We start from the raw sequence: 72,089 nt of genomic DNA on the forward strand, positions 1-72,089 counted from the left end.
TAAGTAGGAAAGAGCGAGCAAAGACGCTACGAGTTAAGGCTCTAAGATTGACCATTCGCGCAGATCTCACTACCCGCATCCGAGAAGCTCAACAAGAAGCCTTGAAACCAGAGTTTGTCAAGAACGAATCCCTTGGGGGTATGATTAAGAATTTAGAGCTCAAAGAGAACGACACTCGATATTTTGCTAACCGCATATGGTCCCTCTCAAGGGAGGATTGCGCGAGCAAGTGTTAAACGAAGCTCACAAAACGCGGTATTCCGTACATCCTGGCGCAGACAAGATGTACCAAGATGTTAAAGCGCTGTATTGGTGGCCCAATCTTAAGGGCGACATCGTGACGTATGTCAGTAAGTGCCTGACGTGTTCGAAGGTGAAGGCTGAATACCAGAAACCATCGGGGTTGCTTCAACAGCCAGAAATTCCCATATGGAAGTGGGAACAAATCTCCATGGACTTCATTACCAAACTGCCAAGGACACCTGGGGGTTACAACACGATTTGGGTTATTGTAGACCGACTAACTAAGTCAGCACACTTCCGGCCGATCAAGGAAACCGGTAAGATGGAAAAGTTAGCCCGATTGTATATTCGAGAAGTAGTTTCAAAACACGGAGTTCCGGTATCCATCATTTCTGATAGAGATAGTCGGTTCACCTCAAGGTTTTGGAGATCGTTACAAGGGGCTTTAGGTACTCGTCTTGACATGAGTACGGCTTATCATCCCCAAACAGATGGACAAAGCGAGCGAACCATTCAAACATTAGAAGATATGTTGCGCGCGTGCGCAATCGATTTCGGAGGTAGCTGGGATACTCATCTCCCATTGGTTGAATTTTCATACAATAACAGTTACCACACAAGCCTCAAGGCTGCGCCATTTGAAGCCTTGTATGGGCGCAAGTGTAGGTCCCCGCTATGTTGGGCTGAAGTGGGTGACAAGCAAATGACTGGTCCAGAATTGATCCAAGAAACGACGGACAAAATTTTCCAGATACGGGATCGCCTTAAGGCAGCGCGCGACAGACAGAAAAGCTATGCAGATGTGAGAAGAAAACCGTTGGAATTTCAAGTAGGGGATAAAGTACTTTTGAAAGTCTCTCCATGGAAAGGAGTCCCCCGTTTCGGCAAGCGAGGAAAGTTAAATCCGCGATACATCGGACCATTTGAGATCCTGGAAAGGATCGGTCCAGTTGCTTATAAACTCCATTTACCCACCAAACTTAGTGGAGTTCACGACACGTTTCATGTGTCCAACCTCAAGAAGTGCTTATCCGATGAAACGTTAATTTTACCATTGGACGAGATTCATATCGACAAACAACTACACTTCATGGAAGAGCCTATAGCAGTAACCGATTGGAAAGAACAAAAGTTGCGAAGAAGCCGAATCAAGTTAGTAAAGGTTCAATGGGACTCAAAGCGTGGACCTGAATTCACTTGGGAAAGAGAAGACCAAATGCGCAAAAAGTACCCATACCTCTTCCAAAGGATAGCTCCTATCAGCGACACCTCCTAATTTCGGGACGAAATTCTCCTAACAGGGGGAGAATGTGACACCCGGTAATTTCCCAATCCCATAAACCAAGTAATCAACCTAATTATTAGGTGATTGTGAATATTATGCGCGCCATGATATGATCAGCGCGGGCATATGTTATATGCGCCATGCGCGGATGCGATGAGCGCCATGTTGTGAAGCACGGGCATATATTATATGCGCCACGCGCACAGGTATTGGTTGTGTTTTCATGACAACTTAATTTTATGTCGTTTCTGTCTAATGGGTTGCATACCTCTTCAATGATCAATAAGTAAAACTATGTTCAAACAATATCCTAATTTCCTAATTAAGACCCAAATCATTTATGCGCGCGCGGAAAAAAGGGAACTAACCTCCCCGCATGGCGGGAACATTGAGAGCTAGTTTGTTTGAAGCTCCAAGATGGAATTGACTTCAACATAACTGATCACTATGTTGAAATACCAAGACCTCATGGAGAATCTACAAATGAAACTCAACGTCCCTGACTACGAGAAGGTTACACACCTACCCGCATCAAATAAAAAGGAGTTATGTGCGACACCTGCGGGAAGAATCCCCGCGGGACACCTTAAAACTAAACCCTTTACGCATGAACGTCTGCACAGAAACCAACCACCTTTTCGCTTAAATCCAAAAGTTCACCCTGTTAATAAACTCTGAGAACGCTGGTTCCAGCAGAGCCAGATGGACTCGCAGGATTCCTTATAAGGACGCCTGCGCAGTGATACGCGCAGGATTCGTTACAAGGACGCTTGCGCGAAGACCAACTGGAGCCACCGGACCCACAACGTTCAAAGAAATGGCCTACACGCAGAAGGCTATACGCGCAAGGTTACGCGCACAAAACACTTAGTATATTCTTCAGAAGAAAGGGGATTACCCCCGCCCAGAAAGAACCAGTTGCGTGTTTCAGAGATTTTTACCTTTTGACAGCACACTGACAACAGTACCAGGAACAGTATTGTAACACGAAATGTCAACTGTCAGCCGCACCTACTCTCACCAACCACAGTCCTGCATGTACTGTCAAATCAATCAGAATCTACATAACCACTCCCTAGGACCATCACCCCCATCCCTAAATAAATAATAATAAACCCCATACCTTGTCATCACTACACCCAATATGATAAGATCTCAATCCCCTAAATCAAGGGATTGTGTTCCCTTGAATTTGCCTATAAATATCAATTCTTGAATAAAAATATCACAACCACAAGAAACACACTCCAAACTCCTCTCTTAAACCTGTAATTCTGCACTAACCATCTCCCAAGCATCCGTTTCCAGTTCCATCGCTAGGTAAGTCGAAACTTTAGTCTTGAGATTTACTTTTCTGACCAGCCCTTATATTCTTCGATTACTTGGTCTTAATACACATATTTCTTGTTATTTAAACATATTCTAGACTTCCAATTTCGAGGCTAACACCAAGAAACCCGAACCTCGTTTAATCTCTCTAAACCATCACTTAACAAGAATCACAGGTGAGTCTCACAGCCCCTATTTTCATTATTTTTGAACTGTTTTCGAGGCGAGGGACACGTGTTTAAATTATGTTTTATCATGGTATATTTACAAGCAATGCAAACGATTATCTGTTCATAGTGTCTATCTTAATTATCAATGTGAGTGCGCTAGAACGAGAAAGTGATCACTTTATCAATGAAACTCTGAGAGTAGGGACTACTGGTTTGATCAACCCGCTCGTAGGGGTAGCACCTCTTTGCATAGGCGAGCGCCTAGTATGGTCATGGGGTAGTACTACTGGTTAAATTCGCTCGTAGTGGCCGCGCCACTTTGCATGGACGAGCACATAGTTTTCAGAAATGTCCGCGCGAAACCCGCGGGACGGTTTTATCAAGAATATGTTTTAATGATGTTATCAGAACTATGTTTCAATATGGTTTTATCAAGAATATGATGCAATACGATTTATCAAGTCACCGAAACTTGTGAACTCACTCAGTTTATACTGATTCAAATATTTTTACGTGTCTTTCAGGTGGTAATTAAGTAGCGCAAGGGGTCACACGTAGAGCACTTCACGCAGAACAGCTATAAAAATGGTTTTTGGAAGATTTTAGTTCTATCCCTTCCACACGCGTGGTTGTTCCCGCCGTGTAAGGGGATATGGCGCGGAAATCTTCAACGTTTTTCATATTTGATGTTTTTATATGTTCTTCTAAACAATGTAATGTATTTTGTACTAGACATTTCATGAGAAATGGGAAATTTATTTGAATGTTTGCAATGACCCGTGCTTGATTATCAATCCCCACGCGCGCACGCCCGGCTGTTTCCGCCGTTTAGGGCCGGGTGTGACAGATTGGTATCAGAGCACTGGTTATAGCGAACTAGGAAAGAAGTTTTAACCTAGACTATAACCGTAGGGGAATCGTATGAAATATTTTTTTCAAAGAAAATATTTTCGAAAGAAAAATCACACACACTTAGGAACACGGGTCACACAATGTCTAGTGAACACTAAGGATAAAAACATTATGTGCTCAGGGTACATGCGCTAAGTTTGATATATTTTCACTCTTTCAAGAAAAACGAGAATGCCTCCAACCAGAGCCAAAGGAATTACCATGACACCCGAGGAACTCGCAGAAATAATCGCACAGGCGATCGCAACGCATGAGGCCAGCAAGGCCGAATCCAGTCAGGGCCGTCAAGAGACCGAAACCCCAGAACCCGAATCAGGAGCTTTGGACAAAGGATGCTCCTATAAGACATTTATGGCCTGTAATCCTTGGCCATTCAAGGGCACCGAAGGGGCCATTGGGCTCTACAACTGGATCGACAAAATGGAGACAGTTCTCTCCATTAGCGGGTGTAGTGAAAGTCAAAAGGTCCTTTACGCGACCTGCATGGTCCAAGAAGCGGCCTCGTCTTGGTGGAAGCTTCAAACGAAAACATTGGGACGAGAAGTTGCTCTCCACAAGACCTGGGAGGAACTAAAGGATATGATGATGAAGAAGTTCTGCTCTCGCGCCGAAATTCAGAGTCTACAGCAGGAATTTTGGAACCACGCCATGGTAGGAGCTGATATCGACGCCTACAACAACCGATTCAACGAACTTTGCCAGATGGTGCCGGATATGGCAAACACGGAGGAGAAAAAGATCGAGAGGTATATCTTTGGGTTACCCCATGTTATCAGAGTTCCGCTCAATGCCGCAGCGCCTCCAACCTTTGATGATGCAGTGGCGCGGGCCATCACTCTTACAAGAGATACGGTCCGTGCGGGCATGTTGACCTCGCGCGGGAACGAGCAGCGAACCTCTGACCCCAAGAGAAAATGGAACTCTCACCACCGAGGGTCCGACTCCAAGCAACCACCATTCAAGAGACAGGAGAGCGTAAGGGCTTACGCGATACAAGCCTTGGAGCCACCACGAAGAGGGTACAATGGGCCTCGCCCATGGTGCAGCAGATGCAAGTATCACCACGAGGGTGAATGCGCAAGCATCGTATGCGCCAAATGTAGCAGACCAGGGCACAAGGCGATAAATTGCCATGTCAAAGAAACTGGAGTAAACGATAACTGCTACGCATGCGGGAAGCCAGGACATTTCAGTCGGGATTGCCCGCAAAAGAGAAACCAAGCTCGCGGGAGAGCCTTTGTGATCAGCGCGGGCGAAGCAAAAGAAGAACCGAATGTGGTAACCGGTACGTTTCTACTTAACGACCATTTTGCATCTGTCTTATTTGATACTGGCGCTGACCTAAGTTTCATATCCACTGAGTTTAAAAACTCCCTAGGCTTAGCAACCAGTAGGCTAGACACGCCTTATACTATAGAACTAGCCAATGGTAGGCAGATACGCGCGAACGAGAGGACTGAGCAATGTGTATTGGTCATGGGAGGTCACGGATTCAATATTAACTTATTGCCAATAGACTTGGGAAGTTTTGACATTGTGGTAGGCATGGATTGGTTAGTCGAGAACCACGCGGAAATTATTTGCCATGAGAAGCAGGTTCGGATCCCACTGTTGAGCGGGGAAACCTTAGTAATTCAAGGGGAAAGAAGTGGAGTTGCGATAAAACTCATTTCGTGTCTAAAGGCGCGCAAGTGCCTGAGGAAAGGATGCTACGCCTTCCTGGCACACGTAGTAGAGAAGAAAGGAGAACGAAAGATTGAAGACTTACCAGTGGTGCGCGAATTTCCAGAAGTTTTCCCTGAAGATTTGCCCGGATTACCGCCACCGCGACAAGTCGAGTTTCGAATCGACTTGGTTCCAGGAGTTGCACCAGTAGCTCGAGCACCCTATCGACTATCTCCATCCGAGATGCAAGAGCTATCCAATCAGTTGCAGGAACTATTGGATAAGGGTTTCATACGCCCAAGCTTTTCACCCTGGGGATCTCCAGTGCTTTTCGTGAAGAAGAAGGATGGTTCATTTAGAATGTGTATTGACTACAGGGAACTGAACAAGCTGACAGTCAAGAATCGGTACCCCTTACCAAGGATTGACGACTTATTTGATCAGTTGCAGGGATCCAGTTATTATTCGAAGATAGATCTACGGTCAGGTTACCACCAACTTAAGGTCCATGAGGAAGATGTGCCGAAGACAGCCTTCCGAACTAGATACGGCCATTATGAGTTCTTAGTGATGCCCTTCGGGCTAACTAATGCGCCGGCTGTATTCATGGATCTGATGAACCGTGTGTGCAAACCATACTTGGATAAGTTTGTGATTGTGTTTATAGATGATATTCTGGTTTACTCCTGAACCAGAGCTGAGCATGAACAACATCTGAGATTAATTTTGGAAATGCTGATGAAAGAAAAGTTGTATGCAAAGTTTTCTAAATGTGAGTTTTGGATTAGAGAGGTTCACTTTCTCGGTCACGTTGTAAATGAGAAAGGAATACACGTCGATCCTTCCAAGGTCAAAGCCATCGAGAATTGGGAAGCGCCAAAAACACCAACTGAGGTGAGGCAATTCCTAGGACTAGCTGGCTACTATCGACGTTTCATTGAGAACTTCTCCAAGATAGCTTTACCTCTGACTGCGCTAACACAGAAAGATAAGAAGTTTGATTGGGGCGAAAACCAGGAAGCAGCGTTTCAAATGTTAAAGCAAAAGTTATGTAGTGCGCCAGTTTTGTCTCTGCCCGAGGGGACGGACTGTTAGGACATGAAATGTCATGTGTATGTCCCCAGTTCTATCAGGATGGTTCGATATGAAAATAACGATCGTGAAACCAAGTTAACGGACTGAAAATGTCAAAAGAAACTGATTCGATCGAATCAGTGACTGATTCGATCGAACCAGGACTCATTCGATCGAATGAGATACTCATTCGATCGAATCAGTATACGATATATAAACGAAACTTAGGAAATTTCACAAGAGAGAGCACACATTACACACAGTCACGAACCTTACTCATTCGATCGAATCAGTATACGATATATAAACGAAACTTAGGAAATTTCACAAGAGAGAGCACACAATACACACAGTCACGAACCTGCTACTGCCGAAAATCCTCTCTGCCCATCTTCGTCGTGTCGGTCTTTTCCTCCGTCCCTAGGTGTCAAACCGTCTTAGGAATCGTAACCGTGCGTTATTGATCACCACCGAATCGCCGTGTTAGAGGATTCCGCACTCTAACACGTTGCCCCGTGAATCGTTGGGAAACCGTGTCCCGCACCGGTCCGACAAAGTGGTATCAGAGCCCTTCTCGGATTACCTGGGAAGATATTACGATGGCATGCCCTCTGACCGTGGAGCGAATAACCGACGGCACGACTGTTTTGTCGTGCGTGGCATTCCTCCAGAACTCTTGTTGAATTGACATTATAGGCTCAACGATCCTCGAGATAGGTCCAGAAATCCTTGACCTCTTCAGAAATTTGATAACTGTTGCAAAATCCTTCCCGTGGCTAGACTTTTCGTCCAGGAAAGCCACGATATTGTGCTTGATAGACGTTTTGAATGGAGCAACCACTTCTGCAACTTCAGCCATTGAATCTGTAAACTTAAACGTGTTAGAACGAACAGATATCGAAATGACTGAATGCGTTTAAAATTTTCAAATTTTCTGGACTAGTTCATATGAGCAGCAAAACTTCGCAAGTGGAGACTTGGAAGAAGGTGAAATTTCACACAATTTCACAGAAGAAGAACTGGAACAAATGTTTGAGCTATACAATGAAGAAACAGGCAAGTATCTGGCTTTGCCTTCAACAGAACAAACATCTTCTTCGGCTGCTACACCTGACTCAACATCATCTACGGCCGCTGATCCCTCTCAATTTGATGAAGTTGAAATGGAAGACTTGACACAGGAAGAATATCCAGAATACTACACGTCTCAAACTGACAATCTTCCTAACTCTGCAAGTTTCTTCCAAAATGTAACAGAGGAGGAAATACAGAAGAAGGCTGACAAAAGGTCAAACACAATGAAACAGCCTTCTGAAGCAGATCAAGCCGAATTCGTTGAGAAAACAGAAGAATGCAAGAAAGCTTTCAACGCTATTCTTGAGAAGATAAGGTCCAGACGACAAGCAAAGCCGACCATTCCTCACACAACGTCTTATAAGATGAAGGGTCGTAGAACTTCAGGAGAGATTATTGCTTGGGCGTGTCTGAAGGATCTTAATTGCATTGCTATCAAGAGAGAAAAAGGGGTTGAGTACTTTCAACGTATCACTGACTTGAAGACTCTTCCTACTTATGATCTAAACCGTCTGAACTATCTTGATATGCTTTACGCCAGTTATCTTCATTTGCCACGTACTATCAGAGTGTATTGCGAAAGGAATACAACTCAAAATGGAAGATGATCACTCCACAGAGGCCAAAGAGATATACAAGTAAAAAGGAGATCGATCCGATCACCAACAGGCCAATGATTATCTTGAAGTACATGCCACCACTCACGATGAAGAAGATTCCTCTAAGAAAGATGAAGCAGGACTTCTACAAAGCATTCAGGCATTGGTACTATGATGGAAGACTGCATGAAGCAGTTATCGTGCTCAACGACAATGGAAATTGGAGCACAATTCGCATATTTGATCCTATGTGGCTCACAAACTTGTCACGGGAGGATGTCTATACACTATACAAGACAGAGATTCTTTATGCCCCCGAAGACAGAGAGCAAGCATTAACGTATAGAAATGTCATTAGGATTTGCTTTGCCTATGACATACATGCAGGATCAAACTGGAAAGAGCAACAGAAGAAGTATGCACAAGAAACTGAAGCTTAATTGTCATGTTTATTTTGTTTCTTGTTGTAATTCAAGGTTTAATCTTCTGATTGTAATTGTTCTTGAGTTGAATGTAATTTGTTTTGGAACATTGTGATAGATTGTGCTTAAATGTTTATCTAAAATTCCAATTGACAGCTTCTCAGGATATGCGGAACCTATGGTAAGTCTGACTGGCTGAACCATTTGATCTTGAGAGAACTTCATGAAGAAAGGAGTTCGTGGATGCAACGTGCGCACCACTAGCTTTGAGAAAAGAGAGAGTGAGATAACTCCAAGGGGGAGTTACGATCGAGCAAGAGAACTCGATTGATTATAAGTAAATAGAACTGGATCCAAGGGGGAGTTTGTTAGGACATGAAATGTCATGTGTATGTCCCCAGTTCTATCAGGATGGTTCGATATGAAAATAACGATCGTGAAACCAAGTTAACGGACTGAAAATGTCAAAAGAAACTGATTCGATCGAATCAGTGACTGATTCGATCGAACCAGGACTCATTCGATCGAATGAGATACTCATTCGATCGAATCAGTATACGATATATAAACGAAACTTAGGAAATTTCACAAGAGAGAGCACACATTACACACAGTCACGAACCTGCTACTGCCGAAAATCCTCTCTGCCCATCTTCGTCGTGTCGGTCTTTTCCTCCGTCCCTAGGTGTCAAACCGTCTTAGGAATCGTAACCGTGCGTTGTTGATCACCACCGAATCGCCGTGTTAGAGGATTCCGCACTCTAACACGTTGCCCCGTGAATCGTTGGGAAACCGTGTCCCGCACCGGTCCGACACGGACGACATCGTCGTCTACTGCGACGCTTCACATCAAGGGCTCGGATGTGTCCTTATGCAGAGAAACAAAGTCTTAGCGTATGCCTCTCGTCAACTCAAGGTCAATGAAAGGAACTATACAACGCATGATCTGGAACTTGGAGCAGTTGTTTTCGCGCTAAAGATTTGGCGCCATTATCTTTATGGTACAAAGTGTTTAATTTTTACGGATCACAAGAGCCTTCAGCATATATTTGATCAAAAGGATTTAAACATGAGGCAACGAAGATGGGTAGAATTATTGAATGATTATGATTGTGAAATAAAGTATCATCCTGGAAAGGCGAATGTGGTAGCAGACGCTTTAAGTAGGAAAGAGCGAGCAAAGACGCTACGAGTTAAGGCTCTAAGATTGACCATTCGCGCAGATCTCACTACCCGCATCCGAGAAGCTCAACAAGAAGCCTTGAAACCAGAGTTTGTCAAGAACGAATCCCTTGGGGGTATGATTAAGAATTTAGAGCTCAAAGAGAACGACACTCGATATTTTGCTAACCGCATATTGGTCCCTCTCAAGGGAGGATTGCGCGAGCAAGTGTTAAACGAAGCTCACAAAACGCGGTATTCCGTACATCCTGGCGCAGACAAGATGTACCAAGATGTTAAAGCGCTGTATTGGTGGCCCAATCTTAAGGGCGACATCGTGACGTATGTCAGTAAGTGCCTGACGTGTTCGAAGGTGAAGGCTGAATACCAGAAACCATCGGGGTTGCTTCAACAGCCAGAAATTCCCATATGGAAGTGGGAACAAATCTCCATGGACTTCATTACCAAACTGCCAAGGACACCTGGGGGTTACAACACGATTTGGGTTATTGTAGACCGACTAACTAAGTCAGCACACTTCCGGCCGATCAAGGAAACCGATAAGATGGAAAAGTTAGCCCGATTGTATATTCGAGAAGTAGTTTCAAAACACGGAGTTCCGGTATCCATCATTTCTGATAGAGATAGTCGGTTCACCTCAAGGTTTTGGAGATCGTTACAAGGGGCTTTAGGTACTCGTCTTGACATGAGTACGGCTTATCATCCCCAAACAGATGGACAAAGCGAGCGAACCATTCAAACATTAGAAGATATGTTGCGCGCGTGCGCAATCGATTTCGGAGGTAGCTGGGATACTCATCTCCCATTGGTTGAATTTTCATACAATAACAGTTACCACACAAGCCTCAAGGCTGCGCCATTTGAAGCGTTGTATGGGCGCAAGTGTAGGTCCCCGCTGTGTTGGGCTGAAGTGGGTGACAAGCAAATGACTGGTCCAGAATTGATCCAAGAAACGACGGACAAAATTTTCCAGATACGGGATCGCCTTAAGGCAGCGCGCGACAGACAGAAAAGCTATGCAGATGTGAGAAGAAAACCGTTGGAATTTCAAGTAGGGGATAAAGTACTTTTGAAAGTCTCTCCATGGAAAGGAGTCCCCCGTTTCGGCAAGCGAGGAAAGTTAAATCCGCGATACATCGGACCATTTGAGATCCTGGAAAGGATCGGTCCAGTTGCTTATAAACTCCATTTACCCACCAAACTTAGTGGAGTTCACGACACGTTTCATGTGTCCAACCTCAAGAAGTGCTTATCCGATGAAACGTTAATTTTACCATTGGACGAGATTCATATCGACAAACAACTACACTTCATGGAAGAGCCTATAGCAGTAACCGATTGGAAAGAACAAAAGTTGCGAAGAAGCCGAATCAAGTTAGTAAAGGTTCAATGGGACTCAAAGCGTGGACCTGAATTCACTTGGGAAAGAGAAGACCAAATGCGCAAAAAGTACCCATACCTCTTCCAATGGATAGCTCCTATCAGCGACACCTCCTAATTTCGGGACGAAATTCTCCTAACAGGGGGAGAATGTGACACCCGGTAATTTCCCAATCCCATAAACCAAGTAATCAACCTAATTATTAGGTGATTGTGAATATTATGCGCGCCATGATATGATCAGCGCGGGCATATGTTATATGCGCCATGCGCGGATGCGATGCGCGCCATGTTGTGAAGCACGGGCATATATTATATGCGCCACGCGCACAGGTTTTTGTTGTGTTTTCATGACAACTTAATTTTATGTCGTTTCTGTCTAATGGGTTGCATACCTCTTCAATGATCAATAAGTAAAACTATGTTCAAACAATATCCTAATTTCCTAATTAAGACCCAAATCATTTATGCGCGCGCGGAAAAAAGGGAACTAACCTCCCCGCATGGCGGGAACATTGAGAGCTAGTTTGTTTGAAGCTCCAAGATGGAATTGACTTCAACATAACTGATCACTATGTTGAAATACCAAGACCTCATGGAGAATCTACAAATGAAACTCAACGTCCCTGACTACGAGAAGGTTACGCACCTACCCGCATCAAATAAAAAGGAGTTATGTGCGACACCTGCGGGAAGAATCCCCGCGGGACACCTTAAAACTAAACCCTTTACGCATGAACGTCTGCACAGAAACCAACCACCTTTTTGCTTAAATCCAAAAGTTCACCCTGTTAATAAACTCTGAGAACGCTGGTTCCAGCAGAGCCAGATGGACTCGCAGGATTCCTTATAAGGACGCCTGCGCAGTGATACGCGCAGGATTCGTTACAAGGACGCTTGCGCGAAGACCAACTGGAGCCACCGGACCCACAACGTTCAAAGAAATGGCCTACACGCAGAAGGCTATACGCGCAAGGTTACGCGCACAAAACACTTAGTATATTCTTCAGAAGAAAGGGGATTACCCCCGCCCAGAAAGAACCAGTTGCGTGTTTCAGAGATTTTTACCTTTTGACAGCACACTGACAACAGTACCAGGAACAGTATTGTAACACGAAATGTCAACTGTCAGCCGCACCTACTCTCACCAACCACAGTCCTGCATGTACTGTCAAATCAATCAGAATCTACATAACCACTCCCTAGGACCATCACCCCCATCCCTAAATAAATAATAATAAACCCCATACCTTGTCATCACTACACCCAATATGATAAGATCTCAATCCCCTAAATCAAGGGATTGTGTTCCCTTGAATTTGCCTATAAATATCAATTCTTGAATAAAAATATCACAACCACAAGAAACACACTCCAAACTCCTCTCTTAAACCTGTAATTCTGCACTAACCATCTCCCAAGCATCCGTTTCCAGTTCCATCGCTAGGTAAGTCGAAACTTTAGTCTTGAGATTTACTTTTCTGACCAGCCCTTATATTCTTCGATTACTTGGTCTTAATACACATATTTCTTGTTATTTAAACATATTCTAGACTTCCAATTTCGAGGCTAACACCAAGAAACCCGAACCTCGTTTAATCTCTCTAAACCATCACTTAACAAGAATCACAGGTGAGTCTCACAGCCCCTATTTTCATTATTTTTGAACTGTTTTCGAGGCGAGGGACACGTGTTTAAATTATGTTTTATCATGGTATATTTACAAGCAATGCAAACGATTATCTGTTCATAGTGTCTATCTTGATTATCAATGTGAGTGCGCTAGAACGAGAAAGTGATCACTTTATCAATGAAACTCTGAGAGTAGGGACTACTGGTTTGATCAACCCGCTCGTAGGGGTAGCACCTCTTTGCATAGGCGAGCGCCTAGTATGGTCATGGGGTAGTACTACTGGTTAAATTCGCTCGTAGTGGCCGCGCCACTTTGCATGGACGAGCACATAGTTTTCAGAAATGTCCGCGCGAAACCCGCGGGACGGTTTTATCAAGAATATGTTTTAATGATGTTATCAGAACTATGTTTCAATATGGTTTTATCAAGAATATGATGCAATACGATTTATCAAGTCACCGAAACTTGTGAACTCACTCAGTTTATACTGATTCAAATATTTTTACGTGTCTTTCAGGTGGTAATTAAGTAGCGCAAGGGGTCACACGTAGAGCACTTCACGCAGAACAGCTATAAAAATGGTTTTTGGAAGATTTTAGTTCTATCCCTTCCACACGCGTGGTTGTTCCCGCCGTGTAAGGGGATATGGCGCGGAAATCTTCAACGTTTTTCATATTTGATGTTTTTATATGTTCTTCTAAACAATGTAATGTATTTTGTACTAGACATTTCATGAGAAATGGGAAATTTATTTGAATGTTTGCAATGACCCGTGCTTGATTATCAATCCCCACGCGCGCACGCCCTGCTGTTTCCGCCGTTTAGGGCCGGGTGTGACAGGTTTTAACAAGATTATCAAATTCATATAAACCCATTTATATGAAAAACGCAGCGGAATATAAAATTTTAAATCTTGTTAATTTGATTAATATGAAACCAATTTTATATCAAACCCAATGCCCGGGTCCATATACGAAACACATCCTATCAAAACAACCATAGGGTGTTTTAGCATACTACCTTTCAATATGAAACTTGAAGAAGAAAATGATCTTGAATGGCTAGTCTTCAATGGAGAAGATTGTCAAGCTTGTATACCTACAAGCCAATAACCAAACACCCTTGATTTGCTAGGATTTACACACTTGAAAACTCCTTGTTGTTCTTCCTTGTTCTTGGCCGAAATCAAGAGAGGAAGAGAAAAGAAGCTTACTTGCAAATGTGTTGTGTTTGAGAGAGAGAGAGAGAGTGCAACCTTTACACACTTATCTTGCCTAATATATTCACACGCATTGCCTTGGAAGAGTATATTATTAAATAGATGAGAGAGAGAAAAATATTCCCTCCCAAATATCAAACTCTCTCAAAATAATAGTATAAAATATTTCTCTCAAAATATAAATTATCCCTGTAATTTATTTACCACACAAGTGCAAATATCGAGAAACTCATTTTCTAAATATCATAAGTGTTGATATATATTTATTAGATCATATCTTAAAATAAATATCGTTGGTGTTTGTCTAGCTTGTTATTGGGTATGACCCGACTGGGATCATAACGTACTAACCAGATCAACTCTAATATGTGTCTTGGGCATACCGATTCCAACGTTCATGGCTTCAAGCCATTTATCACAATCGAATTGTGACATCGCATCACGGTATGTGGTGGGTTCATCCGAATCTACCACGTAGCATCCATCCATGAAAAATCCATATCTTTCTGGTGGATTACTAATTCTACCAGATTTATGAACGTTTTGTGTGTCTTGATCAACCATTTGATCATTCTCAACACCCTCTTGTTGATTGCTAGTATCAACCAAGCGTGTATCGGCTTGTGGTTCTGGATCCTCCTTGAGTTTCACCATTATACTAGTTTCTTCGATAAGGAACTTAGTTTCTAAGAACTCGGCCTTTCGAGCAATAAACACCTTTTGCTCGGTTGGGTTGTAGAAACAATATCCCATAGAGTCTCTGGGATATCCTACAAAGATACACTTAGTGGATCGACTTTCAAGTTTGTTTTGGGTGTTGTGCTTAATATAAGCCTCACAACCCCATACATTTAAATATGAAAATGATGGAACCCTTCCATGCCATATTTCAAAAGGTGTCTTGCCACTTTCTTGGTTGGTGCCATATTTAAAATATGGGCTGCCGAGAGCAATGCGAAACCCCAAAATGATAGAGGCAATGTGCTTCTAGCCATCATAGATCGAACCATACCCAATAGAGTTCAATTCCTCCTTTCGGACACACCAATATGTTGCGGTGTTCTGGGTGGAGTAAGTTGTGAGATGATCCACATCTCCTAAGATGATCTAGAAAAGCATCATTAAGGTATTCACCTACTCTATTCGAACGAAGTACTTGGATTTTTTTATTGAGTTGATTTTCTACTTCATTTTGGAAGACTTTAACATTTCAAATGCTTCATCTTTGTGTCTTAACAAGTACACATACACATAACGACTATAATCGTCGATAAAGGTAATGAAGTATCTTTCACCATTCCTTGTCATTGCCTTAAAAGGACCACATACATCCGAATGTATGATACCTAATAAGTATTTCGCCTTTTCATTAGTTACACTAAGGGGTTCCTTGGTCATCTTTCCTTGTAAACAAGATTCACACTTATCAAATGAATCATCATTTGATTCCAAAAGATCATTCTTTTGAATTGTATGTATGTAATCTTTGTTTATGTGACGAAGGCGACAATGCCAATGACAAGTCTTACTCAAATCCATTTTGAGTTTCTTGGTTCTAGATTGGTACAAGTTATCAATAGATGTGTTATCATGAACTAATTCATAAATGGCATTAGACGACATCGCTTTAAAATAAAAGACATCATTCATGAAAACATAAATGCCATTGTTTATAAATGTTAAATCATAACCAAATTGTTTTAATAAAGAAACAGAGATAATATTCCTAGTCAAACTAGGAGCATACAAAATGTTTTCCAAAATAACTTCCTAACCATTTGTAAGCTTCAAAACGTAATCTCCTCGGGCTTGGATGTCAACCTTTGCTCCATTGCCCATGAAGAGACTTATATCTCCTTTCTTGTAATCACTTCTTCTTTTGAACCCCTGCAATGAATTGCAGATGTGAGTTTCACATCCGGTATCTAATACCCATGTGTTGAAAGAAATAATATTAACATCAATATGGATCATGAAAGTTGTACATGAGGTTTTCCCCGCATCCCGCTTAACTTTCAACTCCTTGAGATAGGTTGGACAATTCCTCATCCAATGTCCTATCTCACCACAACCAAAGCATGGATCCTCCAAGCTAACCTTTAGCTTCTTCGGTTTGGGTGGTTCCACTTTTTCCTTTCCTTTGACTTGCCCTTTACCACTAGCAACCTTTGCTTTATTTTCCGGGTGATGCACTTCTTGTTGCCACCTTCATTGATCGTGAGAACTGGTAAAACCCTTTTACCCATTCCCGCTTCGGCCGTCTTGAGCATTGCGTGAAACTCACCAATGCTCTTGTTCCATCCATCCATGTTATAATTCATAACAATAGTCTAAAATCTTTTGGTTAGTCCATTAAGGATCATATCTGTGGCTAACACTTTTGAGACGGGATAATTTAGCCGTTCAAGTCGATCAATGTGGCTTCTCATCTTAAGCACATAAGATGAAACCGATTGGGTTTCTTCCATATGACATGCATGAAGTGCTCAAACCATTTCAAAGCGTTTCACCCTAGCTTGAGAATGGAACATTTCCTTAAGTGTGATCATGTCATATGCCCCATGACTATCAAAATCCTTTTAAAATTTTGGGAATCATTGTTCCGAACATGAGGCGAGAAACTTCCACGAATCCTCAGTGTATTTTAGCCAATCGTTATAGGCATCCAAGTCGTCAACATTAGGTTCATCGGGAACAAGATCGTCCAATATATAGGATTTCTTTTCTTGGTTGAGAACTATTCTCAAGTTTCGATACCAATCCATAAAGTTATTGTAGTTTAGACGATCTTTGTCCAAAATAGCTCTTAGTGATAGGTTACGCACGAGTGGGCTAATTGCGTTAGGTGGGTTATTGATTGCGGCCATCTACACAATTTAACAAAGTTCACTTTTAGTATTTTCGATATCATTAATCAATTTTAATCGTTAATACCCTTTATGTCTCCAAGATAATTAAAGATTAAAATCTAGAACCCAACGTTACATTCACATAGTAGTTAGGTGACCTTTATCCTACTATTGAATTAACAAGGTAGTCAACGTTTGACGATTGATACCCTTTGCAACTTCTAGTTTTATGGGATAGATTAAACATCCTAAGTTGGCATGTTTAATCCCATCAACACATTTGTACACCATGCTTCGGTGACCCTATTCACATGGTTTCCAAATCAATTCGTCTTACTTACACACACGTGTGAATTTGCACATACAAGTGGTTAGGTTACCTTTATCCCACAAATATGGCAAACCCACCTAAAACTCACATGTTTTCTCAAATGTTGTTAATGACCTTTATCCCACACCTAGTTCGCTAGTGAGTCGAGTGTTGTATTGGTGTTAAACTTGTTTTAAAAGGGATTTAATTTTCTAAAAATTCTAGAATGGAAAAATATTTTGTACCTTGCATTTGCATGCATTCAAATGTATGGTACTTTGTTTGAAAACCAATTTTCAAAGTTCCTTACAATAAAACCCATTTTATTGTGAAATCATTAACCTTTAATAAAACAAATTCTATTACCTAATGATTTCTAAGGAACCAATTTTATGCAAGTTTTTGACTTTAAATGTTAACAATCCATATGCAAAACAAAACATAAATCAACCAACCAAGCATAAATAAAACAACCACAAGTCCATAACCATAGCCACCTAAAATGACAACACTTGTTGACCGAAACAAGTGTGCCAAAATGTCTATCCTAAGGGACGAGAATGACACACAAGGCATGTGTCTGTGAACTCCCACTTGATCCCGCATCCATATGCTCAAGTGTCCACCTTGTGTTGTGACTCTTCCACTTTATTTGGGCTTCCATTTATTACATAACAATATGTAACATAATATATTATAAGTAACATGGATCATGTTATTTAACCATCTTAAATAACATTATAAAATATTTCTCTCAAAATATAAATTATCCATGGCATTTATTTACCGCACAAGTGCAAATATTTAGAAACTCATTTTCTAAATATCATAAGTGTTGATTTTTATTTATTAGATCATATCTTAAAATAAATATCATGGTTGTTTGTCTAGCATGTTATTGGGTATGACACGACTTGGATCATAACGTGCTAGCCACATCAACTCTAATATGTGTCTTGGGCAGATTGATTCCAACATGGTCTTCATTCGTCTTCCTCAATATTAACAAATACTAAAAGAACCTCTTGAAAAAATTTCTAAAAATTTTAAAATTCATCAAACTAAATTTTGTTGATCAATTATTATTTCTAAGGTAAAGACGAGCTCAATAAAATTTCATGTTTGTAACATCATTGTTTGAACTATGTATTGATTAGGATTTGTAGGCGATGCTCTTACGAACCTAATAATATCATTATTAACCAGATTCATGTTGTTTTAATCTTGAATGAAATTTGAATTGCATGTTTTAACGAATGATTCCTCATTCGTATATGATATATAACGATTGAGCTTATTCGTTATACTTAAAAAAGTTATTCATTCGTTACTAAAGCATATATTTAAATTAAGATCATTCGTTAAGATAACTAATGAATAACGAATCAGTGGTATAATTTTAATAGAATGCATATTTTCACCAAGTGTTGGTGAAATATGTTTTAAATTTATGATATGGTGTTCGTTTTTTCTAATGCTCGTGTTTGTGTCACAAATATGGAAGATGAACATGTAGTCGATGCACCTGCTCAGGAAAATCCAGTAGTTCAAAAGGCACCACAAGCTCAAGCACCACAAGCTCAAGATGATTTCGTGGGACGAGATATCTTTGGGGACGTAATCTCTTTCTTACGTCGCTAACATATACATTATGCTATCTATGATGACGTCCCGGTGCAATTTAGCATTATCCGTCCATTTTGGGATAGTTCTAAATACGTTAATGTTGGGAAGCACATTGTAGCTGTGGTGCAAAACAAGAAGACCGTAATAGATGCTAATGTGATACGAAGAGTCCTTCATTTTGCTGATACTATTGATCATCCTTGTGATTTCGATAGGATGTTGATCAAAGGTTTATTTTAACTGTTACATTACAAGGGCGAGCTTGACCGATCATAGTATAACAAGGCATACTTGTGCGAACAATACAAGTACTTGCTTCTTTTTATTTTTCATCGCTTTGGTGGACGGAAAGGAGGATTCGATGAATGCAGAATCATGTTGCAATCTGCCTTTTTCGCTCTTATTCTGGACAAGCCGTTCAACTTCTCAGAGTTCATCTTCTATCATTTAAAGGAGAATTGCTTTGTTCGTTATCAGAAGAACAAATGTATACTCGATGGTGAATGATGTGATGGTTTTAGATCACATGATGGAGGATACAATGAAAAGATAGAAGACGTACTGAAATCAATCTCATGAGGATATGCCAAGGTTCAAGAGATCAATAGGTCATTTGGCAAGACCTGATTATGTATGTCCATCTAATTATCGTTGGATTCACGATGATTCCAAATCGGAACGTGAATATGGACAAAGAGGGAACAACGATGGAGGAGATGGTGGTGACGCTGGAAATGATGGTAATGATGGTTGTAATAGGGTGGATGTAGTAGTTACTTATGAGGCTGCTCAACGAAAACGAAAGGGTAAAGCACCAATGAAGGAGAAACCAATGAAAATGAGGACCCGTGGGGGTAGTGGAGTAGAAATTGGTCCTTTGGAAACAATATTGTCGGTTCCACAACAAGTACCGGTGGTTCCTACGATTGTCATTACCCCGGTTATTACGTTGACAACGATGGCATCTTCGGATCCGAGATTTTCTTCGATTCCTCAATTAATGCTATCTCCGTTGCTGACATCTCCTACTGCAACCATCCTTACAAGTCCAACAACGATGCCTACAATGATGCAGCCTATGGACTTTTCATATATGGCATTCAATCGTCCACAAGGCCCGATGCATCTACCTCCTCCAACATGGTTCACTTTACAAGTTAATCAACAAATGGCCATGTTATTGAATCTGATTCACCTTCAGGAGAATCAAATGGTTGTCAATCAATTGTTCCAAGAACAGATGAGGCAGGATCAACGCAGGATGGTAAGCCACAACACTTATTGTCATAAAGATAATCGTGAGCTACGCGCCATCGTTACTGCTCTGGGGGAGAAACTAAAAGAACAAGAATAAGATATCCTTTAGCTAACATGCAAAGATGACATGCTCGAGAAGTTGAAAGGAAAAGACGATGATAAATATTTGATGCTTGTATGAGCGGTGGTGAGCAGCAACAACAGACACGTACATCTGGTACGTTTGCGGGGGTTAGTACTGAGAGTAATGACAAGCAGTTAATAGTGTATCGTGACACTACTAACGTGCAACTAATTAAGTCTGTTAAGGCCAATACGGTTCTATTTATGGACAATGAACGTGGTGTTGTTATGAGTATGGAGAACGCGGATGAGATCGAGCAACGAGAATTCGTTGATTATTCATTATCTCGTGACCAAATCTCGTTACTGCTCGGTTTGAATGATGTAGATTTGGATGTGTTAGAGAATGAGGAGGATGTTGAGATTATTGACTATGATGAAGTTAGGTTTGATACAAGCATTCTATCTCGGGATACGTCGTTTAATAAAGATGACTTTGAAGTTGAAGATGTGACATCTGAGGAGTATCCCAAGCTGTACTCAAAAACTAATACATATTAGAGTATGCCTTTTATTACTACAAAAAAAAAGTTAAAGCAGCCAAAGAACATCTTGAGAAGAAGAACAACAACAAAGAGAAAGTCTCTTAAGCTGGATTAGGCTCGAAGGATTCAACATTCGAGGGTATGTTCGAGGTACGTAATAAGGCTCGATTCTCAACACTTATTGGCGTGTTAAGGTATACGGGGCAAGAAAACAAAAACCAGATCAAAGTTCGTGCGACTGCTCACCAAATGGCGAATTTCAAAATTATGAAGACGGTCAAAGGCGACGTTGTTTCTTGGCTCCATGATTCAGACGTTAAGGTATATAATTAAGTGGGAGCATGGTGTTTAGTACTACCAATACATCACCAATGGTCATACATTTCCGAGGTGGGACATACGAACATTGGTAAAACGGCCGTTTGTAAATCGAGGTTGTGATAAAATGGCTGGATGGTTTTATCAACAACTTCTGCTTGAGGTAAATGGATTTAAAATCTTTAAATCACAAGTCCCCACTCATAAATATTTTGACGAGATTGACCCAAGAACGTGTCGGAGAAAGCTTGTCTTAAAGGTTAAACCGCCGCGAACGATGAAATGTGTGCCTCTAAAGACTTTTCCCGAGAGTCTTTATATTACATTCAATTGGTGGTACTATGACAACGACACCAGCGAAGCCGTTATCGATCTAGGTATGGGTCTGAAGATGGAGTTCGTACGGGTAATTGACCCGATGTGGTTGGTAAACTTATCGGAGTCTGACAATGACCACTATTCAAGAGCGTGATCCGGTTTGTTAATATGAAGGATTATGAGCTTTCTATGCAATTTCAACGTGTGGTGCGTGTTTGCCATGCGTTTGGAGTTCATAGTTGCACGGACTGGAAGACAAAAAGATTCAAGTAATCGAAGACAAAGAGCATGAGATGAGGGGGAGTTGTTAGTGCTTTGTTTTGTCGTCTCGGTCTTTGTTTACCTTTATTAATCATTTTGGTAATTACCAGTCCATTGTTTAAGTTTATATGGCCATTCGTTAAGTATGTTTAACGAATGAGTCCATACGTAATGATTATTGGCCATTCGTTATGGGTTGTATAAAGAATGAGCCTATGCGTTATTATTATGTACCATTCATTAAGGTTGTTTAACGAATGAGGTATAACAAATGAGTCATTCGTCATACTATAAGTTAAGTTAGGAATTGAACACGAATGGATCCCATTTGTTATAGAATGTATAACGAATGGGTATCGTCTTCTTTATATAGCTTTTTTTTGATATTAATTTATGAGAAGTATCTATTAATAAGTCTTTTACTCTGTTCAATCACGCTCTCAACACACACATACTTCACCTAAAGTATTGCACACAGATCAATAACCTATAACATATCAATGAACTAGATCCATAAAGTACGAATCGAAATCGTTACGTCCGTAATAGGTTACTCATCAGCACGAGCCACAAGTCCAATCTATCTATTGAACCTTGGCTTTTTCTGAGAAGTCTGACCACGATAAGTTCTAACTCGTCTCTTCATTCATATGCTCAAGTGCCAATAATTCTTTAGATACTTCACGGTCGTTTACAATATTTGGCTCTAGATGGTTTACAATATTAGGCTCTAGATGGTTTAATAGTATTTGGCTCTAGATGCTTTTCCTTGTGGTGAAATTTTCCTTTAGGTGATAAAACACCATCTCTGAGAAATTAAACGGCTTGTTCAACACTAGAGCAACAAACGCCGATTGAAGCATTATTCTGCACTCATCAAAACCACCATTCCTTCCACCAAGACAATGAATAAGTACATCTAGTAAGTACACATAATGTTCACAAAGATTTACCTTGTTGCACTAAGAGTTGTCTAGGTCACCTTTAGAATTTAATCGTCCAAACAACCTGTGACATTAGGCAATTACGGGTCTTATTTGTTTCCGTTTTGTATTTATTTATCATGTAAACTGACCCGTTTTGTAAACCAAAACTTATGATATGATCAAAATGATGGAGTTTATGTTACAATATTGTCTTACACTTGTTGGGCCTCGAAAACATAGTTTTCGAACCTTAAAACCCTTAAAACTAACTTCAAGGACCATTTTTGACACTTCTGAAAGTTTGTTATCATCAGGCCACCCACCCCATCGCGATACGCGATGGGGGAGCCCCCTAGCCGTCGCGTATAGCGACCCCCTTTAGACCACACACTTAGTTTTGTTGTTTTATTATCCAAAATCTGGTTTTTACACACTAAATCTCTTATTTAACCCTTTCAATCTTATTCTATAAATACAAGACCCTCTCCTGCATTCATCCCTTCTCATATTTCATTTTCTCTCTCAAATTCAAGGGTCTTTCAAGGTTAATTTCTTTGTTCTTGAAGGTTTGACTTTGAATAGTCAAACTGAGTAAAGTCTTAATTAATACTTGAAGCTTATGGCACAACATATATATAATATACACCCCGTGTTACGTTTGGTGGTCACTTCTCCGGTCTCGGTCGGTGGAGTGTCAGGCCTTGTAAGGCAAGGCTTCATGGAGGACTTTCGAGTCTTTGATGTATATAATTATATAACTTGTTAATACTTACTAACCATGTTTTACTTCTGCTCATTTTAGTTTGTATATCATTTTTATAGGTTCCATGGTTATTGGTTTGAAGAGACTAGCGTCGGTTTAACTGTAAATAGCTCTAAACCGTAAACCGAACTTTGTTTACTAGTTTTGTTAAATAATTGTTTAAACATGTTTATTGTTATATTTAAGTTTCTAAAATCATCTTTGTAAGTTATATGGTTATGGGTTTGTAGAATCTTACCTCGGTCATAACCCCGAAACAAGATTCGAACCGAAAACCGAACTTTCGTTTAAAGACTTTATTGTTAACTTTTTTGGTTGTAAAACTTAAGTATCTTCATTTATAAATTATTATACAAGTTTTTTGATATTTGGGCATGTGGCAACCATCCATGAACTTATTGAGAGATGGATACCGAACCAAACGGAACAAACCTACTTTCACTCGCTTAAGACACACAAGTGTGTTTCAAGCTATCAAGACTTGTATATATTTCTTTAAAAATACTTTATAAACTAATTTTAATTATTTTCTTAAAGTACTTGGAATGTTGAATCCAAGTTGATCTTATAACAAATTTTGAACCAACAAAACTGAACACCCGCTTATCGGACGTTGTTAGTTCTAAAACAATAGAACTACATACTTTATTAAGTCTTATTAAATTTTATTGAGTTATCTCATAACATTCTCTATTTTGGAAAGTTGACTTTAGGTTTGATCAATTATCAAGACCCCGACCAACAACCCAAACACTCGATAAAACCCGTTTTAGTATCTATATTATAATGGGACTTGCATTCTTGCATTTTTACCCACCTTATTATTTAAAATAGGTTGAGTAAATATTAATGCTAGATACTTTAACCCGGTTTCGAGCAAACTTATAATTTTAAAGGACTATTGGTATAATTTCTTAAATATTTACATTTTAAACTTTATACTTTAATTGTTTACATTTCTCATCATTTATTTTATTTAAAGACTGTCAAGACAACTTTTCTAATATAAGACTTCTTTTCTTTTAGGCTTTGTCCATTAAACTCGTCATTCCGGTTAATCTCCAAATAATCAATCTTTCAAGTTTATTACTTGAACGTAGGTACTTTCATGCCCCGCTTTCCATCTTTCGTTTTGGGGGTGATATTGCATACTTATTCAAACTAAATGTTTTATACTTAAGTCTTAAACCACAAACTTTATGGTATACTTTACTTAAATAAATGCTCGATTTGGTGTTCTATGTTTACATGCTATATGCTAATGTGTTTACCATTTTTTGCTTGACTCATAAATCCGAGTATATTTGGCATCCCCTTATAGAATGGTGTCGTTAATGTATTCTTATTATCGATTTCATAAAATCCGAAGCTATTTGGTATTCTCTTATAGCACGGTGTTGTTAATGTATTCTTATTAACAATTTCATTATCTAACTTGTTGTTATTATTTATTGTTTTGTATACAAGTTGTGGAATTTCCTATTATATACATATTGTTCAAAATTATGAAATTGCTCACCAACCTTTTTGTTGACAAAATCTATTTTATGGAATGTTACAGGATTGAATCTAGGTTGACTCGAGAATTGAAGAAAATGTTATCAAGACCTTTAGCATATTAGCAAAAATGAACAATATATTACTTGCTATGAATTGTTTTGGTTATCGTATGATCATCTGTTGTGTGACTTTTATGATTTTGTGAAATTAAATGAGTTGCTTAAATATTGTCACATTAAATAGTGTCTTGTGTTTTGGGCAATTCATTGCACCCCGGCATGTTCCGCCACCTTTGGTCGGGGTGTGAGAGATTGTTATTAGAGCCACAAGACTATAAGATAAGGTGGTTAGACGTAACGACCTAGTATAGTTTTTGCTCTAAGGTCTTTATACGTGTGCTTATACGTGTTTACCTTAGTTGATTGTTCATTACACTTACTTATTTATAACCTTATTTATTTCAACAATATCATAAATGTACACATACACACACTGTCATAGTACATCAAGGTATCCTTACCTTAAGACGTAAAAACAAAGATTTTTATTGTGTTTTATGGATTACAAGCCTAACTTGGATCCCGCTATTTAAAACCCCTTAAAGGTTGCATTTATATTGGGTTTGTAGCCATCATAGAGAGTGAAATACTATGAAACGACCATTGGACAAAAAGATTCCAAGAATCGAAGGTGATTTACTTACCTGGGATGTTTGAATCGTAGTGTTCATTTTCTATGCCAACGAATGGTGTTATACATTTCAATACTTTAAGTAGTCTAATGCAAGCTTTCCGGTCGCCATCCAAATATTTGGTGTTGAAAGCATGAGAGCCACGGTGGTTTGTGGACAAGTGTTTTAACATCTCGTTGTATCTCCGTTTTATTATGTGTTATTATCGTTATTTGAGTCAAAAACATGAAAGAGACGAGGTGGTACGTGCACATGTTTAGACTCCAACATGATGTTTTATTAAAATTTTTGGTGTCAGAATATCAAATCATGGTGGTTCATGTACGACTTTCCGACTCTACAAATCTCAAAATCTCTAAATTTTCAAGCTACGACCTCTCAAAATCAATTACATTTTGTTTACGAATTGTATTTATATACAAAGTTTTATATATTTTTTTAACACTAACATTTCCTCCTCACTAAATCTAGGAATTCACAATCAAGCTTAAATTTTATTTTTTTTACACACCCTCATATTCATTCTATTTACCCCAAACTTATTTCATTTCTTTATAATTTATATAATGCCTCCACTAAGACCCAACCGCGCAAGAACTCCAACCGACGCATGGCTGCTTTCGTCGTCAAACAAATGGCCGCGGTGATTCCCTAACTTTTAACACAAATACAAGCTACTCAACCCGTTGTAGCACCCGTTGAACCTAAACCCGCATCGTATTGATATAAGCAATTTACAAGTGCTAACCCAACCGAATTCCTTGGTACAAACTGTGCGATTACCTTGTTGCAATGATTTGAAACAATGAGAGTGTGTTTCGACATAGAGAGTGCCCCGATGCGAAAAATACAAATTTTGCTTCGAGCATGTTTAAGAAAACGACTCTTACATGGTGGGGTAGTGTCATGCACCTCCAAGGGACGGATACGGCTATGGCACTTCCATGGTCTGATCTTAAGGCACTCATGATGAAAAAGTTTTGTCCCAAAAACGAGCTCCAAAAGCTCGAGGAGGAATTTTTTATCTTGAAGCAAGAAAGTGGTGATAACGCCGCCTACTCGCTCCGTTTCCACGAATTGAGCATTCTGTCCCTCATTTGCTTACCCCGGCTGAACGTGAACTTAATAAATATATGGGGGGTTTACCTGTGAAAATCCGGGACTCGGTAATGAGTAGCAAACCCGTGAACCTTGAGGGCGCCCTTACTTTAGCCGGTGCGCTATCTAAGAACCATGTCAAGGTGGGTACCCTAAACCTCAAAAAGAAAAGTGATACCAGGAAAACCGAACCCGCATCACAAGCCAAAGTTCACCCACCACCTCAAGCCATCAACTACTCAAACTCTACTTGCCACAACAACAAAAAGAAACCCAAATCCAATTAACGAAACTACGCCATTACCAAACAGCAACCTCAACAACAACCCCAAGCTCCCCCACAAAACTGAAAACCCTATACCGGTACCTTCCCACTATGCAACAATTGCCAACTTCACCACCCGTCACACTTACCTTGTCTCCATTGCACTCTTTGCAACCGATTTGGTCATCTAAACACCACATGTTGATCCGCCAACGAACCCAACCCAATCAACCAAGAACCACTCCCCAAAATCCCCAAAATTGTTTTGCACCATACCCACAAAACCTTCTCAACAACCCCGAGCTTGCTTTAACTGTGGTGATCCTAACCATTTATGCAATAATTGCCCTCTCCTAGCCTATGCTAACCAAGCCCAAACCATGACCGTACGATACTAACAAACCCAAGCCTACCAAGTCCAAACCTACCAACCTCAACTTCCCCAACTCAATGAACCACTCATCCAACACATCCAAGCCATCCAAGCACCACCAACTCCTCCCCCTCAAGGATCTCAAGGAAAACCCGGTAATCAAGGACGATCTTTTATGATGAACGATAATCAAGCTCAAGTGACAAACTATGTTGTGAACGGTATGTTTCTAGTGAACCATCATTTGGGTTCTATTTTATTTGATACGGGTGCCGATAGAAGTTTTATTACCTTGAAATTTGTGTCTAAACTTGCTATGCCTCGAACCAAGCTTTCTCGACAGTTTTCTGTTGAAGTCGCCAACGGAAATTCTATCACCATCAACTATGTCGTCTGCAATTGTAATCTCATCCTCTCTAATCATAAATTCTCCATCAATCTCATCCCGATGCAAATGGGAAGTTTTGATGTCATAGTAGGCATGAATTGGTTATCTTTGCACCGTGCCAAAGTATTTTGTTTGATGAATTCATCTGAATTCCGCTGGTCAACGGTAAAGTTCTTAAAGTCTTCGGCAACACAACTTCTAGAAGGCTAAATCTCATGTCATTCTCTCAATAGCAAAAATACTTACGCCAAAAGTATGTTCCGTTTCTAGCCAATGCGGTGATAAAAGACAAAAAGGAAAAAAATCCAAGATATCGCCATTGTTTGTTATTTCCTCGACATCTTTCCCGATGATGTCACCGGTCTTCCATCCGTTCGTCCGATTGAATTTCGAATCGATCTTGTGCCCGCCGTAATGCTCGTGGCAAAGGCTACTTATCGTTTAGCCCAGTCAGAAATGCAAGAATTGTCAAACCAACTCGAAGAACTTTCAAATAAAGGTTTCATTCGTCCAAGCTCTTCTCCTTGGGGCGCTCCCATTCTCTTCGTGAAAAAGAGGGATGGTTTGTTTCGTATGTGCATCGCTTATTGAGAGCTTAGCAAACTCACTATTAAAAATCGTTATCCTTTGCCACGAATCGACGATCTTTTCGACCAACTTCAAGGCGCAACTTGTTTTTAAAAAATTGATCTTCGATCGGGTTATCTTCAATTGAGTGTTCGCGAAGAAGACATTCTATAAACCACTTTCTGTACACGATATGTACATTTCGATATTTTGGTCATGCCCTTCGGGTTAACCAATGCACCTGCGGTGTTTATGGACCTCATGAACCGCGTTTTCAAACCATTTGTTGATAAATTCGTTATTGTCTTTCTTGATGACATCCTCATCTTTTCCAAGACCAAAGCCGAACATGAACATCATTTGCGTTTCATTCTTGAGCTCCTTAGAAACGAACGACTTTATGCCAAGTTTTCAAAATGTGAATTTTGTCTACAGGAAATTCAATTTTTGGGACATATCGTAAACGACAAAGGTATTTATGTTGATCGCGCTAAAATTGATGCTGTTAAGGATTGGAAAACTCCAAAGACTCCCATGGAGATTCGATCCTTTCACGGTTTGGCCGGATATTACTCCGTACAACATGACCCATTTCCCAAGACAAACGAATGTCTCCTTCGTTTAAATTAACTTAACGAATGACTCTTCATTCGCTAATGATTAAAAGAATAACTGTAACACCCCGTAACCGCAGCGGAAACGTACACGGGATGCAACAGACACATCTGATATCAACAGCATTGCTTATAAAGAAAATACCACTACATTAATTTATAACATATTACATTGTTGCGAGTTTCATTACTGTCTAGGTGTTACACACATATTTTACCGATAAGACATTAATAAATTCATTACAAAACATAGAGCAGCAAGCTTCCAACAGGTAGCACAGATAGTTAAGCACACATCAATCAATCCAACTTGGGCATACCTAGAAAACATGTAAAGAAAACGGGTCAACTACGAATAGTTGGTGAGTTTCACTAATTTAAATAAACACTGACAAATCATTTTAATAATCATTTATTAACAATATAATCATGCTGGGAACTATGTTACCCCAGAACATTTCCATTAACTTCCTGGGAACTATGTTACCCCAGAACAATAATAACCCCTGGGAACTATGTTACCCCAGAACAATAAATACCCCTGGGAACTATGTTACCCCAGAACAATCACAACCTCTGGGAACTATGTTACCCCAGAACAATAATAACCCCTGGGAACTATGTTACCCCAGAACAATAATAACCCCTGGGAACTATGTTACCCCAGAACAATAATAACCCCTGGGAACTATGTTACCCCAGAACAATAATAACCCCTTGGAACTATGTTACCCCAGAACAATAACACATGATAAACATTTTATATATTCTGTGCATCAGACCATATATATATAAATGTACAAGTATTTCCATACGATCGGTATGTACTTAAATACTTTAAATAAGACATGTTTTCCGCCCCGGGAAAATATAATTAAAACAATTCATTAAAAGGGGCTCGTGAAAACTCACCTTTTTGTGAGTCGGTGAGTAATATAAGGAACAGCTACGTGCCTGGATCTGTAATATAATATCTAGTCGTTACTATATAATTCCCATAACTTAAATACGTATCAATCGGTACATCTGGGAACATTGTTAACCCAGTACTGTACTCGATTCGGGGACAATGTTAACCCCGTGACACTTCTAAGGACTCAGATTGTGACATTGCTTAGAGTTTGACAGTCAATTTAATTAAGGTGATGAAATTATAGCTCGGTTTGACACCCCGTTTGGCCGTGGGGCCCGTTTCCGTCATTTCGGTGCCGGAAACGGTAAAATCGGGTAAAATTACCCAAATCATCCGAATTATTTTCGGATGATTTATTTTTACTTAATTTACTTAGATTTATGAAATAGTCCATTTTTAGAGTTTTCATGTACCAGTCAGCTCGCTTATGCGAACTTTGCCGGTTTACACGTTTTAAGCTTTAAAAACTTGTTTTTATGTTCTTTTAGCACAAATAATTACCCGATTAGTCTCGGGTCTTGAAATTTTGCACAAAACTTAATTTGACAGTAAGGAATTTTGTAAAAATTTTCCAGATTTATTTTCTTATATTTACATTTATTTATCTATTTTTAAATCTTATTAAAACACTAAATATATCAAAAATACCAAAACACTTTAGAAAAAACCCAAATTTTTCTGGAATGATCCTTGTCATCCTCATAACTTTCTGGAATTTTTCCAGATTTATTTTCCTATATTTACATTTATTTATCTATTTTTAAATCTTATTAAAACACTAAATATATCAAAAATACCAAAACACTTTAGAAAAATCCCAAATTTTTCTGGGATGATCTCTATCATCCTCATAACTTCCTGGAATTTTTCCAGATTTATTTTCCTATATTTACATTTATTTATTTATTTTTAAATCTTATTAAAACACTAAATATGTCAAAAATACCAAAACACTTTAGAAAAATCCCAAATTTTTCTGGGATGATCTCTATCACCCTGATAACTTCCTGGAATTTTTCCAGAATTTAAAACTTATTTTTCAAGCCATTTTCACCCAAAACCGAGCTATAAAGACCTAGAACTCGTTTCACCGAAAAGCCTACTTAGACTTTTCCAACTGAGCTCAAATTTTGTGGGTGACTTTTATATGTTATAAAAAACTTATCTTAAATTTTCCGGGATTTTTCATCATGTTTTGCTATTTTTCACTATTTTTGGCCAAAACCGAGCATTAAATTCACCAAATATTCATCTTTTATCCAAAAATTACCAAAAATTCACAGATCTCATATTTTCATGTGTAGATCATCTCTGTGAAATTTCGTGACCCGACTCTAAGCACACGACAATCTGTCCAAATTTCATAAACACACGAAAACCGAACTATTTTGTGTTTTCTAGCTTTAGATCGCAAGGATCTCGGTTTCTAGCCTTTGCTAGCCGCCAGATACAACACTTACAAGCACATCAACACCACACCAAGCAAGTTATACCCACAATCAAGCCATTTCTTTCCTAGTGTCGGTTAAAACATCAAAACAACGATTTTTACCGTAAAAATCCGTTCTCGACTCTTTTTACTCATTTCTTGGACCAAGATCCCTTGTATAACTTGTATACATCTCTTGGTCATGCAAGAGTCGGTTTCATCTCGGATTTTCACCCGTTTTTCACATGGAAAATTCATTTGACAAGATTTCAACCGTAAAAATTCATTCTAAACACTTTTAACTAATTACTTGGATCAAGATCCTTTGTATAACTTGTATACATCCCTTGATCATACGAGAACCGGTTCCATCTCGGGTTTTCACCCGTATTTCACTTGGAACCTTTTGTTCTTGCAAAAACAACTCAAACTAAGTAATTAACACCAAAGATTATGTATTGTAATATGCTTATACCTTCAAAATCTTGGTTAAAATGTGATGATCTTGGAAGAAAACTTGAAAGAGTTAGAGATTTGAGAGAGTTTGAGAGAGTTTTGAGAGAGTTTGTGAAGTAAAAAAAAGAAAATGTAATGTGTAAAAGGGTGTGGGGGGGTGGCCGGCCTAATGAGGTGGTGTGGGGGGCCCCACAAGTTCAAACCATAGCCACATATTTGGATTACACAATCCGGATAACGTTGTGGATAATCTGGTTCAGTTCGTTTCTCGTTTAAACTCGTAATTCGGCTTAAAACGGGCCTAAAATGGTTGTTTTTCGGGTTAACATAAAATTTATATAAAACTGATTTAAAAACTTTAAAAACTTAACCCATGACATTAAAATATCATATTATTAATAATTACGCATCTTTTTCGGCTTGATTGATCGTCTCTTGCTTGATTTGGTGTTAAAGGTGTCGTTTAGCGTACCGACGTACCATTAAATCGAAATCCTTTTTCTGTGCTATAATTTACTTATCCCGAAGCATTAATACTTCGTAAATATCACTAAACATTATATATTTCGTCTATAATGTAATTCCCGATTCGTTCGAGTTTCAATAATCGTTCATTGGTTGATTGTAATTCCAATACGATTCACTATATAATTGAGTATGATTCATACTGTGAACCATATATATTCGTATAAACGTGCTATAACTCATATAATCAATATTAAATAACACGCAAATAGTATATACCGGCTAGGGTATACCTGGATTTGCCGGAATCGTTACATTCTCCCCCCGTTATAAAAATTTCGTCCTCGAAATTTTACGCGTCAACTACTTCCTTTTGAGGAAATAGGTGGGGGTATTTCTTCCGAAATTCGTCCTTTCGTTCCCAAGTAAATTCTGGGCCTCGTTGCGAATTCCATCTAACTTTGACCAACGAGATCTTATTGTGTCTAAGTTGCTTGATTTTACCGTCCACTATTTCGACGGGCTCCTCTACGAAGTTGAGCCTATCACTTATTTGCACACCCTCTAAGGGTAACACCGATGTCTCATCCGCCAGACATCTTTTCAAATTCGACACATGAAACACGTTATGAACTGCACTTAGTTCCTCAGGCAGTTCTAGTCGGTAAGCTACCGGACCGATCTTTGCAGTAATAATGAATGGTCCAATATATCTAGGGGCCAACTTCCCCGCCTTTCCAAATCTGACCACTCCTTTCCAGGGTGATACTTTTAGATATACTTTTTCACCCTTCTCAAATGACAACGGTTTTCGACGGGTATCGGCATAACTCTTCTGCCGGTCCCGCGCGGCTTTTAGGTTGTTCTTAATTTCAAGAATCTTGCTGGTCGTCTCCTGGACCAGATCCGATCTAATGATCTGCGGGTCTCCCACTTCAGACCAGCAAAGTGGTGATCGGCACTTCCGCCCATACAATGCTTCATAAGGTGCTGCCTTTATACTGCTATGGTAACTGTTATTATAGGAAAATTCAACGAGTGGGAGATGTTGATCCCAATTTCCCTTAAAGTCCAGTACGCAGGCACGAAGCAAATCCTCCAAAGTTTGAATGGTCCTCTCAGACTGGCCATCGGTCTGAGGGTGGTAAGCTGTGCTTAGGTCAATACGTGTTCCCAACGCTTCTTGGACAGCTTGCCAAAGTTTGGAGGTGAAATGGCTATCCCTATCGGAGATGATCGAGATGGGGATGCCATGACGAGACACTATTTCATTTATATAAATTTGCGCAAGTCTCTCAGTGTTATAATTATTCCTAATTGGAATGAAATGTGCTGATTTGGTTAATCGATCCACGATTACCCAAATTGCATCATGACCTCGGGGCGTCTTGGGGAGGTGTGTCACAAAATCCATTGTGATCTGCTCCCACTTCCATTCCGGAATTTCCGGTTGTTGCAACATTCCCGAAGGTTTCTGGTGCTCCGCCTTAACTCTCGCACACGTCGTACATTTGCCGACGTATGTGGCTATATCCTTTTTCATTCCTGGCCACCAGTAAAATTCTTTCACATCCTTGTACATTTTATCTGATCCCGGATGTATGGAATATTTCGATTTATGTGCTTCATCCATGATCAAATCACGAAGGTCATGGAGGGTCGGGATCCAAATCCGATTTTTGAAATAGAGAATTTCGTCCACACGCTGTTCGAAATTCTTCTCATTCCCGTAAAGTCCTTCTTTATCCAATTGGCCCTCTTTCAACGCCTCGCGTTGAGCGACTCGAATCAAATCCGAAAGGCTCGACTGGACTATCATCCCCAACGCTCGCACGCGTAGTGGCTTGACTCAATCCTTTCTACTCAAGGCATCGGCTACAACGTTAGCCTTGCCAGGGTGATATCGTATGTCACAGTCATAGTCACTCAGCAACTCGACCCATCTTCGTTGCCTCATATTCAGTTCTTTCTGATCGAATATGTGTTGCAAACTTTTATGATCAGTGAATATGGTGCACTTTGTACCGTAGAGATAGTGTCTCCAGATTTTAAGTGCAAAGATGACTGCTCCCAGTTCCAAGTCATGAGTAGTGTAGTTTTTCTCATGAACTTTTAACTGTCGAGACGCATAGGCTATGACCTTTTTATTTTGCATTAACACGCATCCTAACCCTTTACGGGATGCGTCACAATATACAACAAATCCATCGTCTCCGTCGGGAAGACTTAAGATTGGCGCTTGGCACAATCTTTGTTTTAGCGTTTGAAACGCCGTTTCCTGCTCTTCACCCCATTCATATTTCCGATCCTTTTGAGTCAGGAGGGTTAAAGGTTGGGCGATGCTGGAAAAGTTCTCTATAAATCGACGATAGTATCCAGCTAAGCCTAAGAATTGGCGGATTTCCTTCGGAGATTTAGGCGCTTGCCAATTCTTAATAGCTTCAACCTTACTCGGATCAACGTGTATTCCTTGGTGGTTTATAACGTGACCGAGGAATTGCACCTCTTGTAACCAGAAGTTACACTTGGAGAATTTTGCATACAACTTCTCCTGATCCAAAAGCTCCAAAATTAACCTCAAATGTCGCTCATGTTCTTCTTTACTTTTTGAATATATCAAAATATCGTCAATAAATACAATGACGAATTTGTCGAGGTAGGGTTTACAGACTCGGTTCATGAGATCCATGAACACCGCTGGCGCATTTGTTAGCCCAAAAGGCATAACTAAAAATTCGTAGTGGCCGTAGCGAGTCCGAAACGCGGTTTTTGGGATATCCTCCTCTTGAATTCTAACTTGGTGGTATCCCGATCTAAGATCAATTTTTGAGAAATAGCTCGCACCTTGTAGTTGGTCGAACAAATCATCGATTCAGGGAAGAGGATACCTATTTTTGATGGTTAATTTGTTCAATTCCCTGTAGTCAATGCATATTCGAAGGCTTCCGTCCTTCTTTTTCACAAATAGTACAAGTGCACCCCACGGGGAATAACTGGGACGTATAAACCCCTTATCCAACAATTCCTGCAACTGGTTGGATAGTTCTTGCATCTCGGACGGTGCAAGTCTGTAAGGGGCCTTAGCAACAGGGCCGGCTTGAGGTAATAAATCGATTCTGAATTCGACTTGTCGGGTTGGCGGTAAACCAGGAAGTTCCTCTGGAAAAACTTGTGGAAATTCGCGTACCACGGGAATATCGTCCACCCGTTTTTCCTCAGAATCAGCGGCCGTCAGGCTCGCTAGATACGCCACACATCCCTGACGTATATATTTCAACACCTTGAGATGGGATATGAATGGTATCATGGTGCCGGATTTTTCTCCATGCACTAATACCTCCTCGTCATCCGACACCCGGATCTTGACGGTTTTCTTTTCGCAGTTTATTTCTACCCTGTTACGTGCCAACCAATCCATTCCCACTATCACGTCAAAACTACCCAATTCTACCGGTAACAAGTCAATCAGGAAGGATTGTTCGCTCAGAATAAAAGGGCAATTCCGAACAATCCGATTAACTATCATGGTTTTACCGTTAGCGACCTCTACGGTGTAGGGTTCTATGGTTTCACCAATAGGAAGGTTTGCTATCGAAAGGAATCTAACGGAGACAAAACTTCTATCGGCGCCTGTATCAAATAATACAGAAGCGTAATGATCAGAGACGAGGAAGGTACCTGTCACTACGCTGGGGTCCTGGCGCGCCTCGTTCGCTCCCATCACAAATGCTCGGCCTCGCGCCGGATTGGACGACGATGGCTGACCCGCGAGTTGTCTCCCGTTTCCTCCCTGATTCAGTTTCGGGCAGTTCCTTTTGAAGTGATCCGTGCTGCCGCATTCGTAGCAAGCACGGCTAGTGGTCACCATCTGGTTTCCTTGCGGGTTCTGCTGTCGGGCTGGTTGAGTTCTAAATGGTTGCGCCCGAATAGGTTGTGGTTGTCGGTTCAGGTTGTTCAGATTTGTCTTACAATTTGGTGCGTAGTGTCCAACCCTGCCACACCGGTGGCACACCACCTCCTTGCACACGCCACTATGGTGGTAACCACATTTCCCGCACCTAGGAAACGTTCCCTTCTGCGGTTCTTGCCTTCCGCCCGAACTAGTCATGGCATAGCTCTGGGCAGCGGGCCTAGCTCGTTTGCTTTGCTGCTTTTCTTGGATTCTATGATCATGCGCACTCCGTTTTCCCCCAGCGGATTCTCCTGTCACCTTTAGTGATCCGCTCCGCAAGAAATCATACGTGACTATGCCAGCCTGTGTCACTGCACTTTCATACGTCCGGTGTCCCCCCGCGTTGACTATACTCCTCACTACTGGAGTAAGTCCCCAAATATAACGTTCCACCCTTTTCGTCTCCGGGGTGACCAACCATGGTACTAATCGTGACAGTTCATTGAACCTATTGGTATAACCCAAGTGGTCCGCCCCCTTCATCTCCAGATTCCACAACTCATTTTCCAGTTTCTGCAATTCATTCTTTGGACAGAAATGTTCCAACACAAGAGCCTTAAGCTCCGTCCAGGTCATGTGGTTTGTCGCCACCTGACCTCGAGTCTGTACTATGGTGTTCCACCATGTCAAGGCATGGTCGGTGAATGTACAGGTGGCGTACTTAACGATACAGTCCTCGGGACAGTTGCTAATATTCACCACTGATTCGATTTTCTCTATCCATTTAACTAACCCATTCGGTCCTTCCGACTCGCTAAACTCTAATGGCTTGCACAACATGAAATCCTTGATCGAACATCCCCTGGATGCACGAATTGGTTCCGTACGGTTTGTCTCTACCGTAGGTATAGGGCCATTGCTGTCAGTAACGACCACCCTAGGCGGTGCGTCATTACTCGGAATAGTGTTATCATTCCTTGGAGGATTAGCATTTTGTTCCCCGTCATTATTTATGGGCGTTTGATTGCTCGGAGGGGTTGGATTGGTCGAGTTATTAATACTGGCGGCGATGCGCGATACTATATCTGGTATCGCCGCCTCCAACTGTTGAGCAATCAAACGGCTCACATCTACTTCCGATATTTTCGTTGATCGTTTCGGTGCCATTCTACACAATCATCAAAGAAATACATATAATCAATACCATCTCAAATCATAAAACACAATACATATTTCATTCATTAGTAAACATTGATTCATATTACACAAACATCAGTTTACATACTTTCAGTCAACATTACATAACTAGGTTTTAATACAAAGGGCCTATGTTGGTATCATCCTCGACATAACCCGCAATGGGTCAGTGCTTGAATGATACCCAAAAATATCGATAATGATATGCCCTACAAGAGACCCCCTATGGGCCAGTGGTTGTACTATAACTAAACAAGATTCACTCCTTGTTAGTATCACCACTAACTACTTACACGGAGTATCAAAAAGCGGTTCAAGATTCTACCATCTAACACATCTACACATGGTGGTAAACCAACCCCACCAACACCGCCACCAGCACCACCAACACCGCCACCATAACCCGCATTCGGGTTTCCATCTGGTCGATCAACCAGTGGGAGTATGAGCACTCCCTCTTTAACTGGTTAATAGCATACTGGTGGTCCTGTATGCTATCCCCGAGGTACGCTCGCCTCTGTACCCCCACGACCAGGGCGGAAGAGTGCTCGTTCACCTGTTCGGTGAGAACACGTAGCCAGGCCGCCAAGTCCCGTTCCTGCCTCGGAAGACCCCACACAGGTAGGGTCGCAGGCTCGGGTTGGGGGCGGGAAGACTCGCCCCGGTGGTATGTGGATCTGGGTGGGGTAACGGTGGGCGAAACATACGGGGCACTGATCCGCGCCGTGAGGCGGGGACCGTGTCTGGGGGGAATCGGAGCGGTCTGTGGTGCGGGCGGGGTAGGAGACCTGGTAACCCTAGCAGGGGAGGGTAAACTAGCACTCCTAGCTGGGGTGGTCTGTCTAGAAGTACTATGACTAGCCTCCGAAGGCTCGGAGCTGGGTGCTACACTTGGGCTTCCAGAGGCCCCGGAACTGACCTCTTCCGGGTCCTCTTCCGTCGACACACTAGGTGTTCTTGCCATTTTTACCTGCACACAAGTTAACAAACATATAGTCCCTTTTTATAGTGTAATTCAAAATCAAATTAACATGCACATACTTATACAATTTTACCACATAATAATATTATCATATACTTACACATATGTTGCCAATTTTACCTATTTAAATTCCCCGTGACTTCCCCTGAATTCCCTCGTGCAGACAAGTCTGTTATTATGTTCTGGACCATAATAACCCACTTGTCCATCCAAGTTCATCCCGATCTCGTCACAATATATTATTAGTTGATATTCAGATCCTATAATACTTGAGCTACTGGTTATATTTTAGGTATCTTTTTCAGACATCCTAATTCTTTATAACCAATGGCTCTGATACCAAGTTCTGTAACACCCCGTAACCGCAGCGGAAACGTACACGGGATGCAACAGACACATCTGATATCAACAGCATTGCTTATAAAGAAAATACCACTACATTAATTTATAACATATTACATTGTTGCGAGTTTCATTACTGTCTAGGTGTTACACACATATTTTACCGATAAGACATTAATAAATTCATTACAAAACATAGAGCAGCAAGCTTCCAACAGGTAGCACAGATAGTTAAGCACACATCAATCAATCCAACTTGGGCATACCTAGAAAACATGTAAAGAAAACGGGTCAACTACGAATAGTTGGTGAGTTTCACTAATTTAAATAAACACTGACAAATCATTTTAATAATCATTTATTAACAATATAATCATGCTGGGAACTATGTTACCCCAGAACATTTCCATTAACTTCCTGGGAACTATGTTACCCCAGAACAATAATAACCCCTGGGAACTATGTTACCCCAGAACAATAAATACCCCTGGGAACTATGTTACCCCAGAACAATCACAACCCCTGGGAACTATGTTACCCCAGAACAATAATAACCCCTGGGAACTATGTTACCCCAGAACAATAATAACCCCTGGGAACTATGTTACCCCAGAACAATAATAACCCCTGGGAACTATGTTACCCCAGAACAATAATAACCCCTTGGAACTATGTTACCCCAGAACAATAACACATGATAAACATTTTATATATTCTGTGCATCAGACCATATATATATAAATGTACAAGTATTTCCATACGATCGGTATGTACTTAAATACTTTAAATAAGACATGTTTTCCGCCCCGGGAAAATATAATTAAAACAATTCATTAAAAGGGGCTCGTGAAAACTCACCTTTTTGTGAGTCGGTGAGTAATATAAGGAACAGCTACGTGCCTGGATCTGTAATATAATATCTAGTCGTTACTATATAATTCCCATAACTTAAATACGTATCAATCGGTACATCTGGGAACATTGTTAACCCAGTACTGTACTCGATTCGGGGACAATGTTAACCCCGTGACACTTCTAAGGACTCAGATTGTGACATTGCTTAGAGTTTGACAGTCAATTTAATTAAGGTGATGAAATTATAGCTCGGTTTGACACCCCGTTTGGCCGTGGGGCCCGTTTCCGTCATTTCGGTGCCGGAAACGGTAAAATCGGGTAAAATTACCCAAATCATCCGAATTATTTTCGGATGATTTATTTTTACTTAATTTACTTAGATTTATGAAATAGTCCATTTTTAGAGTTTTCATGTACCAGTCAGCTCGCTTATGCGAACTTTGCCGGTTTACACGTTTTAAGCTTTAAAAACTTGTTTTTATGTTCTTTTAGCACAAATAATTACCCGATTAGTCTCGGGTCTTGAAATTTTGCACAAAACTTAATTTGACAGTAAGGAATTTTGTAAAAATTTTCCAGATTTATTTTCTTATATTTACATTTATTTATCTATTTTTAAATCTTATTAAAACACTAAATATATCAAAAATACCAAAACACTTTAGAAAAAACCCAAATTTTTCTGGAATGATCCTTGTCATCCTCATAACTTTCTGGAATTTTTCCAGATTTATTTTCCTATATTTACATTTATTTATCTATTTTTAAATCTTATTAAAACACTAAATATATCAAAAATACCAAAACACTTTAGAAAAATCCCAAATTTTTCTGGGATGATCTCTATCATCCTCATAACTTCCTGGAATTTTTCCAGATTTATTTTCCTATATTTACATTTATTTATTTATTTTTAAATCTTATTAAAACACTAAATATGTCAAAAATACCAAAACACTTTAGAAAAATCCCAAATTTTTCTGGGATGATCTCTATCACCCTGATAACTTCCTGGAATTTTTCCAGAATTTAAAACTTATTTTTCAAGCCATTTTCACCCAAAACCGAGCTATAAAGACCTAGAACTCGTTTCACCGAAAAGCCTACTTAGACTTTTCCAACTGAGCTCAAATTTTGTGGGTGACTTTTATATGTTATAAAAAACTTATCTTAAATTTTCCGGGATTTTTCATCATGTTTTGCTATTTTTCACTATTTTTGGCCAAAACCGAGCATTAAATTCACCAAATATTCATCTTTTATCCAAAAATTACCAAAAATTCACAGATCTCATATTTTCATGTGTAGATCATCTCTGTGAAATTTCTTGACCCGACTCTAAGCACACGACAATCTGTCCAAATTTCATAAACACACGAAAACCGAACTATTTTGTGTTTTCTAGCTTTAGATCGCAAGGATCTCGGTTTCTAGCCTTTGCTAGCCGCCAGATACAACACTTACAAGCACATCAACACCACACCAAGCAAGTTATACCCACAATCAAGCCATTTCTTTCCTAGTGTCGGTTAAAACATCAAAACAACGATTTTTACCGTAAAAATCCGTTCTCGACTCTTTTTACTCATTTCTTGGACCAAGATCCCTTGTATAACTTGTATACATCTCTTGGTCATGCAAGAGTCGGTTTCATCTCGGATTTTCACCCGTTTTTCACATGGAAAATTCATTTGACAAGATTTCAACCGTAAAAATTCATTCTAAACACTTTTAACTAATTACTTGGATCAAGATCCTTTGTATAACTTGTATACATCCCTTGATCATACGAGAACCGGTTCCATCTCGGGTTTTCACCCGTATTTCACTTGGAACCTTTTGTTCTTGCAAAAACAACTCAAACTAAGTAATTAACACCAAAGATTATGTATTGTAATATGCTTATACCTTCAAAATCTTGGTTAAAATGTGATGATCTTGGAAGAAAACTTGAAAGAGTTAGAGATTTGAGAGAGTTTGAGAGAGTTTTGAGAGAGTTTGTGAAGTAAAAAAAAGAAAATGTAATGTGTAAAAGGGTGTGGGGGGGTGGCCGGCCTAATGAGGTGGTGTGGGGGGCCCCACAAGTTCAAACCATAGCCACATATTTGGATTACACAATCCGGATAATGTTGTGGATAATCTGGTTCAGTTCGTTTCTCGTTTAAACTCGTAATTCGGCTTAAAACGGGCCTAAAATGGTTGTTTTTCGGGTTAACATAAAATTTATATAAAACTGATTTAAAAACTTTAAAAACTTAACCCATGACATTAAAACATCATATTATTAATAATTACGCATCTTTTTCGGCTTGATTGATCGTCTCTTGCTTGATTTTGTGTTAAAGGTGTCGTTTAGCGTACCGACGTACCATTAAATCGAAATCCTTTTTCTGTGCTATAATTTACTTATCACGAAGCATTAATACTTCGTAAATATCACTAAACATTATATATTTCGTCTATAATGTAATTCCCGATTCGTTCGGGTTTCAATAATCGTTCATTGGTTGATTGTAATTCCAATACGATTCACTATATAATTGAGTATGATTCATACTGTGAACCATATATATTCGTATAAACGTGCTATAACTCATATAATCAACATTAAATAACACGCAAATAGTATATACCGGCTAGGGTATACCTGGATTTGCCGGAATCGTTACAATAACTCTTCATTCGTTATACTTTTAACGAATAACCAAGCATTCATTATGCATATCTTAAGCGAATGTAATAGATTAGCGAATGAAGAACATTCGTCAATAGTTTATTAACGAATGATTACTCATTCGTTATACAGTTATAAGGAATAAATTGTAACGAATTAATGGTTTTTATCATTCCAACCCATTTCAATTAATCATCAAAATCAACAATTTGATGTCAATTTCATAAATAATACCTTAAAAGTTAAGGTAGTTTTCTATTAAAAAAGAAAGTACTTTAAAGCTCTGATATTAACCTTTTTAACTTAAAAGCATGGTTAAACTTTTTCTTATTCAAATTTTAAATTTGCATTGATCTGTAATAGAATAAAGCAGAATATATATTCTTTTTAGATTTTTCAAAATTCTATATTAAAACAAACCAAAATCTTTTTGATAATTTTCAAAAATTCAAAACAAAACGAAAACAAAAATATAAACAACAAAAAAGTGCATATTTTTGTGAATTTGAGCAGGTATTCATATTGATCAAAATTCTGTCCATCACAGTTTTATATTTCGGCAATATTATGACTGGTGTTAAGTCATTCGTTGGTATTTTTGTCCACCTAAGCCTTTCAACAAGTTTTTCAGAAATTTCTGTGATATGTTTTAAGTTTCAATTAAGGCACGGAATATCAGATACTATCATTCTCAAATCTCGATTCAGGCTTATTTTTATTTTTACCATGTCACATCAACTTGACTTAAACCTTAGAATCAAAATATCAAAATATTTTGAATTTAAGTTTTTATAATAGCAAACTAACAAATAATCCCCTCTAAAAGATATACCCCCGTTATCAAGCAATACCCCGAGTTCCTTTCCCATGGATGAGTATGCACGATTTCATCTGTATGGCTTACATACATTATGTCCCTTGCGGACGGTTTCTTAATGGTAATCAGATGCGGGCAAGGGGAAATGAATGAATCATAGCGTATATTGATCAAGTCAGTAGTGAATTTGTACAAAGTACAGTAGTGATCAATTTAATGACTTATATTGGCAAATAAACTGCAGGTTCGTCTTTTGAGCATAATAATATTCACAAAAATGAATACCCCCATGGGAAACCTCAGAAAGACCCATTGGCACTACTAGAAAAAATGCCTTTAACGACATGCATTGCTTGTCATTAAAGGGTACAGATGACAAGCAAATGCGTGTTAATGAAGCCACAGTCATAAATTGAACATGACATGGTATCATATTTAATTACACGCATTTATTACATGCATGTCTGGCACACTTTCATTACTTGCATTTATGACACCACTATATGACTAGCATTTATTCGTGTCATCTATAATTTGTTTTAAGAAAACATATTTTTATTTTTTAAATAATTACTAATTTCTACATTAATTACACAAATATAGCAACAAAAATTTATATTCACTATTTAATTAAATATCGTAAGTCATAATCTTACAAAATATTCCAAAGTTAACAAAAATTATGGTTAATAGTCAATATCATACATATCACTCCCTAGAAAATAGATTGTGCCGCATATCTCGACCTTTTTTTTATACTACATCGAAATCTGCCTTTGTGTACTTTGCCTCCCCTAACCTAAGAAGAAAAGTAAACAAAGAAAATATTACAAAATTTGGTTAAGTATTTCAAAAATAAATTAGGTCAAAACAAACCAATATGAACTTAATCAAACATGTAAATTACACTTACATTGTTATTGACGAGTATTTCAAGTCCTTCACAAGTATCTCCTTCATTAAGTTTAAGATACAATAACCATACTCAGAACTTCACGACGGAGTTGGACACTACACAATTACAAAGTGTAAAATAATTAATCTTTCTAGCGATTTATAAATAAGAATATTAGCCTTATTTTGACATGTGCGCGCTGAGCAGCACACACAGTGGCTTTTAAAGGTGTTGCTAATAACAAAGCATTAGTAATAATGGGTCCCACTGGTAAGGATCTTACAATCCCCATTGTATGCAAGATGATAATCATAAAACCAAATAAATATGGTTTTAAAGGCATCATCAATCCAATAAAAGTTTGTGGTAACTGCAATAATCAGGATTGTAGTTAACATTTAGAAAGCATAAGGAAGTTTATAAACTCAACATAACACTTTTGATGACTCACTTACCATCATACCTGCTGCAAAGGGGAGGGTTTATAACCAATTTCCCTAGTTCTTGATGCTTCACATTTAGCTAGCTTAGAACTGATGCCAAATAAAACTTTACGGGTTCTTGAAGAAATGTTTTGGACATTCATTACTAGCTTTTCTACAAAATCACAATCTAACAGAAAGTGACTAAAACCAACTTTTGCTTGTTAATAGAGAATATAATCATAATTTACAAATAATAAAGATTCATGAAAGAAGTTTGGACATAAGAAATATGCAAATCATTAGTTTCATTAAAAAATAAATTACCAAAGATCCACTTATATAGTAAAAGAGAATATAAAAACAGAAGTGATTTCAAGTTGAAGCATTTAACGAGCAGTTGGTGTGCATCTTCAAACATTATCTTTTCTATCATCAATAAATCTGATGACATGCAATTTCATTTATCACCTCACATATACCCTAAAACCTCTTTATATAATATATATCCAATAAATAAAACAAAATAAGAAGGCAGTTAAGGATGAAGATTATTACAACGAAAACAACATTGTTGATTTATATGCTTCTACTTTAACAAATTTCATCAGATGTTTTCGTGACAATAAGTTTAGAATGAGGGTTCCCTTTCCTCACTTCATATTAAACAAAACAAACCCAAACTTCTGTTGTTATGAAAGGTCAACAAGAACTTATAATAAAAATAAACCACAACAACCGGATTGATTAAAAATCCAAATATATTCACACATAGCAGTTGCCGTTCATAATTTCAAAACAATATAGAAGCATGAAACTTTTTTTCAATTCAGCCCAAAAAAACAAGACTTATACACAATGTAGAAAGATGAAACTTCGTTCTAAAATTGAAATCAATGTAGAAAACATCCAATTCAACAACTCTTATACACAAAAGTATAATAAAATAGGCTTAGGGTTAAGATTTCGAACCTGCTACAGAATTTGGCGAATTTTCTAGAAATTGATCCGGATATGGTTTCAAAAGCATAATATTCATCATTAGGCTTTCCTATCGTGAGTCTTATCCACATGAATGCTGTAAATCGGTCAAATTTTGGACGAATTGGTGGAGATTGAGAGGGTGTGAAAGACTGAGAGGGAGATGGGGTAAAGTGGTTGTTCTTTAGGGTTTGAATTTTAGAACTTGGGCGCCATTTTGATAAGAAATATTGGGGGGTTTATAAACTTTTATTAGGAAGATGGCACGCAATTGTTTAAGCTACATATTGTTTTTAAGACACTAAACCCCACACACAAAAATTAGCGTCAAAATTTTAAAATTTTTAAAAATATGACATTTAGTAGACGACAGACACATTTGCGTGTCATAAATCTTCGTGTGTCATAGTGCGCATGTCATTAAAGGCCGTTTTTCTATTAGTGTGGAGTCAAGAAACTCGAAGCATCTCATCACTAAAGGATTTAAGACCATAAGACCATACATCATTGAAGTGTTAACCATTAACTAGAAGCTTAATAATTTCAATTTGTAACAATTTTGGTGATCAAACTGATTTAAGGCTTAAGTATGACATGCTATTAGATTTCTGCCTTCATCACCATGAGTTTGCAAGAGACTGACACCTCTTTTAATTTGACAATTTTTAATGTTTATTTCACATACTCTTCCTTAATAGTTTGTTTAAGACCTACCAATACACTAATACAATTAAGCACACAGTCTTTTTCGCCTATTTCATACTAGATATAGGATATAAATGATCAATGTACTCTAATTTTCCCTTTTTGCTTCAAAAACTCATTTTTAGAAGCATTTTTTTTAATGTTTTTGGGTTTTCAAAATATATGAATGTTTTTTGGTTTTATTTATACAAACAAAAATCACAATATATATGGATTTTTCCCATTTTCTTCCCCTAAAAACAAAAACATAAAGTAAATGAAAAACTGTACACTAGAAAAAAATGATTAACCGAGCAATTGAATTTCTTTTAACCTCTTTAAACCATTTAAACCAAGCAGTTAAGTAAATCTTGTTAAGGTCAATAAATTGAAGTAGTAAGAAAGTTTAAACCGTAATCCCGAAAATGTTGTTGCATCATAAAACCCGTGAACAACAACTCAAGTTTGCCATATATTCGGCTTCTGCGGTTGAAGTGGAGACCGTTGTCTACTTCTTACACTGCCAGGAAACAAGTCGGTTTTCTAAGAATTGACATCCGACTATGGTTAACTTGAAGTTGATATTGCGCCCTCCGTAGTCATAATTTGTATAAGTAGTAAGATCGAAACTATTATCCTTGAGATACCATAACCTGATGTCGTGATAACCCCTCAAATAGTGGATAATACATTTAATAACCGCCAGATGAGTCACTCGGGGACTCAATTGATACCTGGCCCATAAACAAACAATAAACATGATATCAGGATGAGACGCAGTTAAGTACATAAGAGAACCAATCGTGGCTGATATAGGGTCGAATCAACGGTTTCTTCCAATTCGTCCGGTGACAAATTGTGACCCTTGGGAAGTGGTGTCGAGGGAACTTTTCCGGCAGTTATCAGGAATCGGCTCAAAACATCGTTCACATACATAGTCTGATTAATGAAAATACCATAATTAGACCGATGAACTTGTAACCTCAAGAAGAAATTCATCTCTCCCATCGAACTGATCTCAAACTTATTCTGCATGGTCTTCTCAAAGTCCTTACACATCTTGTCATTTGTCGAGCCAAAATTGATATTATCAAAGAATACTTGGAAAAGGATATGATCTTCTTCCACAGTCTTATAAAATAGAGTTCAATCTATAGTCCCTCGTTTGAAGCCACTATCAATCAGATGGTTAACCAACAAGCTAAATCAAGCTCTCGGGGCTTGGTGAACACCGTATAGAGCCTTGTTTAATCGATAAACATGCTCGGGATAGTCCAAATCTTCAAAACAAGGAGGTTGCTTCACAAACACCTCTTCGTGAAGTTCCCATTCAAAAACGCACTCTTAACATTCGTTAGACATAATTTAAAGTTCTTGAAAGTTATGAAGGCCAAAAAGATACTTATAGCCTCCAGTCGAGCAACCTGAGCATATACTTCGGTGTAATCTATGCCTTCTTGTTGGTAAAAACCCTGAACGACTAATCATGCCTTATTCATCAAGATTACCCCACAATAATCATTTTTACATTTAATACCCATTTTTTCACCCTTAACGGGATTGCTTTCTTCTCCCGAGCTAGTTGCTCAATGAGATCCCAAATACCCAGTCGTACAAATTGCTGCAATTCTTCTTGCATAGTTTGTAAGTTCAATGTGGGATAAAAAGCAAGTGTACTTAGCGATACTCATGATCCCCAATGCATGCATATCAACATACGCAAACAATACATTATAATCGTATACATTAGCAAGTTGACGTCGCGTACGAACCCCCTCATTTACATCACCAATAATGTTGTCCTAAGGATGATAAGAATGAATCCTAAGTATCGAATTCTAAGGCGCTTCAAAAATGTCTTGCATGTAAATGCTTTCTTCAACCAATTGATCATTCAAATGTTGGGAAGATTCTTCAACTTGTATATCAGGAGCATCATGAGATTCAACAAATGGAGCAGAGGAAGAATCTTCAGAGTTGGCAGCATCAGTTGAGACAAACATCATCTGATGCTTCTAGTTGATCTTGTACAATGTTAATTCTATAATATGAAGATCTTGAAATAGAAACCAAATGTTCTTCTAAATAGGACGAACCAAATCTTCCGCTTGTACATCAACTAAGGGAGAAAGCGAATTAATTAAACCATCATAATCGAACATTCAATCCAATCCCTTGCCGGCAGGTGGTGTAGTGTATCTCTGACAATCAACATGATACCATTCTTCTACACACCCAGAAGAGAAATTAAATACATGTTTCTTAGCTAGCGCGTACCCAAGAAAGTAACCTTCAACAGCTTTCTCTTCAAATTTACCCGCCTCTCGTTTTAACATCGTACAAGGATACCCAAATAGCTCGAGAAAATTAAGGTTCGGCTTAAGGTTATTAAGAAACTCATAAATTGTCTTTTTGAGCTTCTTAACAGTTAAAACTCGATTCAGTGTATAACATGTGGTATACACAGCCTTGTTCTAAAATTGAACGGGAAATTTAGAATTCGCCAACATTGTTCTAGCCGTCTCAGTCAGTGTATAACATGTGGTATACACCGCCTTGTTCTATCCGTTTCATAGACTAACAAAAATAACGTCACAATCGAAGAACAAACTGCCCCTAAACGAATAAACTGGAAATACGTTGTCGGTTTTTCGATCGGTTAATCTTTATGTTCGAGTTTTCGAGTCCTTGGTCACAAAGTCAGTGTATCTACATATCATGTAACACAAAACGAAGCATAAATCATCTATAATCAAGCCAATCATTTATTAGGGTTTCGGTTAGGGTTTCAAACCAAACTTTTAAACCGTAGAAACGTTATATCAAAGTTCTAATCCGTGTTTTTGGTCAACAAACCATATGTTCCAAAAATAATAAAAACATATTAAATGGTTGGAAAAACCCAAAATATTTTCACGGTTGCTTAAAACATGTCATATAAGTGTTCTATAAATCTTTTTCGGCTTGACGAATTCTACAATGCTTCTTTTGATGTTGACGATTGCGTTTAAACTCATAGCGTATTGTTAAACGGAAACTTTTTCGTTTAAATGGTTTTATTCGCATCGGGGTCTTAATATTAACATGTTAGACACTTTAATATACATATCACTCATATATGACCCCTCAGTACATATACGGGTCATAACCAGTGTCGATCGGTTACTCGTTTAGTCACTACGAATTAACCAATTTATCGTTTACTCGCTACGAAGTAAATAAGGTATAGCTCGTTTTGTCACGAATGTCTCATCCCCCCGCCCCCACCGGTTAAGAAATGTCGTCCCCAAAATATAATGTGTAAACAGTTTTCTTATAGGAAACAAGTGGGAGTATTTCTTTCGGAATTCATCCTTTCGTTCCCAAGTAAATTCGGGCCCTCGTTGTGAGTTCCACCGAACTTTTACCCATGAGGTTTTGTTGTATCGTAACTTTTACCACAATTTCTACCGGTTCCTTAACAAACTTTAGCCTTTTCATTTACCTAAACATCTTCCAGTGGTATTATGCATGTTTCATCAACAAGAGACTTTTTTCAGGTTCGACACGTGAAACACATCGTGAATAGAGCTCAGTTCTAACGGAAATTCCAGTCGGTAGGCTGCAGGGCCAATTTTAGCAATAACCTAGAAAGGTCCAATGTATGTCGGGGATAACTTACCGGTTTTTCTAAACCTTATGAAACCTTTCAATGGGGACACCTTAAGAAACACTTTGTCGCCTATTTCAAAAGATAATGGTTTTCTTGAATCAAATCGGATCTTGTGATTTGAGTATCGTCCACGTCTGTCCAACAAAATGGCGACCTACATTTTCGCCCGTATAATGCTTCATAAGGTACCCCTTGTATACTACTGTGGTAACTGTTATTGTGTGAAAATTCAATGAGCGGGATGTGTTGATCCCTATTCCCTTTGAAATCCAGTACATACGCACGAAGAAAATCTTCTAAGGTTTAAATGGTTCGTTCGGATTGGCCATCTGCTTGGGGATGGTAATTTGTACTAAAATTTATACGGGTTCCCAAAGCTTCTTGTACAGCTTGCCCGAATTGAGAAGTAAAATGGCTATCCCGATCTGAAATAATAGAAATTGGTACACCGTGTCGAGATACGATTTCGTCAATGCAAATTTGGGAGAGTTTTTCGGTAGTGTAGTTATTACGAATTGGAATGAAATGAGCATATCTGGTTAATCGATCCACAATTACCCAAATTCCATTATGGCCTCAGGAGGTTTTGGGAATGTTTGTTACGAAGTCCATGGTAATCTGTTCCCATTTCCATTTCTGTAACACAAGCATAAGTTGCGCATTACTTACATATAAGGCTATATCCTTCATCATACAAGGCCACCAATAAAAGTCTTTAACATCTCTATACATCTTATCGGTACCTGGATGAATAGAATATTTGGACTTGTGTGCTTCATCAAGAATCAATTCCCGAAGATCATGAAGGGTCGGAATCCATACTCAGTTTTTGTAATAGTATGTTTCATCAATTTTCTTCTCAAAGTTCTTTTCATTACCGTGCAATTCTTCCTTTTCTATTTGATCTTCTTTTAAGGCTTCCTCCTAGGCAACACGGATTTGTTCGATAAGGCTATTCTAGAAAATCATACCAAGTGCCCGTACTCTTAGGGGTTTAATTCGTCCTTCAACTTAATTCATCAGCTCCTATATTGGCCTTACCCGGATGGTATTAAATTTCACAATCGTAGTCATTTAACAGTTCTACCCATCTTCTTTGTCTCATGTTCAGCTCTTTTTGGTCAAATATGTGTTGTAGGATTTCGTGGTCCGTATAAATATACATGGTACATTTGGTGTCGTACAAGTAGTGTCTCCAAATTTTCAGTGCGAAAATAACTTTTCCTAATTCCAAATCATGAGTTATATAGTTCTTCTCGTGTACTTTTAACTGTCGTGAAGCATACGCTATTACTTTCTTTCGTTGCATCAATACGCATCTAAAACCTTTACGAGATGCGTCACAATAGACTGTCAAGTTATTAGTTCCATCTAGAAGTCTTAAAACTGGAGCTTCTCATAACTTTTATTGTAATGTTTGGAAGGCCATTTCTTGTTCTTCTCGCCAGTCATATGTTTGATATTTTTGAGTTAGGTGGGTTAAAGATTGGGCAATATTTGAAAACTTTTCAATAAATCATCGGTAATACCAAGCTAATCCAAAAAATTGATGAATTTCTTTTGGTGATTTCGGTAATTGCTAATTCTTAATAGCCTCAATTTTACTGGGATCTACTTGGATTCCTTGTTGATTCACAATGTGTCCTAAAAATTGTACTTCTTGTAGCCTGAATTCATATTTGGATAACTTGGCGTATAACGTTTCTTGCCTCAATAATTCCAAGATTACCCGCATATGTTGCTCGTTTTCTTCCTTACATTGTCAAGGTAGGGTTTGCAAACTCCCTTCATGAGATCCATAAATATTGTAGGTACAATGGTCAATCCAAACGGCATAACCAAAATTTATAGTGACCGTACGGAGTTCGGAAGGCTGTTTTTGGGACATCTTCTCCCTGGATTCTTACTTGATGATAACCAGATCTTAGATCAATTTTGGAAAAATACTACGCACCTTGAAGTTGGTCGAACAAGTCATTAATTCGAGGTAAGGGGTACCTGTTCTTGATAGTCACTTTATTCAATTCCCGGTAATCAGTACACATCCGAAACTTCGTCTTTCTTTTTCACAAATAAAACCGGTGCTCCCCATGGTGAATAGCTAGGTCGTATAAAGCCCATATCTAATAACTCTTGCAATTGATTGGACGGTTCTTGCATTTCATAAGGTGCAAGTCGGTAAGGTGCCTTAGCAATGGGAGCTGCTCTTGGTATTAGGTCAATACGGAATTCGACTTGTCAGATCAGTGGTAAACCAAACAACTCATCAGGAAACAGATTAGATGACTCTTGTACCACTGGGATGTCTTCTATGCGCTTTTCATCAGGGATTTTAGTTGCCATACTCATTAAATATACTATACCACCCTGACTTAAGTATTTCAGTACTTTAAGATGTGACACGAGAGGTAATACGTTACCAGACATCTGACCTTGTACAATCATCGCTTCGTTGTCCGTGAGGGGAATTTTAACAGTTTTGTCTTTACAAACGATTCATGCCCGTCCATACTGTCTATCACATCAAAACTTCCTAAATCTACTGGGAGTAAATCGATAAGGAATGGGTGGTCGTTTAGGATGAGGGAGCAATTTCGGATTATTTGTTTCACAATTATAGACTTACCATTAGCGAGCTCTATAGTATAGGGATTTGTTAGTTTACTAACTGGCATATTTTCTAAGGGTAAAAACTTAACAGATACAAAACTTCTATCGGCACCCATATCAAACAAAATTGAAGCATACTAACTAGAAACTAAGAAAGTATTTGTTACTACATTCGGATCATGACGCGCTTCACCCGACCCTGTTACAAAAGTGCGTCCACTAGTTGAGTTGGAAGTTGATGTATGTGCTTGGTTCTACCTTCTCACTACACCCTGATTCAACTTGGGGCAGTATCTCTGAAAATGTTTCATACTACCACACTCGTAGCAAGTACGAAGGTTCATCGTGGGTGGAGTTTGTTGGTTCAATTATTGTCAGGTTGGTTGGGGTCAAGGTGGTTGTTAAGGACGGCAGGGTTGGGTTGTTTGAGATTGTCGGTTTGGAGTATACATTATAGTTCTACAACTTGGGGCATAATGCCCAATCTTCCCACATCTTTGGCATACGAGTGTTCGACATTCACTAGTATGGTGATTGGAAAAGAAACAAGGCTGACAGGTTAAGCTCTCATTAGTCCAAGCCTAATATGTTTCAGAAGTGTGATGGAAACTCGGTTTCGGTTCCGATAACCAAGTCGGCCTCTGGATCGAAACTAAAGTGGAAGTCAAAATTAAATATTTTTTCCGCTCGCAAGACGGAGACAAAGTCAACCGTTTATATCAATAACAAAGTTTCAAAACCTAAATATAAATGATTGCCCAAATCTCCGGTGACTAATCCATCAAAATTCTCTTGCTCAATGTTAGATAATCAGGAAGACATGTCATGGCAACCGGTGAGACGTTTAAATAAATCGGGCCTGACACTACTATGGACTGGTTGCCAAAAACTAATTAATATTGCACATTGTGAAGGAACAACTACAGAGGAATATCATCAGACCTTGGTATGTTAATAGTGGCAGTTCTAGGCACATGACACGAGACATGTCCCAACTTCACGACATTCAAATTTTAAATGGTGGGTATGTTTCCTTCGCGAGAGGAGAGAATGGGAAGATTACTCAGAAGGGTACTGTAAGTAATGCTGTTCTTAAATTTGAGAATGTTAAGTTTGTTCCAGAATTGAACCACAGTCTGCTCAGTGTCTCACAAGTTTGTGATAAAGGCTTTTCAACACATTTTACTAACAATTATGTTTAATTTTAAAACCTAGTATCATTATACCAGAACCCAATCTCCTGGTATAATGATAGTGGCCGTTCTTGTGAGACAATGAGTGTTTAAATTTATACCAGAACCCAATCTTATGAGACGTTCAAATTTTAAATGGTGGGTATGTTTCCTTTGCGGGAGGAGAGAAGGGGAAGATTACTCAGAAGGGTACTGTAAGTAATGGTGTTCTTAAATTAGAGAATGTTAAGTTTTTTCCAGAATTGAACCACAGTCTACTCAGTGTCTCACAAGTTTGTGATAAAGGCCTTTCAAAACATTTTACTAACATTTTGTTTAATTTTAAAACTTAGTATCATTATACCAGAACCCAATCTCCTGGTATAATGATAGTGGCCGTTCTTGTGACACAATGAGTGTTTAATTTTAAAACCTAGTATCATTATACCATAACCCAATCTTGTGAGACATTCAAATTTTAAATGGTGGGTATGTTTCATTCGCGGGAGGAGAGAAGGGGAAGATTACTTAGATGGGTACTGTAAGTAATGGTGTTCTTAAATTAGAGAATGTTAAGTTTGTTCCAGAATTGAACCACAGTCTGCTCAGTGTCTCACAAGTTTGTGATAAAGGCTTTTCAACACATTTTACTAACAATGGTGTTTAATTTTAAAACCTAGTATCATTATACAATAACCCAATCTTCTGGTATAATGATAGTGGCCGTTCTTGTGAGACGATTAGTGTTTAATTTTAAAACCTAGTATCATTATACCAGAACCCAATCTTGTGAGACATTCAAATTTTAAATGGTGGGTATGTTTCCTTCGCAGGAGGAGAGAAGGGGAAGATTAATCAGAAGGGTACAATAAGTATTGGTGTTCTTAAATTAGAGAATGTTAAGTTTGTTCCAGAATTGAACGACAGTCTGCTCAGTGTCTCACAAGTTTGTGATAAAGGCTTTTCAACACGTTTTACTAAAAATAATGTTTAATTTTAAAACTTAGTATCATTATACCAGAACCCAATCTCCTGGTATAATGATAGTGGCTGTTCTTGTGACACAATGAGTGTTTAATTTTAAAACCTAGTATCATTATACCAGAACCCAATCTTGTGAGACATTCAAATTTTAAATGGTGGGTATGTTTCCTTCGCGGGAGGAGAGAAGGGGAAGATTACTCAGAAGGGTACTGAAAGTAATGGTGTTCTTAAATTATAGAATGTTAAGTTTGTTCCAGAATTGAACCACAGTCTGCTCAGTGTCTCACAAGTTTGTGATAAAGGCTTTTCAACATATTTTACTAACAATGGTGTTTAATTTTAAAACCTAGTATCATTATACTAGAACCCAATCTTCTAGTATACTGATAGTGGCCGTTCTTGTGAGACGATGGGTGTTTAATTTTAAAACCAAGTATGATTATACCAGAACCCAATCTTGTGAGACATTTAAATTTTAAATGGTGGGTATGTTTCTTTCGCGGGAGGAGAGAAGGGGAAGATTACTCAGAAGGGTACTGTAAATAATGGTGTTCTTAAATTTGAGAATGTTACGTTTGTTCCAGAATTGAACCGCGATCTGCTCAGTGTCTCACAAGTTTGTGATAAAGGCTTTTCAACACATTTTACTAACAATGAGTGTTTAATTTTAAAACCTAGTATCATTATACCAGAAGATTGGGTTCTTGTTCTATCACAAAGAAAAGGTAATGCTAACGTGATCGACATGAACAAAAATGTTCCTGATGAAATCACCTGCCTATTTTCAAAAGTTTCAGAACATAATGTCATGTTTTAGCATCCTCGTCTTGGTCATGAAAAAATTAGAAAGTTCAACCGTCTTGCTAAACAACTTGGTGTGTGGTATGCGTGTAAAGGATTTTGTAACAATTGAGAAATGTGTAGCTTGTGCTTTGGGTAAACACAATCGTAATGTTGGGTTTTAACAAGATTATCAAAGCCATATAAACCCATTTATATGAAAAACGCGGCGGATTAATTAGTTTAAGATCTTGTTATATTGTTTAAGATAAAACCCTTTTTATATGTAAAACCCAAGCCACGGATCCATACGAATTTGCATGCATACAAAACGAACTCCATAGGGGGTTTATGTAATACAACCATTCAAGATGCAAGAAAGATTAAGAAGATGATGGTTTGAATAGCAAGCCTTCAATAGAGAAAACCTCAAGCTTGTATACCCAACAAGCTCCAACAAGCATCTTGGTTGCTAGGGTCCTAACACTTGATGCAAGAACAAATCCTTTTCTTCTTTTCTTCTTGTTGTTCTCGGCTCCTAATGGAGAGAAAAGAAAGAAGAGATATGCGTGTGTGAGAGAGAGTGTAGAGATTATTCACCCAAGAATGATGATCCTCCAATCCCTCTCTTGCATGTCTTGAAAGAAACAAAAGGAGGAGAGAGAAGAGGGAAGAGTTTTTTCCCACCCAAAATTCAAATCCCCTTTTATTACTTACAATTTATTTACTTATAATGTTTATGTTATAAACATAACATAAGTAACATGCAATATGTCATTTAACCAATTTAAATAACATCTCTCAAAAATAAATTATCCATATAATTTATTTAACACACAAATGCAAATATTTAGAAAACCCAATTTTAAAATATTACTTAGATCATATCTAATAATAATTATCATGGCGTTTGTCTAGCTTGTTATTGGGTATGACCCGACTTGGATCAATACATACTAGCCACATCAACTCTAATATGTGTCTTGGGCAGATCGATTCATACAATCTCCCACTTGCACAAGATGCATAGAAGATTGAGGCAAGTAGCAAATACCGCCTAACAACGGCTTACTACCCTAATACGTATGATGAAGTGCCATTCAACATCTCCTTAAAGAACCTTACTTGAAATGATTTAGGTGAATCTATCATTCATCCTTTTGCCAAAAATGTCATGTTAAATCCAGAGACACAGAGTGATCATTCTCTGTTGATTTAACTTTTCAGGCCTTAGACATTTAACTCTCAACGAATAAGAGGGACAAATCCACTATTGCCTACATACGTCTCTCACTATCACCTTGTACTACACTTGAGCTCAGCCTTATGTACTGACATGTTTCAGAGCAGCGAAGAACAAAGTCAAAGTATAATAGTCGATGAATATCAAGACCCAATATGTATCTTAGGTCGGAGAATACTCTGAAGTTCGCCTTTACTCAAGTTTACTTATGACCACAAATCACAAGGATTCCATGCAGTAAATTTGAGGGCGGGTCATTCCAATATTTATCCCATAAATATCTATGAACCTTGGCAGCAAACCCTTGCTCTATATTAATGCCTTATGAATATCCACCAATCCAAGTTCATAATAGTCTTACCTTCATACTTGTTACCACAAATATGAAGGACTACAAACATTTAGAATAATTAACTTATTCACGGATTTAAACATGCTAAAATGGAACATAACTCAAATGTCATAATCATAAACCATAATCATATGAATGAGTCGAAATAAAAATCATTCCAATATCCAAATACAAAATAGATCAAATCCAATCACTAGAATATCGAAGTCCTAAGGCGCAAGTATGAACCTCATGCTTCGGTCTTTCAAGGAGCTTCGTGAGTAGATCCGCAATGTTTTGATCAGTGTGAAATTTGCGAATACATATATTTTCCTTTTCAACTTCATCCCTTATGTAGTTGAATCTCCGCTCAATGTGCCTAGTCTTTTGATGTGCACGGGGTTCCTTGATTTGAGCAATCGCACCCTCGTTGACACAAAAGCTTTCTAGAGGGTCCTGAATGGTACGCACTACCCCTAGATCGGCCACGAACTTTCTACTCCATGCAGCTTCTTGAGCTGCCAATGAGGCGGCAATGTATTCCGATTCAGTGGTGGACAAGGCTACCACGTCTTGTTTTGCGCTCTTCCAAGAGACAGCACCACCATTTAGAACGAAAACATATCCCGATTATGATCGAGAATCATGTCGATAAGTTTGGAAACTCGCATCAGTGTAACCCTTTACAATGAGTTCCTCTTCACCAGAGCCATATATAAGAAACATATCCTTAGTCCTCCTAATGTATTTCAATATGCTCTTAACCGCCATCCAATGGTTAGTTCCCGGATTTTGTTGGTATCTACTTGTCATGCTCAAGGCGCATGACACATACGGTCTGGTGCATATCATGGCATACATGATGGATCCTATAGCAGATGCATATGGGATTCCACTCATTTTATCTTGCTCATCCTTTGAGCTAGGACATTGAGAAACAGTCAACATTGTTCTTCTTTGAATAGGTACCAAACCTTTCTTAGAGTTTTCCATCTTGAACCTTTTCAAGATTTTGTCAATGTATGCACTTTGATTCAAACCTATCAACCGCCTTGATCTATCCCTATAGATCCTTATTCCAAGAATATAGGCGGCCTCACCAAGATCCTTGATGGAAAAATAGCTTCCAAGCCAGGCTTTTACACCTTCCAAGGTTGGAATGTCATTTCCAAATAGTAATATGTCATCGACATATAATACTAGAAAGGTAATGATGCTCCTACTAGCTTTCTTATACACACAAGCTTTATCAGCATTTTTGATGAATCAAAATTTCCTAACATCATCATCAAAACGGTGATTCCTACTCCTAGACGCTTGTTTCAATCCATAGATTGATTTCTTCAACTTGCATACTTTATTAGGATGTTGTGGATCGACAAAACCTTCAGGTTGAACCATATAGACATCTTCTTCAAGGTGTCCATTTAGAAAAGCAGTTTTGACATCCATTTGCCATATCTCATAGTCATAATATGTGGCTATGGCAAACAATATCCTTATAGACTTTGACTTAGCCACGGGCGAGAAAGTTTCATCATAATCAACCCCTTGAGTTTGAGTGAAACCCTTTGCTACAAGTCTAGCTTTATAACTATCCAAGTTCCATGCATATCAGTTTTCTTCTTGAAAACCCACTTACTTCTAACCAGTTTGGAATTAAGAGGTGGAGCAACCAGGTCCCATACTTGGTTGTCATGCTTGGATTACATCTCAACGTTCATGGCTTCCAGCCATTTATCACAATCAGATTGTGACATTGCATCTCGGTATGTGGTTGGTTTGTCGGAATCCACCAAATAGCATCCTTCCATGAAAATCCATATCTTATCAACAACCTCTTGTTGATCGCTAGTGTCAACCAAAAGTGTATCGGCTTGTGGTTCTCGATCCTCCTCAAGTTCCATAGTTCTATCAGTTCCTTCCATAAGGAACCTTCTTTCCAAGAACTTAGCCTTGCGAGCTATAAACACTTTATGCTCATTTAGATTGTAGAAGTAATATCCCATAGAATCTTCGGGATATCCTACAAAGATACACTTAGTGGATCGGCTTTCAAGTTTTTCTTGGATGTAGATCTTAACATAAGCCTCAAAGCCCCATACCCTTAATATGATAATGATACCTTTCCATGTCATATTTCAAAAGGTGTCCTGTCCACATTCTTGGTTGGTGCCATATTTAAAATGCGGGCAACAGAGATCACTGCGAAATCCCAAAATGATAGAAGTAATGTGTTTCTAGCCATCATGGATCGAACCATATCCAATAAAGTTCGATTCCTCCTTTTAGACACACCATTATGTTGTGGTGTTCCAGGTGGAGTAAGTTGTGAGACAATCCCACAACTCCTAAGATGTTCTAGAAACGCATCATTGAGGTATTCACCTCCTCTATCGGAATGTAACACTTTGATTGTTTTGTTGAGTTGATTTTGTACTTCATTTTGGAAGACTTTGAACATTTCAAAGGCTTCATTTTTGTGTCTTAACAAGAACATATACCCGTGGTGACTATAATCGTCGGTAAAGGTTATGAAGTATTTTTCATAATTTCTTGTCATTGTCCTAAAAGGACCACATACATCCGAATGTATGATACCTAATAAGTCTTTCGCCCTTTCATTAGTTCCACTAAATGGTTTTTTGGTTATTTTTCCCAATAAACAAGATTCGCATTCATCAAATGAATCATCACTTGATTTCAAAAGACCATTCTTTTGAAGTGTATGAATGTGATCCTTGTTTATGTGACCAAGGCGAAAAATGCCAAAGAAAAGTTTTACTCAAATCCAATTTGAGTCTTTTGGTGCTAGCTTGGTGTATACAAGTTATCAATGGATGTATTATAATGAACCAATTCATAAATGCCATTAAACAACATTGCTTTAAATAAAAGACATCATTCATGAATACATAAAAACCATTGTTTACAAACTTGAAATCATAACCAAATTGTCTTAATACAGAAACAGAGATAATATTCCTAGTCAAACTAGGAGAATACATAATGTTTTTCTAAATAAATTCCAAACCATTTGGAAGCTTCAAAACATAATCTCCTCGGGCTTGGACGTCAACCTTTGCTCCATTGCCCATGAAGAGACTTATATCTCCTTTCTTGTAATCATGTCTTCTTTTGAACCCCTGCAATGAATTGCAGATATGAGTTCCACATCCAGTATCCAATACCCATGTGTTAAAAGAAATAATATTAAGATCAATATTGATCATGAAAGTTGTACCTGTGGTTTGCCCCACATCCCTCTTAACTTTCAACTCCTTGAGATAGGTCGGACAGTTTCTCATCCAGTGACCTATCTCCCCACAACCAAAGCATGAATCCTCAGCGCTAACCTTTAGCTTCTTGACTTGCCCCTTACCCACGGCAACCTTTGCCTTTGGTTCCAGGTGATGCCTTTTCTTCAAGCCACCCTCATTGATCGTATGAACGGGTAAACCTTTTTACTCATGCCGGCTTCAGCTGTCTTAAGCATTGCGTGAAGCTTACCAATGCTTTTGTCCAATCCGTTCATGTTGTAGTTCATGACGAATGTCTCAAACCTTTTAGTTAGGCCGTTCAGGATCAAATCCGTGGCTAACTCTTTTGAGACGGGGCAATTAAGCCATTCAAGCCGATAAATGTGGCTTTTCATCTTAAGCACATAAGATGACACAGATTGGGTTTCTTCCATATGACATGCATGAAGTGCTCGAACCGTTTCGAAGCGCTCCACCCTTGCTTGATCATGGGGCGTATCATGTCATACGCACCATGATTCTCGAAATCCTTTTGGATCTCGGGAATCATTGTTCCCAACATGAGGCAAGAAACTTGCACTGAATCCTTGGTGTATTTCAACCAATCTGCGTAGGCATCCAAGTTGTTGACATCAGGTTGATCGGAAATAGAATCGTCTAATATATAGGACTTCTTGTCTTGCTTGAGAACAATTCTCAAGTTTCGATACCATTCCATAAAGTTGTTAAAGTTTAGACGATCCTTATACAGAATGGATCTAAGTGATAGATTATGCACATGAGGGATAATAGCGTTCTGTGGATTGTTTGTGGCCATATATAAAGAATTTAACAAAGTTCAATTTAGTATTTTCGATATCAATAAATTTTAATCTTTAATACCCTTTAATGTCTCCAAGACAATTATTGATTAAAATCTAGAATCCAACGTTTCATTCAAATCGTAGTTAGGTGACCTTTATCGTACTATTCAAAATAACAAGGTAGTCAAAGTTTGAAAATTGCAACCCTTTGCAACTTCTAGTTTTATGATTTCGGTTAAACATAAAATGTTTAGTTGGCATGTTTAATCCCATCAACACCTTTGAATGCCATGTGTCGGTGACCCTATTCACATGGTTTCCAAATCAAGTCGTCCTACTTATACACACGTGTGAGTTTACACATACAAGTGGTTAGGTGACCCTCATTCTAAAAGTATTGTAAAACCACCTTAAGATCACAAGTTTTCTTAAATGTGGTTAGGTGACCCTATTCCACGATTCAAGTCTACAAGTGACTTAAGTGTCGTATAAAAGGATGGTGTTCAACTTGTTTTAAAAGGGATTTTAGTTTTCAAAATTCTAGATTGGAAAACTATAAAATGTAGCTTCCATTTGCATGCATTCAAATGTACGGTACCTTTGAAAACCAATTTTCAAGTTCCTTTTAATAAAACCCGTTTTATTGTGAAATCATTAACCTTTATAAAAAAAAAATTACTACCTAATGATTTCTAAGGAACCAGTTTTATGCAAGTTGTTGATATTAAGTTTGTTAGTTACCCTTATCCAAATAAGATAAAACGAAATATAAATCAACAATGCATAAATAAACAGCCACAAGTTCATAACCATAGCCACTTAAGATGACAACACTTGTTGACAGAAACAAGTGTGCCAAAAGGTCTCTCCTAAGGGACGAGAATGACACAAGGTATGTGTCGGTGAACTCCCACTTGATCCTGCATCTATATGCTTAAAGTGTCCACCTTGTTTTGTGAGTCTTCCACTTTATTTGGGCTTCCAATTGGGCTCCAACTTCAGCTCCTTGCTTCCATGGGCCTCCAAGTTTGGGCTTTGGTCTTTCGGCTTAGAATCCCATCTTGGACTATGAAGTCCATTAAGGCCCAAAACCAAAACCGTAACTTTGTTGCTTGTTCTTTTACAAAAAAATATATCCTAATTCATTTTTCTCTAGTAAAAGAAACACAACTAATCTACTTATTATTACAAACCAATATGAATGAATAAATAGATTACAAACCCAAATAAAAGAATATTACAACGAAATTGAATATTGAATAAATCACAACACAAACACACATCCAAACACTAGGTCATGTCTAGGTTATGAACAACCAAATTAACATCCAAATATGCAAGTATTACATCTCTAAATGGTTCCCCTTGTGAACCTCAAACTTTCGGCCAAGGATAAGAAAACCGAAAGTTTCGGGTTTTGTCCAAACAAAACAACCAATCATCCAAATGAATTAATTCTTCAAAATTATTACATTCATGTAAAGTATAACCTTGAAGAACTAAGGGGTAACCAAAAGCCCCAAAAATTTTGGCCATATGGTGAACCACACCATAAAATCCAAAATTTTTTTAGATCTATTGATGCATGTATCCGTATAAGCGGCTCTTGATGCCATTGTTGGGTTTTAACAAGATTATCAAAGCCATATAAACCCATTTATATGAAAAACGCAGCGGATAAATTAGTTTAAAATCTTGTTATATTGATTAATATAAAACCCGTTTTATATGTATAACCCAAGCCCCGGATCCATATATGAATTTGCATGCATACAAAACAAACTCCATAGGGGGTTTATGTAATACAACCTTTCAAGATGCAAGAAAGATGAAGAAGATGACGGTTTGAATAACAAGCCTTTAATGGAGAAAACCTCAAGCTTGTATACCCAACGAGCTCCAACAAACACCTTGGTTGCTAGGGTCCTAACACTTGATGCAAGAGTAAACCCTTTTATTCTTTTCTTCTTGTTGTTCTCGGCTCTTAACGGAGAGAACGAAAGAAGAGATGTGTGTGTGAGAGAGAGAGTGTAGAGATTATTCACCCAAGAATTATGATCCTCCAATCACTCTCATGCATGTCTTGAATGAAACAAAAGGAGGAGAGAGAAGAGGGAAGAGGTTTTTCCCACCCAAAATACAAATCCCTTTTTATTACTTACAATTTATTTACTTATAATGTTTATGTATAAACATAACATAAGTAACATGCAATATGTCATTTATCCAATTTAAATAACATCTCTCAAAATATAAATTATCCATATAATGTATTTAACACACAAATGCTAATATTTAGAAAACCCAATTTCCAAATATTATAAGTGTTGATAATCATTATTAGATCATATATAATAATAATAATTATCGTGGGGTTTGTCTAGCTTGTTATTGGGTATGACCCGACTTGAATCAATACGTGCTAGCCACATCAACTCTAATATGTGTCTTGGGCAGATAGATTCCTATACGTTAGTCTCACCAGCCAAAACTGGTTAATACCATTTAGTCTCCCTCGCAGCTCTTATTATCTGGTTATTACTAATAATTACTCACGTTTTACATGGGTGTTTTTCTTGTCAAATAAGAGTGAAACTACAGAATTGATAAAACTCTTTATGGTGCTCATGGAGAATCCACTCAATCTAAAGCTAAAGGGTAATCGCTGTGACAATGGCACCGAATTCAAGAATTAAACGTTGAATTTTTTTGTGCTGAGAAAGTAGTACTTAGACAGTACAGCTCAGCTCAGCTCGCACATCACAACAAAATGGAGTTGCTGAGAGAAGGAACAGAACTTTTATCGATGCAGCAAGGACTATGCTGTGTGATTGAAAGCTACCTTTATTCTTCTGAGTTGAAGCCATCAACACAGCCTGTTATGTTCAATATCGAGTGTTGATCAACAAATCAAAGATGAAGACTCCCTATGAAATTGTTTATGGTCACAAGTCTGCGGTTGCACAACTTCAAGCTTTTCGATGTCCATGTCTACTAAATCTTGAAACGACTCCAAAGTTTGGAGAGAAAGTTGATGACTGCTATTTTGTTGGATATGCTGGCCATACTTCTTACATAGTTTACAACAAGACCACGAAGCAGATAGTGGAATCTTATGGTGTGCACTGGCTAGAAGGGGAATTAGACTGATGTTCGTGTCGGTCCTGACTGGTTATTCGATTATAATGAACTATTTAATCCATTTAATGTGTTTCCAGTTATTGATACAGAAAACTCAGGTGTTGGTGCTTCAAATGTTGTTGAAGAAGAAGACGACATCCCTACCGATTCTCATATGTCTCTAGTGCCGAGTATAGAACCATCAGAATCATTGGATACTACTCAGCCACTGTCTGCAAGTCATCATGAAAGTGTTACTGAGACTTTTTCTTCAAAAGAGTTTCCTGCAGTACGTGAACTAAAAACCGTTGAAGCTTCTAAGGCCGATGCTTCATCAGTTGAGGGGCAGAGTGTCATTCGTTAAATTTTTGGGAGCACTCTATTCCCAGATGCCATACCAAATGATTACATTTCCAGTACCTCGTATCGCATAGTACTACGAAATCTGGATGGAAGAACCCTCTCTCTGAAATCTTTGAAGATCCAACAAATCTCCCTTCTACCAGTTCCGTTCCCGGCCGTTCTATTCTAACAAGAATTCAACAGGATCATCCTAATTAAAATGTCATAAGGTCCCCTTGAAACAGGCGTCTCAACCAGAAGTCAGACAAAACACATCAACAGTTGTTTATTTTCCTATTTCATTTATCAGATTGAACCTAAGTCAGTTGAAATGGCTTTACAAAAACCAAGTTGGGTGGACACCACGCATGAAGAATTGAATCAGTTTGAAAAACTCAAGGTTTGGAGATTGGTTGAGCTGCGCGTCGGGAAGAAGGCTTTAGATACAAGATGGGTTTTTCGTAACAAGCAAGACGATATTGGGGTTAATGTTCAAAACACAGCGCGACTTGTGGTTCGTGGTTTTTGTCAGGTTGAAGGTTTAGATTACACTAAAGTGTATGCTCCAGTGGCTCGTCTTGATGCCATTCGGATTTTCTTGGCATATGCTTCCTATAGGGGGTTCACGGTTTACCAAATGAATGTCAAGATAGCATTTCTGTATGGAGAAGTAAAAGAGGAAATTTATGTGGACCAAGCATCGGTTTTTGTTGACTCAAAATATCCTACCTACGTTTACAAGTTAGACAAACCTCTCTATGGACTTCATGAAGCGCCTTGGGCATGGTATGCAACATGGACGGCTCATCTACTAGAGCATGATTACAAACGAGGAACCATCGATCATAACTTGATCCTTAAAACTGTTGGGAAAGTTATGATCTTGGTTCAGATTTATGTAGACGATATCATTTTTGGCTCCACCAGTACCGCTCTATGTATTGAATTTGAATAAGTGATGAAGAGGAGATTTGAAATAAGTTTGTTGGGGGAGATGATAACATTTCTGGGATTATTGGTTCGTCAAAGTTTGACAAGAATTTTTCTACATCAAGGAAAATATGTCGAAGACATATTGACCAAATTCTAGTTCCAAGATTCGAAGAGCGCAGCAACTCCTATGGCGGAATGATCTCTTCTTTCCAATGATCCTAAAAAGAACTCCATAGATCAAACATACTATAGGTCAATGATCGGATCCCTGATGTATCTTACCACCAGTGGCCCTGACATAATGCTTACTATCTATCAATGAGCGCCCTTCCAGGCTAATCCTAAACTTTTCTCATTTGATTGCTGTTAAATGTATTTTTAAATATCTGAAAGGGCAACCAAAGCTAGGTCTTTGGTATCCTAAAAAAATAGATTTTGATTTATATGCTTTTGTTGATAGCAATTATTGTGGAGATGACATTGAAAGGAAATCTACTTCTGCTGGATGTCAATTCTTGGGTGATCGACTCATTTCATGGTAATGCAAGAAAAAAACAAACGATGTCCACATCCACTGCTGAGGCTGAGTATTTTTTGCGTCTGCTTGCTTTTCACAGGTTATCTGGATGCAACATTAATTGCTGGATCCAATCTTTTGTGATAATGATGCTGCTATTGCTATTGTTAAAAATCATGTTCAGCATTTATACCAAGCACATTGACATCATATTTCATTTTCTTCGTGATTGTTAGGACCAAAAATTGATTCATCTTGAACAAGTTTACACTGATAATAATGTGGCAGACTTATTTACAAAACCGGTCGGAACAGCCAGATTTAATGTTCTTGTAGGGTGTTAGGGCACAAATTCTTGTGCTGAGGATAAGTTATCCTTAAAATATGTTCTAGGATACGTAGGATCAAGGATCCTTAGTACTTGTTGTCCACTAACGTTTGTATTCTTTGAATGGTTTTGTATTTAACAGGTATAACGGCTAAGAGACTAGGTTTACCTATTTTTTGGCTAGTCCATTGAGTTTGCACGTGGTCAAACAGTTGCAACGTATCATGGAGTAGTGGTTGATATTTAGGATAGTTAGTTAGCATATATTTGTATTTATAACGAGCTATGTTCGATTTATATGACACACAACTTACACATCTCGGTTCGCAAAGATTACTTCAGCTGCCATCACTTACACATAGCTTTATTTGTACTCACCGATCTTAAGCTCCACGATTGAAACATTATTTCTTGATTAATATAGTGGTGATAGACATTTGTCATCATCCGGGGGTTTTGTGCCGGCGATCCTTAATCGATCAAGGGATTTTCCTCGTAACAAATCTCTGTTTTCATATCTATTTTTGCACCATATTCATTGTTATCATACAAGCACTCTACCTCACAAAATCAATTTGGTTACATAAACCTTAAAGCTGATTTTTGACTCTAAGCATATGGACAAGTATGGTCCAGGGAGGGACTTTGATTCATTTGATATTATTCCGGTCCGTTTTACTATATATTTTAAGTTTTAACCACTTTCTAGAATATAAATATTTGTTTATATTTTTCAGGCTGAGTTTGCTGGGATTGTAGTCGATTTTGCATATCATGGTTTGAGGCCCGTGATCTAGTTCATGGCATTCAACTTCTATATGTAGGTTACAAATCTTAATTCTCTTTAGAATTCCTATTTTACCTTTCTGTCTTTGTTATCAAATAGAAATAATATCCTATTTTAATTTTCTGTCCTTGTTAACAAATAGAAATAATATCATTTATCAATTTGTTTGCAGGAGATTGATCATGCCATCAATTATGCAACAAAGCCAAATGGATCTGCTGCTGTTGGTGATGCTCAACGTTCCCAGGTTAAAAATTATTATAACAATATTTGCCATTTTAAATAACATATTTATTCGTAGTTTCTTTTGAGGTTTGATACTGACACCAACAAGCTATCGTGTAATAGAAGCCAATATGGAATTTACTTGAATGATAAACCATGCTGAACCAATTAAAAAGACTAAAGCATATGACTGATTTACTTGAAGACCCAAAGAAATATGAAAAGTATAATGTTTCTCTACACTGTCATTGATCCCCATCCTTTTTTAGCATGTTTATATAATAAAGTAATAAACTTGTTTCTTCTTTTTATTTATTAGGGCACGTGTAATGTGAGAAGAAACCAACAGAATTTTGGTGCCATAAAGACTTCGAATCTATTTACTGAGATTATTGGGGACACAAGTCCAACTGAAACCACTATCTAATCTCGCATCCATTTCATTTGTGTGTTATGTGATTATTTTAAAATATATTCACTATAAATTTATTTTACTGCATTATATGAATGTGTATATGTTATAGATGTGTCCCATGTGTTATGTGTTCTTCAATGGGCAATTTGCACTCATTTTTTTAGTTAGACCAGAAATTGTTATTTTTATACTTGGCTGAGGTACAAAATTTATAAATACTGATTTTCATTTGAGAATTGTTTAAATACTACCCAAAGACTGAGAAAGAAAGTCTGTTATTTAAACTTGATTTTCACCTATCATTAGAGGAAATATGGACAAAAGGAAATATGAACAAGGGGTCAAAAGTGATAGCCAAATATGCGATCCTTACACATATGAGATCGGAGATGCCAACTTTTTGTACAACTTGATAAACTTTATATGTGCAACAAAAAAATGTATCTCACATTTCTTTACGTACTAACATTTTTATCAAGTAGTCATTTTTTTAGTTGAAGGAAACTGTGACAAAAGTCACATTTTGTTTCCTCCTTTTCATTAAACAATAAAGAACTAAATCTTGGTGTCCAACTTTAACATTTTTTTTACTCCTTTTCAGTAGTTACCCAGTTGTATGAGGTGGAAATTAAAGCGTAATTAAAATTATGAAATTTTAGTGCTGCATTTGGGTAAAGTATCTTAATTGCAAATTTTTTAATAACAATGAATATGGATTGTAAATGTACAGGTAAAAAACCCAGCCGTAACGCGTGATTTTAAACATAAACGATAATCACATTGTAATTTGTCGTCTTCGCCGCATCGCGCGGGTACCTATTAGTATATATATATATATATATATAGTGTATGTGATCATTTTCTTAACACAATAAGCGAATGACCCTTCATACGCTTCCAGACCGTCTATTCTAGCGAATCTCACCCCATACGCTAACTATATAGGCGTATGGGCTATCAAAACAGGCGTATCGCCTAATACGCTAAGACTCTAAGCATATGAGTCTATATCCTTTACCTAAATTACATATTTAACCCCTCAACTATCCAAACTTGATCATATCAGTACAAAGTACGATACTAACAAATAAAACAATGTATCAACACCTAGGCGTGAATTCCTAGACACATGTAATGAAATCCTAACTTTGGAAATTGACTGAAGGCCCAACTCTAACCTAGTAAACCTCTAATCCATAGACGATAAACCACACTTGAAATTGGGACAAGTGAAGAAGTTCTAGAAAGAACCGGCTCGATCAATCAATACTACCCCAACTGTCATATATAAAGTCATTTATAAGCTTAAACCTTCTAATCGAGACGCTGAATATATCAAATCCTACGGAACCCTAGAAACGACTAAATTACTGAACCCGAACCTTCGGCACCCGACTATCAGACAATCCTTGCTAAAAACCTTGCTAACACGAATCCTAACCTTAGTCATCAGGTAAGAAAGCACAATTTAGTTAATTGATTTAAATAATTATTTCACTTGTATTAACCATAATCGCAAGAACAAAACCGAAAACCTAACTATTAAGGAACTAAAATGATCCTATTGAATATAGGGGATAATTCTATATGCCTAGACCAACTCACAACAACTAATTAACGATTAACACTAGAGCAATCTCTAAATTAATAATAAAACTCAAACGAATAAATCTTCGTATTCAATCAAACACCAAAATCAAAATATAAAAACATGAAGTTCATCAACATAAGCAACTCAATAATGTTTAACTACTGGTATTTAAAAACGAAGAAACATAAAACAAATAATACAGTTCATAAAAAAAAGAAACAAAAGTAGTTAGCTACTACTTTGCAAGCTTAAGTGAATTCAGTTGTGTGTTAGCTTGCTTCTTTAATTCTAATTCGAATTCTCGTGGACTTTTAGACGTGGTAGGATGCCTGCTTTCTCTATTCTTTTCTATTATGGTCTTTCGAACTCTGCAGTCACCCAAACTATTTCTTTTTGATGTGAGCTACGGCCGATGTAAATCGAGCTAAGTATGCTTTATAAACAAAGGTTCAAAGGATAACACCTACCTATTGTATGCAAGATTCAACTACTGAAATCTAATTGGAATAATGTTGTTTCGACCTCCATTCGTGTGGGGGATTGTTGGAAGTTTTAAAGTGTGTGAATGAAGTCTTAAGAATGAAGCGGTAAAAGTTGTCTCATATTTGACTGGGAACAAAATAAAGAGTGGTATATAAGGTAGAGCCTTTACTACACCTTTGAATCTTTATGACATGTTTTACCACAAGTCGCGTAGGGGGTGTGCAAATTTGGGATCTGGACTAGAAATTCATCGAACTCGTGCGTTCCCGCACGTCCCACGGACACGAATGCAGCTCCAAAAACCCGAGCCCGCGTGAGGCAATTTTTTGAATTTGTTTTTGTGATTCAAAATCTGGTTTGGTCATAACCATTAATAATCATTATGAGAATGATTATTATTTTCGGTTTTGTAATGTGCTCTAATGGCCATTATTTGATATTATTATTATTTAATGGTCATTAACAGTATTGATTATGATTGAGTGGTTATATAACCAGGACCAGCTCTTCAGTTTATACACACCAATATACACACTTCTTCCTCTTCCTCCTTGCTGCAACAATATTGTTACGATTTCGTTTCAGGCAAGTGATCGAGTTCGGCAGTGCTACGCTTCTGCTTCGAACCAGAGTACCCTGGGAACAGACCACGAATATGTTTAAGGGAATTGTGTTAAACACTGTTTTGTTTATTTCTGTTTCTTATTTCGGATTCTATTATACAAGATTTCTAACACAAACTTCTAGAAATCACAATAAGATCGTCACTACAATGATATGAATCAAAGAACACTCAATATTGTATTCTTGTGCTAGAATTATTATGTCTTGAATGGCATGGTTGATGCACTTTATAACGTGTACTGTAAGGCCAAGACCGTCAAAGATTTATGGTAGTCTTTGGACCGCAAATACAAAACAAAATTGCACTAATAAGAATTGACGGTCCCGGAACAACAAAGGCCAATGTTGTTGAACATGGCCAATCTTCAAAGGATAATAAAAATGGTGGAAAGAAGAATCATGGGAAAAGCTTCAACCTTGGTCCTAAGGGGGGAGTTGGGAAGAAAAAGAAGTTCCAAGGAACATGTTATAATTGTGGATAACAAGGCCATAGGGCCAATGAATACAAGCTTCAAAGAAAGAAAATGCTCGACAAGTGAACATGGTTCGTGAGGCTACCCGTCATGTGGGTCGATACGGGGGCTACCCCTCATGTGTGCTATGACAAAAGTCTCTTAGCACTTTCAAGGAGGTGACTAATGGAGAAAAGGTGTTTATGGGAAACTCCTCTACGGCCGAAGTCAAAAGGTGAGGGAATGTGGTTTTGAAGATGACTTCGGGAAAGGAATTCACTTTGTCAAATGTGTTGTATGTTCCCGAAATTTGTACGAATCTTGTGTCGGGGTGGCAGTTGAACAAGTTTGGTTTCAAAATGGTGATTGAGTCTGATAAGGTCATGTTGACCAAAAATGGTTTGTTTGTTGGTAAGGGCTATGACCTTAATGGTATGTTTAAGTTGAATGTAACCGTGTTTAATGAAATGAATGATAATGCTACTAGTTCTGCTTATATGCTTGAGTCTTCTAATGTTTGGCATAGTAGACTAGGCCATGTTAATTTTAATTCCATTCGGCATTTGATTAAACTTAATTATATACCAACATTCGATATCGACTCAAATAATAAATGTGAAACTTGCGTCGAAGCAAAACAAACGAGATCGTCATTCAAAAAGATTGACCGATTTACCGAACCCCTCGAGATGATTCACACCGATGTGTGTAATCTAAAATCAATTCCTACTCGTTGAGAATAAACTAAATCCGATTAAAGCCGAAGTTGAGATTATTGATAAGTTTATCTTATTTAAAGCCGAAGTTGAGAATCAACTAAATCGGAAAATCAAAAGAGTAAGGAGTGACCAAGGAGGTGAATATGTTACACCTTTTGTTGAGTTGTGTGAAAAAGATTGTATCATACATGAACTCACACCTCCTTACTATAGGAATTGGTCTGCCCAAGACACATATTACAGTTGATGTGGGTAGTACGTTATGATCCAAGTCGGGTCATACTCAATAACAAGCTAGACAAAACCATCTTATTTATTGTTGATATGATCTAACATCTTATTATTTATAAGTTGGTTAAATGATATATATATGATAATGGTTGTGGTATGTTGCATGAAACTTATGGCATGTTAAAAATGTTAAATGCCACAATGTATAAATAGACCTGTGACTAATACTTGGAGTATTAGTCTTGTGAACTAATACATGGAGTATTAGTCCTGTGACTGATACATGGAGTATTAGTCCTGAGACTAGTACATGGGGTATTAGTCTGTTTCCAGGAAGAAAGAGAAAATAATATCTGGTAGGACCAGCCCACTTTTGGGGGGAAACTTCCCACCCATTTGTTTATGATATTTTTTCTTATTAATACATCTTGGGACAACAAAAATACAACCAACCACATTACATGCAACATTGTAATCACTCTCTCCTCTCTGTCTTCTCTCCAAAATCAGTTAAAGGAAGAAGAACACAAGAGGGTTTTATCTTTCAAGTGCAAGAGTCATTAA

This window comes from Bidens hawaiensis, unplaced genomic scaffold, assembly GCF_021521415.1.
Source record: "Bidens hawaiensis isolate Kalapana, Puna unplaced genomic scaffold, B.hawaiensis_p1.1 tig00006092_1, whole genome shotgun sequence".
Classification (NCBI taxonomy): Eukaryota; Viridiplantae; Streptophyta; class Magnoliopsida; order Asterales; family Asteraceae; genus Bidens; species Bidens hawaiensis.